At 37.5% G+C, this 72,089-nt stretch overlaps 2 protein-coding genes across 4 annotated transcripts in view; one reads left to right on the top strand and one right to left on the bottom strand.

The window, feature by feature from the left end:
• Positions 1-15,527: 15,527 nt before the first annotated feature.
• On the top strand, positions 15,528-44,920 carry LOC147391216 (uncharacterized). Of its 3 annotated transcripts, none has more exons than XM_086417408.1 (6): positions 15,528-16,010; positions 16,115-16,341; positions 18,392-18,502; positions 32,188-32,343; positions 33,110-33,351; positions 44,481-44,716. In XM_086417408.1, exons 1-6 carry the CDS (start codon positions 15,718-15,720, stop codon positions 44,574-44,576), a joined length of 1,125 nt encoding a protein of 374 aa, XP_086273534.1. In that variant the 5' UTR covers positions 15,528-15,717; the 3' UTR covers positions 44,577-44,716. The 3 variants fall into 3 exon arrangements, with proteins under 3 accessions (XP_086273534.1, XP_086273533.1, XP_086273532.1); XM_086417406.1 differs by having other exon boundaries at positions 15,588-16,010; positions 44,468-44,920; XM_086417407.1 differs by lacking the exon at positions 18,392-18,502 and having other exon boundaries at positions 15,585-16,010; positions 44,468-44,920.
• Positions 44,921-71,931: 27,011 nt separating this feature from the next.
• The window catches only part of LOC147391215 (uncharacterized), a 936-nt gene continuing 778 nt past the window's right edge, over positions 71,932-72,089 (bottom strand). The window contains exon 1 of the mRNA XM_086459030.1: positions 71,932-72,089. This exon is cut by the window's right edge and continues 778 nt beyond it. Within this exon, the coding sequence (XP_086315156.1) occupies positions 71,932-72,089 (158 nt within the window).

Here is a 72,089-nt window from a genome sequence, read left to right as displayed (position 1 = left end):
AAGTCGAATTATCATAAAAACGAAAATAATTTTGATTTTCGGGTTCAATTGGACTGAAAAGATGAATTTTTGTTTGAGTGAGAATTTGTAGAATTTGATCATGCCATTAAATCCATAACGAAAAATTATAGAAAAATGAGTATTTACTCGTTAGTTTTGGAGTCCGAAAAGTCGAGTTATTGTCAAATGAAACAATATCAAAAATACTGATTTCGTCTCGCAAACTTTATATAAAGAATTTTTAAATGACTGTAACTATTCATTGTCTTCCCAACGCATTAAAAATCAGTCAACCCAAACGTTGAAAAAAAAATTGATTTTGGAACCAACTTGATTATCGATTTCATTATAAACGAGTCACCGTCGACGTCCGAAAAAGAAGGAAAAAAACGTTCACAACATCAAACTCTTTAAACTCTTACCATTTTCTTTTATTTTTCTCTTCTCTTTCTTCACATTTCATCGAAAAATAATGAAAACATAACAGAGGTTTCAACCCTTCAACTTCAAATTTCATCTACTTCAAGTCCAAACTGTTATCCGCCACAGAAGAAAAAAATGACGGATTCGTCGAGATCTTAGAAACCACTGGTTCCGATTCAAAAATCAGTCATCTCCACATTAGATTTACCCTGATTTCTGCACCAATCACCTCGATTTTCGCATAGGTTCTTCAATTTTATTATACAGAGATTGGTAAAGACTTATAATTTTTACTAATAATCGTAGATTGTGAAAATTACATTTACGATTTTTACGAAAATGTGTAATGTATTTCAAAAACATAGAGTTCTTTTCGTTATTCAAATTCACTCCAGGACCCTTATGTTTAATGTGTTTAATTTTATTTTATAACAAATTATACATGGGTGGGCATTTGACTGGGTTATTTCTATCAGTTTGGTCCAGTGCACTACTCGGACCCCGTTTTGATCTAATTTTTATAATTTGTCAATTTAAATAATATAAATGAATTTTAAAGTTTGAAAAAATGATTTAATATTCAATAAACTCATGTTGAGTTGATGAATTTCGAGAAATGATTTTGTGTTCGAAAAGGCGATAAGTGAAAAATATAAAAAAAAAATAGATGAAACGGTAAAATGTAAAAATCACACCCGAGGAGTGATGTCTACTTTTACATGGTGATGTTATGTGTAGGTTGATGAGTGAATATCCAGGGTTAGTTTACTTTCTGTTATCACGAGATAACTTGCATGTTTATTTATGATTATGTGTTGTGTACTATTATTTATTTTAGACCGATAGACCACTATTGCATGGTAGGAAGTTGTATATATATTTTCTACTCTGTAATGTTAATTTTTATTTGTTTTCAAAGAAAAGAAATGAGATAGTTTAATGAACAGATAGTGAAACATATCAGAAAAAGAGATGAAATGATAAAATATAAGAATCACACTTGATGAGTGATGTCTGCATTTTACATGGTGATGCTATGTGTAGGTTGATGAATAGATATCTAGGGTTAATTTACTTTCTGTTATCACGAGGTGACTTGCATGTTTACTTATGATTATGTGTTGTGTACTATTATTTATTTTAGACGATGGACCACTATTGCATAGTATGAAGTTGGATATCTATTCTCAACTATGTATTATTAATTTTTATGTGTTTTCAAAGAAAAGAAATGATATGTATATATAGCTATTTTGTGAATTGTTAAAGAATTTGTGAATGCTTGAAAAGATAGTTTGTCATATCATCCTGAGTGATATACTATCTTAGGATGTACGGTAGAAACAACCAATCTCATACTTGGTATGGGACACGTATGAGAGTGGAGTTATAACTAAAATCTGAATTTATTCATTTCTATATTTACTAGTGAGCTTATAATGTAAAAGTAGTCGTACACAAATGGGAATATATAATGGGAATCACATGTACGTTTGATAAGTATAGACGAAGATGATTAGTCAATGATCATTAATAATCTATAGTAGTCGAACGAATAAATCGAAAAGAGACCCATTGCTTATGGGCACGTCAAACAGGCAGTCTAAGCTGGATAAATGGTTTCGCAAGTGTGGTAAGTAGTGACCAACCACAAAATTAAGAACTAATACTTTATTATGGACAATAATATCTCAACTGGGAGTGATCCAGTAATAAAATCCCAACTTTCTAATTCCATTACTCAACCATTGTATATTATGCATCTGTTGTCTTATTTTTGGATTATAAAATGAAAATCATGTTTACTATTTCAATTTTATCAATTAGATTTGTGTAAAATAAAAATGTTATAGTGAATACTATTGATTGATGTAATATGAGTTTAAAAATGTTTAGTTGCTCATCCCTGGCTATATGTAGCAGTTAATCATAGTTTATTTTGTAAAATTTTGCATGTATTGAAATAATTTAGAATGCTTACTTGTTCATGCTAGAATGAGGTTATTGGTAGGAATTATTTGTTTCCCTACTAGGTAACCATTGTTATTCATCCATTCCTTCTTCATTTTTTTAATTTCAAATTCAGTGATTGGTGAAGCAAGTATAAAGCACAAGTAAGGATCATCTGATGGGTCAGACAGATGACTAGAGTCTGTTACTTGATGAGTACTGGGGCTATACCGCCTAACAGCGTCAATTAATCTAGGTTATAGATTTTGGTGAAGCGTTAGGACTTCTGTTAAAATGAGAAATTTTTGTATAAAATGTATATTAATTTCTTCTTCCGCACTTTGATCTATCGTGTGTTATTAGATGTATATAGGCTTCCGCTATTATTTTATTTTGTATATATATACAGGATGTTATGTATATTATTTATCAGGTGAAACATGTCTTTGGGTGTCTTGAAATGGTAACATAAATAGAGAAAATCATGCCGAAATTTCAAGGTGCCACATAGTACCTAGAGTGTAAAATCCCGAGTTTTCGATTCATATCTTGAAGAAAAATAGTGAAAATTTGATAAAATTCTAAAGGTGGGAGTTAAGGTAAAATCGTAGGATTTTGTTCTGATCATTTTTAATGAAATCTGACCTCACCATTGGATTCAAAATGGTTAGAAAACATACTTTAGCCTATAAGCACGCTCAAATGTGAGTCTGAACAGAAAAATTACAAAATTCTCGATTTTCGATTTAAGGTAAAATCGTAGGATTTTGTTCTGATCATTTTTAATGAAATCTGACCTCACCATTGGATTCAAAATGGTTAGAAAACATACTTTAGCCTATAAGCACGCTCAAATGTGAGTCTGAACAGAAAAATTACAAAATTCTCGATTTTCGAGTTGAACCAGGCTAAAATAATGACTTTTTACTAGAGTAAGAATTTTTAAAATTTGATCATATCATTGGGTTCGTAACAAAAAATATAGAAAATGAATTATTTACTTGTCATTTTTGGAGCCCAAAAAGTCGAATTATCATAAAAAATGAAAACGATATCAATTTTAAGATTTCATTGGGCCACAAAAATAAATTTTTGTTAAACATAATTTATATAATTGGACCATATCATTAGATCCGGAACAAAAAATTAGACAAAATAGAATATTCATTTGTCACTTTTGGAGTTCGAACGATCAAGTTATCGTTGAACGAAACAATGGGTAAAATATCGATTTCATCCCACATTTATATAAATAATATTTAAACAAAAAAAATCACTATTCATCGTGTTAATTCGTTAAAAACCAGCTGATGGTTTTAACAATTGTTTTCTTGTTTTTCTCCTTATTTTCGTCATCAGATTTGCTACAAATAGGCTATCGTTGAATTCCGCAGCAAAAGATAAAAACGTCCGCAGCCTCGTCCTCTATAAAATCCACCTAACTTCTTTTCATTTCTTCTTCTCTTTCATCCCGTATCGTAAAAAATCAGTCGTAATGTGATACAGGGATTTCGTAACCTCAACCTTGACTTTCATCTGTTTCGGTATCAAACCGTCTTCCGTCGCAGAAGGGAAAAAGGACGACGACATCGAGATATTCAAAACCACCGGGTCAAATTAAAAAATTAGCCTCTCAAAATATGATCCATCTCAATTTTTGCACCGTTCATTTTCACGCACGCGTTTCAATCCTTTCGCATAGAGAATGTAAGGACTCTCAATTTCTATTAGTAATAGTAGATTTATGAAAATTGCATTTAGGATTTTTATTAAAAATTCGTATTGGGTTTAAAAATTATAGAATTTTTTTATTATTTCAAATCCACGCCAAAACTTGCATATTTGATATGTTTAATTATATTTTATAATAAATTATATGTGGGTAGGATATTTCATTGGGTTACTCCGTCAGTTAAGTCCTGTGCACCACTTGGATCCTGTTTTTATCTAAATTTTGCAATTTTTCAATGTTATTGATAAAAATGAATTTCATTGTAAAAAAAATGATTTAATATTCAATGAACTCATATTGAGTTGATGAATATTAGAAAGTTGATATATTGTTCGAAAGATTAAAAATTGTAAAAATCAAAAAAGGGAAAAAATGTATGAAACAGTAAAACGTCAGAGTCACACCCGAGGAGTGATGTCTACATTTTACATTGTGATGCTTTGTGTAGGTTGATAAATGGATATCTAGGCATAATGATATTGGTTGCATGTTTATTTACTTTCTGTTAGCGCGAGGCGTTGATTACTTTTTTGTTCTGTTATTTATTTTAGGTCGCGTGGCCACAGTTGCATGGTAAGAAACTAGATATCCATTCTCAACTTTGTGATGTTAATTTCTTATTTATTTTTAAAGAAAATTTCTTAATTATTTTCAAAGAAAAGTAAAAATATATACATATGTAGCTATTTTGTGAACTGTTAAAGAGTTTGCGAATTCCTGAAGGGATAGTTTGTCATATCATCCGGAGTGATATACTATCCTAGGATGTACGGTAGGGACAATCAAACTCATACGTGGTATGGGATGCGTATGAGAGTGGAGTCACAACTAGAATTCGGGTTTATTCTTCTCTATCTTTATCAGTGAACTTGTAATGTAAAGGTGGTCGTATACGAATGGATTGTATATTTGAGAATCACATACACGCTTGATAGGCATAGACGAAGATGATTAGTCAGTGATCACTAACAATCTATAATAGTCGAACGTTCTGACACATCAAAAAGAGATCAATTACTTATAGTCACGTCAAACGACCAACTTGAGCCGGATAAATGGTCCCGTAAGTGTGGTAAATAGCAACCAACTACAAAATCAGGAGCTAATACTTTATTATGAAACATCATGTCCCGACTAGGAGCGATCCAATCGTGAATTCCAACTCTCTAATTTCACTATTCCACCATTGTATATTATATATATGTTGCCTTATTTTGATATATAAAATAAAATGTATGTTTAATGTTTCCATTTGATCAATTAGATTTGTATAAAAAGAAAATGTTATAGTGAGTATTGTTGATTGATGTAATGTGAGTTTTAAAATGTTTAGTTGCTCATTCCTGGCTATATGTACCAGTTAATCGTAGTTTCTTCTGTAAAACTTTGCATATGTTAAAATGATTTAGTATGTTTATTCGTTCATGTTAGGAAAGGTTATTGGCAGAAATTATTTGTTTTCCTATTGGGTAACCATTGTTACTCACCATTTCCTTCTCCATTTTTTAGTTTCAGATCCGTAGTTTGGCGAGACAAGTGTAGAATACGAGTGAGGACTATCTGGTAGGTCAGATAGACGACTAGAGTCCGTTACCTGGTGAGTACTAGGGCTATACCCTCTAGTGGTGTTAGTTCATTCTGATAGTATTATAGGTCTGTATATCTGCAACTTGGTCTTCACTTCGACAATAAACCGGTTTGATTGTTCCATCATTGCTGAGATTTCTTAAAAAATAATACTTCATATCGATATGCTTACTTCTTTTGTGTAGCACAGGATTCTTGGAGATATTGATTACTGAGTTGTCACAAAAAATTGTAGTAGTTCCAACTTGCTTGAATTGTAGCTCTTTAAGAATTCGCCTAAACCAGATAGCTTGATAAGCACAAGCTGTTGCAACAATAAATTCAGCTTCTGTGATTGACAAGGTGACAATTGGTTGCTTCTTAGAAGACCACAAAATGGCTCATGTGCCCAACATAAAAATATAACCTGAAGTGCTCCTTCTATCATCTTGATCACCTACATAATCACTGTCAATAAACTCGAACAAATCTAATTTTTCACCCTTCTTGTAGAATAGCCCAAAATTTCTAGTTTTTTACAAGTAACAAAGGATTCTCTTGGCATCTAACAAATGCATTTCTGTTGGATTCTCCATATATCTACTTATTAAACTCATAGAATACATTATGTCTGGTCTTGTTGCAGTTAAATACATCAAACTGGCAACACTTTGCTTGTAAAGTGTGTTGTCCACCTTCTTCTTTTCATAATTATTGTTTAGCTTCAAGCCAAACTTAGTTGGGGTGCTTACAAGGTTGCAATCCTTCATTCGAAACCTGTCCAAAATTTCTCACACATACTTCTTTTGAGAAATAAAGATTCCATTAGCTGACTGCACTATTTCTATGCCAAGGAAGTAATGCATCATACCAAGGTCAGACATTTTAAATCCAACCATCATAGATTTCTTGAATTCTTTAAACATGACACCATCATTCTAGTAAATATTAGATCGTCTACATATAAGTAAACAATAAGCAGTTTCCCATTATCTCCAATTTTAGCAAAAAGTGTGTGCTAATATCGACATTTGTGAAAGCCTTCTTTCAAAAAATAAGTCTCAATGCGACTATACCAAACTTGTGGAGTTTGTTTTAATCCATAAAGAGTTTTCTTTAATCTATACACTTTATGCTCATTTTCGACCTTAATATAACCAAGGGTTGTTCTACAAATACCTGTTCCTCCAAGTTTTCATGCAAGAACGTTGATTTGACATCTAGCTGAAAAATAAGCCACGAGTTCTGCGCCGCCAATGCAGTCACCAATCTGATTGTATCATGTCTTGCAATGGGAGCAAAAACTTATGTATAATTGATCCCATATTCCTGTTTATATCCCTTAGCCACCAAACGCGCCTTATACTTATCAACTTCACCATTTTCCTTTAGTTTTGTTTTGAAGACCCACTTTACACCAATGGTTTTGTGCCCTTTCAAAAGATTAGTCAGTTCCAAGTATCATTTCTTTCAATGACGTCAATTTCATTCCACCATTTTGCTTCTTTGACAATACTTTCAAAAGTTGTAGGATCACAATTTGAAAATAAAGCAAAGTGAGTGATTGGATCATCAATTTCAGTTATCTCATAGTCTTCCATCCGTGCGGGTCTTTTTCGAATACGACAAAGAGTTTAAACTGCTCCATCAGTAGCTTCTACTACTGTTGGCAAAATTTCACTGGCTGTTGGAGTTGTTTCTAATGAATTTTCGGGCATAGATGTTGCTGGAGTTGGCTCCCTTTCAGAATTATTGTCAAAAAGAACTTGAGTAGGCTGTTACCTATTCCAATCCCAAATATTTTCCTCATCAAAGACAACGTCTCAGTTGGTCACAATATTTTTGGTTAGTGGATTAAATAATTTATACATTTTGGATGCATTACTAGCACCAAGAAAGACACATTTTTCCCCCTTATCATTAAGTTTCTTCCTTTTCTCATCTGGGACATGTGCTTAAGCGATGTAGTCAAAAATTCTAAAATGATCTACAACTGGTCTCCTTCTACTCCAAGTCTTTGATAGTGTCATATTTTGAATAATAAATATAGGACTTTTGTTTAAGATGTGAATACTCCAATTTACTACTTCGGACCAAAAAGTTTTTGGAATTCTCCCTCTTGCCAACAAGCTTTTTACCATATTGAGGATGGTTCTATTTTTCCTCTTCGATACACCATTTTGTTGTGGTGTATCAGCAGCTGTCAACTCTCTTCGAATGCCATGAATTATACAAAAAATTTCAAATTCGGTTGAGCAATATTCTCCACCATGATCTGGTCGGAGGGTCTTAATGGTATTTCCTGTTTCATTTTCCACATAAGCCTTAAAGCTTTTAAATGTACAAAAAGCTTCTGATTTTTTTGTAAAAAATAAACCCAAATTTTTCGAATATAATCATCAATGAAGGTAATTAAGTATCTTTTACCTCCATTAGAAGATGGTTTTATCGGACCACAAATATCATAATGAATTAGCTCCAAAACACCTTTTGCTCACCATGACTTCCCTTGTGGGAATTGAGAATGATATTACTAGCCAATAACACCTTTTTCACAAACTTGGGAAGGAAGGCTAATATGAGGAAGACCTGTCACAATATTTTTTTGTTGGAGGGTCTTCAATCCACCAAAACTCAATTGGCCATAACGAAAATGCCACAACCAAGAAGGATCTTTTACTTCAGCCACCAAACAAGATTGTACACTTTCAATCTTCAATGGAAACAACTTGTTTGAACTCATTTGCACAACATCAATAGCTCTTCTAGTAGGATTATAAATATCACAAGCATCCTTCTAAATAGTGATTACATAACCATTTTCTTGCAATTGACCAGTACTTAACAAATTGCATTTCAAGTCAGGAACATAGAGGACATTAGAAATTGTTTCTACAAAACCATTCTTAGTTCTTATCTCAATATCGCTTTTTTCCATCACATTCATAGTAGAACAATCACCAAAACTTACTGTAGAATGAAAGCCTTTATTTAAATAAGAAAAAGAAGACTTACTTCTACACATGTGGTTACTACAACCCGTATCCACATACCAAACATTAGACTCTGGTTCCTAATTAGCTTGAAAAGCCATCAACAAAGTTTCCACTTCCTTCTTTTCCACAAAATTTGATTGCTCTCTCTTTCCTTTGTTATTAGGTAGCCTAGTATATTGCTCTCCCATTTTCTTTGTCATTAGGCAGCCTAATATAACATTCATAATGATAATGTCCAAATTTACGACATCTAAAACACTCTACCTTGGATTTGTCAAAATATTGATCCCGTCTTCTGCCTTTGCCCTGAAATTGATCATCGTTGGCTTTGAAATGCCTGCTACCATCTCTACTGCCTCTATTTCCCCTTCTTCTACCCTTTCCTCCAGAGTTTGAGAAATGAGTAAAGATAGAAGCCTTCAAAGCTTGCTCCTCTGAAGTTGAACTTCAGTTCATCTTCTGTTCATGGACCAGCAAGGAGGTTTGCAGTTCATCAAGAGATAGTACATCTATGTTTTTCAATTCTTCAATTGAACACACGACATAATCAAACTTTGGTGTCAGGGATCACAATATCTTCTCCACAATGGTGACATCTTCCATCTTCTCACCATGAAATCACATTTTGTTGCTTATCTCCATAATTCTGGCATAGTAGCTCGTGACAGATTCCCCATCCCTAATTTGTAAGGTCTCAAAATCGCTTCTTAAGGCTTGAAGCTGTGCACAATTTACTTTAGCAGAGCCTTGATATTTTTTCTTCATGGAATCCCAAATATCCTTGGAAGTTTCTTTGCTAAGAATTGTTTCCAAGATGGGACGATCAATTGCCAGAAAAAGGTAATTTTTTGCCTTCAAATCTTTTAGCTTTTTTCCTTTCCAACTTTGTTTTTTGGGCATCTATCAAGACTGCATTTGTTGCTGGTTCCTGAATTCCAGATTTAACGTTCGACCAATATTCTTTTGATTGTAGAAAATTATCCATTAGCATACTCCAATGGTCACAGTGACCATCAAAACATGGGATCGCCACTTGCACAAAATTGGAATCTAAAGCCATCGTTTCTTGCAAAAATAAATCTAAGGAGAAAATAGCTGCTGTTATTTTGGATTGTTTTGGGGTCTCTTGCTGTTTGGGAACTCTTTCTCTCTTACTTTCTCTCACATGTTTTTGCTCTGATACCACAAATACACAAATTAAGAAAAACAAAAGAGACTTTTTTGGAATGGTAAAGCTCTATCAATTATTGATAAAGAAAAAAAGGCCTATAAATAAGCTTTACATTAGAACACTTCATCCTAGCACCAACCACAACTCCTATAAAATAGGATCACACATAAGACACTTTCTCAGTCACGAAATCAAATAACTAAATTCTTAAAGACTTGGAAAAACCTACCAATGACTAGGGTTTCCAATAAATATTAATAAATATAAAATAAAACATTTAAATCTTAACAGTCTCTTGTCATTTCTTGCTATGTGGAGGGATGACGACCTTGACAACCCCTCTCTAGGAATGGGAGTGCTTGAATTTGAAAATGAAAGAAGAGAGACTATGAGTAGTTGAGGAAACTTGTCCTCTTAGTTTCATTTAGATTTCAAATATGTGTCTTTTGCCAATGTTTGAGTTTTGAAAAAAAAAACTTAAGTAGATAATGTTGATGAAATATTAATGGTGCAATAAGAAAAGAAATAAAAACACATAGCTATGCGAGATTTATAGAAGTTCATTATATTAGTAGGAAAGAGAGGGAGAGAAAACCCTTGAATTTTGCATAAAATTATTTATTTTTTACAATGTTATTTAGGTACTTGGAATTTGGAAACACTTGAATATAATAGAATGGACGAACAAGATTGTTAAAGGTTACATAAGACTTTGATGATATTGATAATGAATTTGGGAAATGTTGGAAAACATATTCAAAGAAGATATTTGTTGAAGCTTTTCCATCTTTGTAATTGAATCTGAAAATGATTGGCTTAGAGAGGTGAAAGTTTTCATTTTTTATTCCACATATATCGAATTGTGTTGCTGAACTGGTGTATAAAAATTCGGTTTTTAACAAATCTTTTAATGCATTTTGTTTTGGTTGGAAATTCATAGTAATATATTTTTTCTGGCTAGTGTTGTTTATAATGAAATTTTCTGTTCTTTAGGTTCTCATTTTGAGTCTTCTTTTGAAATTATAAAGAAATTTGAAAACAGAGATCAATACAATTGATTTAAGATTAGAAAAAACAAAGAAATATTATGATATGGTTATTTGCAATCTTAGCCGTCTGAGGATGATATGATTTAGTAATCAACTAATGCTCAATTCTTTTTTGTCCACCCAAGTACTTGGAAACCTTTTTCTTATTTATCTCCTTTTACAGCAGCTTTTTTCAACTTTTGTGATATCTGTTTAATCAAACGCAGGCCAAAGCTCAAAGCAGGTATTGTTCCTCTCTCTCTCTCTCAATGGGTTAGTGTAGCTATTTGTCTTTCTCTCCCTCCCCAAATGGGTTAGATCAACTCTCTCTCTCTCTCTCTCTCTCAATATGGTTCTGATTATCCCTTCTGTGAACGATAAAGGGATAATCAAGTAGCACAACCCAAGCTATGAACTTGAATGATACATCAAAGGTATATCCATTTCAATCTTACAAATACAAACCTTTAAAACCCTCTATTTGCTGAGATCTATATCTTTGTCCCATTCTCTTCTTTAATTATATTTACCTTCGTGAACTATTACTAACGACAAAGTATATCATACGCACAAGTTGTCGACAATGTGTACCATATGCACAAGTCAATGTCATACATCGAGCTTTCTCTCTCTCTCATTTTGTAACTCTATTCATTGATTTAGTTTTGTTGAAATTATGGCCCTTGTATTTTCTCGTTGAGCGTGGCTTATGATTCAGGTATAGTTAGATGATTCTCTCCATTATTTGGATTTTGGTGCTCTTATTTTGGGGTCCAATCTGTTGAATGCTTCAACTTTTTACCTTCAAGTAATAGATTGTTGGATAATGGGCTTGTAGAATGATTTGGTGCATGGATGGGTATTGGACTTTGCAATAAGAAAAGATGCGTTGAGGTCAGTGAATTTTATTTTTCTGAAGCACCTTTAGAAAGAAATCTCCCTCCTTATTTGTCTTAATTATCTGGACAGCCTACACATGAAAAGATTGGTGTGGTTGACTCACAATGGGTTGTTCATCAAGTCAACACCAAGTGCATTATAACATAAATGTAGGGAAACCCACTTGTTGCAACGTAAAGCCACCCAAATCACTATCTTTTTGTATGATCCACACAAATGATTTTATAAGAATGTTGGCAAATGGAAGGGAATTAGGTGGCAAAGCAAATGAGACAACTTGGATGATTGGTAACTTCTAAGACATGAGTAACCACACGAATGATACCACCATCAAACTAGGCTTTCATTGAGCTTGGGAAACCTTTAAAATGTTCAGACCCATTGACTTGTTTTAGACAATCAATGCTCATCTCCCCCTTCTATTCCAAGTATAAGGTATTTCAGAAATTCTAAAGAGCATTGTACAAGCAACATAATTCAACTATTCAATCTTAGGACCCTCTGTCCTCATAGCTTACCTCATGCACATGGATCACATTCTTCATACTTTAGCATCTCCCATGAACTAATTTTCAACTAATAGTTGTCATCAAAATCGTTAGTTGGTGATTGCTACAATACACTACTGTGGAACAGTGGTGCAAGTTCTACAAGTTCAGATAATTGATAACTTCAATCAAGTTCTACAAATTAAACAAAGAAAATTGCACATGCTTTGATCCTAATTACCAAAAATCTAACCAAATTATCATGCTTTAAATCAGGCAAGTAGATACTTCACTTTTCTTTTCTTTGGGAAGCGGTTGTGATAAGTTCCCTAACCCATCAGAACCATGAACAAAGTCAGTAATATGTGGCTCTCCTCCCTGTGCCAAAAGTGCAGCGTAGTCAATTCACTGAAGAGGTTTGGCAGAATCTCGCAAATAAAACTAGCAGAAACATATGAGTTGAACTATAAAAGATGTTTCATGTAAAGAAATTAATAGAGTTTACTACAATACAATATGTTTCATCTAAAGAAAAGAGAAGGTTCTAAACATTTCACATCTACCTACTTACCCTATAAAAATAATCCTAATGATGTAAATCTGCATAGGCGGCAAATTTGACGACAACTATTTAGGTGTAATTGAGACCTAATGTAAGTAAACCCAATTATCAATAACCAATTCAATAGATATCAGTAAAAGAAGGTAGAAACAGGAGAACTCACATCATATTGGTGAAAAACTTTATTTGGTATAATTTAAATTTCCATCCAAGTTAAATTCAGACATTTCATTCCCAGATTTTTGTTGGGTATCTGATTTCAAGGACCAAATCAAGATTAGATTCCTCTTTTTATAAAAATAGAATTGTACTTCTAGATGAACAAATTCATAGACTACTTATATAGAGATTTTTTCATTTTGGAACAAAAGATGCATCTAGAGTATTTAATATTTAACAATGATTGAAAAAAAGAAGATAGAAAGCATAAAGGAAGAACTGAACATAAAAAGAACATATAAAAACAAGTATTCACTAAAACCCATTATTCCTTGAGCATTAATGAGATAAACATGGAAATTTTAACTACCTACCTGTTTGAATCTAACTATATTGGGATGCTTCAAGGATCTATGTTTCATAATTTCCCTCTGCACATTTTCATCAATCTGTGACACAAATTACCTCTCAACCAACCTAACATCTAATTAACCAATCACATCAACAATTGCAACAAAGAATCTCAGTTTCATGAACCAAGTGCGCAGTCAAGTAAGCAAACACAATATGATCGGAGTTCTATACAACGTCCAATGCCAAGAAAAGAAACGCTAAATGGATGGAATTCCAGTATTTTAGACAAATAACCTTTCAATCAACCTAACATCCTGGAATACATTTTTGAAACAGATAATACTCCCTTAGACAGCCATGGATAGGTTCAAATCTTCCCTTTTTTTCCCTAAAAGATTCAGTTGACTGGTTTGGATCAATTCAACATTTTTTTGGGTGTAAATATAATAACTTCTAAGAATTTAAGGGCTTATGATCATTATCATATCTTTGGGATAAGGCTTGAATGATGATGAATGATTTATGATAGTAGAAAAATGAGATTTTGGACCTTAGACACATATCTGAGTTAGTTTGACACATTGCAAAAGCAAGTTGTGGGAGGGATTGACATTATACCAGACTCAATAGGCCAAGACAAATTCGACTCCTAAGGATCCTAACCCCAAATTGGGTTTCTTAAAATTCTGTAGTTAGTAAGGTGGATAAGGGTTGGTGGTGGATAAGATAGAGTTGTTGGTAGACATTTTATTTATTTATCTTGTGTTGTTTTGACAGGTGGATCTGCTTAAGGGGGAACCCTTTGTGAAACTACACTCTCATATAGAAAGCTTTGAGAAGAGGCTGAACTCAACCAGGGCTCACATAAAAAAAGGAATATGGGAACATTGGAGGGTAATGCAGTGATCCAATAATGAACCCTTTAGCTATGTTTGATTTGGATTATGAAAACTGATTTTCATAATAAATAAATAAAAAACAAATCAGAAATATTATAGGACCAAAATCATATCTCTTTGTTATGAGTAACCATATTACCTTCTTTAAACAAGAAGAGAATCCATGGTTGTTAAGAAAACAAAATCAACTTGGATTTTCTATTGATAATATTAACATAAGAAGATTAGTTTCAACATATTTTTTACAAACAAGACATGTTAACTGCATGTAAAAAATCTGAAGCGCAATGTTATGAAGGTGGTCAAAGTGTTCTGGCGAAAGTCTTTCATTGATTCAAAGCATAATTCCATTTTTACAACTCTGGTTCCAAAGATAAAATATTCAACTCTCTGATAGATTATTGCTCAATTAGATTGATTGGTAGAATACACAAGATTATGTAAAAAAAAATTTTTTTTTTTGGATCGAGGATGTAAGGGTTGGCTTCAATCCTCTTCCCTTATTAAAAAGCCTATCTGAAGCTCTTATCACTTGTTGGGTTGAACGATTGTGGAACAATTCCACGTTAATAATATATATTATTGAATTGAAGTATATAACACAAAATATGATATGTAAACAAGTGATAAAGATTTTCAAATGATCAAAGAAGATATTTTGCTTCATGGAGAACGTATATTAATTGTCTAGTATCTTAAAAATCATAGAAAGAAGATCTCTTGAACACATTTATCATTCTTTTTCATATATTTGATTAATTTATTTAAAATTTATATTATTTATAGATTTTTTTTGATATTTTTTTGTTTCTAGAAAAATTGAAGGCTTTAATACATTGGAACGCTTAATAGGAATTTTGTCACGCATGTAATTACGAAAATTAAGAGAGAGAGAGAATTGTGGTGGTTCGTTAATGGCGACGAAGAAGACATAAGGTTTGTGGGCCGAGTGTTCGTAAAAGAGAAACAGAGTAAATTGAGTAATAAAATCGATTTGTGAGGAGAGAGGTGCCTATGAATAAACCAGAAGTTCCACCAAAGCACGTGCTTTGTGGTTTCCAGTTGTACCCACGAGATGGATGGACCGTTGGATCTGCTCTCATCGTACAGTTGAGTTTCTCTGACTTCACGTCTATTTTAAATTCTGAACGACGAACCATTCCCATAACTATTTTATGGTAATAGTATATTTTAAAATATATAAAATAAATAATATAAATTATTGTGAATAATGTATATAATGTTTTATTAAAATTAGTTTAAATCAGGTATATAGTGATTTATTAAAAAAAATTCGTTTTAACATAACTGAATCCGGAATTTTCGGTTCGATTTGATTTTGAGTCTTACCTTTGGAACAAAATCCGAACCGAACCCGAAAGTACATCCCTACAGATTCTCGTATTTATCGTTACGCACAAGAGTTGGTTTGGTACAAACAAAGTATAATCTCTTTCTCTGGAGTGTGGACTGCATTGTATCCAGAGTAATGATTTCGCCAGTAATGTCTATGCCATTGTCCTGTCTGTACACATCTCTCTCTCTCTCGCCATTACCGACCTTCAGAACCTCAACATTCAACCTCCCAACGGTCTTAACTACTTCAACTAACTTTTCACTCACTCACACACCATTTCTCCACAACAAAATCCTCTTCCCTAAAAACTGTAACTCAAATCGATCTTCAAACCCTAGAGCTCAATTGAATTATCCTCTCATTTCTCCTCACGATCAATGGGGCACATGGACAGCTCTCTTCGCCACCGCCGCCTTCGGTATCTGGTAATTTCCCTCTAAATTGATATAAATTATGCCTTCTGTCCTTCTAACCGTTCAAAATTTTTGATACATTGTCTAATTTTTATTATTTTTTCTTGGGATTGAAGGTCAGAGACGACCAAGATCGGGAGCACAGTGACTGGAGCAGTGGTGAGCACTCTGTCAGGTCTTGTTGCCAGTAATCTTGGGATTATCTCTAACGAAGCTCCCGCCTATTCAGTAGTTATGGAGTATCTGCTTCCCATATCTGTTCCATTGCTCTTATTTAAAGCAGATTTGCGTCGTGTTATACATTCGACTGGGACATTACTCTTGGCTTTCTTGCTTGGATCAGGTCAAACTTATGCACATTGCAACTCTTAATTTGTTGTTGAAGCTTTGTATTTGAGTTTGATTGATATGATATTTTATGAAAATTATAATGTCATTATGGTAATGAAAATTTGCTACACATTTCTCCATGAAACATGATTCCTGTATTTTGAATTGTAATTAATTGATAATTTAGATAATCTGATGCAATTGTGAGAAGAAAATAAACTTAAAGAAGGAAATGCAAAGAAAAAGAAGAATGGCAATATTTGAGGGTGGACCACCACGCACCCCTGCTTCACCACCAATATATAATCTTCTCCTCATTCTTAGGATCGAATCTATTTTGAGAACTTTTGAATTCAAATTTGAATGGGTTCTTATCTTATCTACTGACTTATTTAAAATTAGAAAGTAATTGCTTGACGGAGTGGGATAGGACTGGGTGCATAACATTCTCCTTACTTTAATAGTGTGTTGATCGATATTAGCATGAGGTTGGGCCTGTAAAATGATCACCTGATTTTTTTTTTATTTTAAGGACACATGGAAGGTAGGGTGGATCTTGGATTTGACGAGTAATTCTAGTTGGTAAGCAATTGGTTTGATTTTGTTGATTATGTAAGGCCCATAGAATCAATGAATAACTTTAGTGAGCATTGCAAAGCGATTAAAGGTTGAGGTAAGGAGGTAGATGAAGATAAACCCAATCCCCAATTTGAAATTCAAGGTTGGTTCAAATTTTATTGGCTTGGATTTTCATTCGCTCAAGCGCCCATTTTTTGATTTTCTTTTTGAGTTTAGAGAGTACTATCGCGGTCCTTGAGTTCCAAATAAACTTGATGCACTGAAGATCCATCTGTATACATTCTTATTTGAGAGTGTTGCTTAATCATACACCAATTCATATGGTGAAGCCTTGGTAGTTCTGTCGTAGTTGGTATTGTACCACCATTGGGTTCATTGTTTTGGTCCATCACCGGTAAAACAACACAAATAGGCCTCAAGACAGCAGTGCACAACCTTTGTTTGGCCATCTATCTAAGGATGAAAGTCTGTGCTCATCTCCATTTGTGTTCCTTGCAGCTTACATATTTCCTCCCCAAATGTGCTGGTGAAGACAAGATCTCTGTCACTAAAAGTGAAAATCTAACTAGCTTGTGAAATTTAAACATATTATCAATGAAGGCCTAGGAGATTGATGTGGCCATGTAGGGGTGCGCCATAGGAATGAAATGAACATATTTTGCAAGCCTGCCAATGATGAACAATATGACGCTTCTGCCATGTGAATTGGGGGGACCATCAATAAAATCGATATAAATCTTGGTCCACACTCGTTCAGATATAAGAAGGGGCCGCAGTAGACCTGGTGGGCTTTAAGTTTCATACTTATTTTGTTGGCAAAAGTCATGCTTTGTAATAAAATTTTTGCTGTCTTGCTTCATCTCTTTCCAATAAAAGGATTGGGCAAACCTTTTATATGTTTTCTTATACCTAGAGCCTTAAATATAGAACCTTTGAATATTGGTTTATGCTTGTTCACTACCTCTTTTCTAAGCCAGTCGTATACATATTTGGAGATATATAGAAGATTGCCACGAAAATGACATTCTTACGTGGATAAGATTTCAGAACCTGTGGAGCTTAAAAGCAATTAACTTTCAATATCTAATTGTAATTAAAACATTGGTATTTGCATAGGCCTGGGATTTAGCTCTTTTAATTTGAGTTCAGTCTGCATCCTCAACTAGGACTCACTTGTATCTTTCTTTCTCATGGTAATTGTCAAAATGTCAATATTCACTTTGCATGTTTTATCAAATAATGCATGTAGAAAAAGCTAATAGATGTTAAAATGAAAATCACTTTTTATTCACAATGGATTTTTTGATCAACGTGTCGGGCGACATGTGAAAAACTGTCTGCAAGAAAGAACTGGTGCATTCAGTTTACTTTTCTTTCTACCTGAATTTGTTACATATATATTAAGTTATTAGTCATCTTTCTACTTATTTAACTTATCAATAGCAGAAGTCTTTGTACTTATTTATTCCTCTATTCTGGTGCAGTTGCGACAATAATTGGAACAGTAGTGGCATATTTAATGGTGCCTATGCGATCACTAGGTCAAGATAGTTGGAAGATAGCTGCTGCCCTTATGAGTAGTTATATTGGGGGAAGTAATTTCAAGGATACGCCATTGGTTGTTACTTTTTGCTTAATTTTCTTCCAACATCCATAATTAGATGAATGCACTTCTTGCCTTGATATTGCAATGTTATTTATTTATTTATTTATTGTTATAATGATAGTGACAATGCAGTTATTAATATTATAGTATTCATATGAGCACAATTTGCACAGTTGCATCTGATTGATATGGACGTTGTCAAAGGGCACAGGTTTCAATAAGGAATTGGTGAGACGAGGGAAATGGGGGTTTCTTGGAATAGGTTGGTAAAGCATTACCTGAATTATTTTCTAGGACCTGAACTATCAATCATTACCATATCTTTGGTTAGAGCGTATGTCTTACTAAGTCAATCCATGTCTGTTTTGGTCTTCCTCTCATTCCGAAGAGCCTTCAAGCTTCACTAAATCACTCTATTGGTTCAATCAGGGGTCTTCGATGTATAATACCCAAATCATCTCAATCAATTTTGTTTTATCTTCTATCCTGGTTATTCGTCTATTGCTTTGACGTGTTCCTTGTTTGATATTACCCTTCTGTACAATCAGCTTCCTGATATTACCCTTTTGCCTATCAAAAAAAAAAAAAAAAAAATGTTGTGGGGAACTTTCATTTTGCAGGGAATGTTTCCTTAGGTATACCAGAGCATAGTCCAAAGCGTCGCCTACTTGTCGATCGGGTTTTTAGTCTTTATTTCTTCCTGAGAAGCTTTAAGACACTCATTTCTCCTTCACCTTGCCTCTAGGTTCCTCACTTTACTGTTCTTATTGCTCTTCCAGTCTACAAGTCAACTAGAGCTACATTAGTATAGAATTCAAGAAACGATCAAACTTCTTGTGCCGAGGACAGTATGTCGAATGGCTTGCTTGTTTTACCTATCATTGGACTTTCTTCTCGTCCTCCACTTAAGAGGAAGAACAATCCTTCTAAATAGAGGAAGGATAAATGACCAAAGTAAGATCCCAAGGCTACTTCTGATCCTCTGGTGAATCTTTCTCCCTTAATACTTTTGGACTCTCCGCTCTCCACTTCAAAAGAGCCTGCTCCTCAGGCAGATGATGTTGGTGATACTTCTTCTAGTCCTCGCTCCTCTCGATCTCGACCACTTTGGAAATGTAATGGTCCTTTTGTAGATGGTTTGATTAAGGAAGATCAATCGGCTTTTGAGGATCCTTATGTTACCAAATTTATCCTTGAGTCTTCTTACTTGATCAAGGATGACGAGACTATTAGCCAGCTTGATTCGACTTCTCTAATGAATGCCTCTTTCTCTCACCTTCTTGTAGTAAACCTTTTCCTTTGAACCTTTTTCTATCCTTTTGATATTCTCGTAACTTATCTTTTATCTTTGGTAACTTCTTACCACATGATCACACTTATTGATTGTTTGATAGCTGCTGAAGGAGAAGTAACCATACTTCATTTTTAAAAGATTCGTTCTGAGCAGTCATGGACGTCTTTGAACAATATCTACCAAGTTGCTATCCGTGATCTGAAGAACGAGAAGATTTACAATGCTTCTCTTAAGAAACAATTGTCTTGCCTTAAGGCAGAGAAAGATGAGGCAAAGATGAGTTATGAGAGTATGTGCAAGCAACTTGAGGAGCAAGTGCACAAAACTTGTGATGAAGAAAGAGCTCAAGTTCTGTTTGAGCTAGGATTGGACGAGGATGGGAACACCATAGTTTCCCAAGGAGCTGAGGAGGAAGGAGAAGAGGTAAAGAAGACTTTAGCAGCTTATTCTGTTTCTGTCGTTTGTGTCATTGATCCAAAGTGCATGGTTATTGTTGTTGCTGCCCCCAGGACTTAAGACACTGAGGATTCTTCTTGAACATCATCTTTTAGGCTTGCATGTCTTTTTAGACTTTTATATTTGAGTACTTTGACAGTTTGATTCTTTGAGCTATTAACTCTTTGTGTTTGTACTTTTTTTTGTGTGGAATGTTTGTGAAGCGAGGGCTCCTTTATTGATGAAGCAAGGGCTTCTTAGAGAGCGTAGACTCTTTAGTTGATAGCAAGGGTTTCCTTATTATTGTTCAAGTTGGGGCTTCTTGGAGAGCGAGTGTTCTTTAGTTGAGAAGCAAGGGCTTCTTTCTTGTTGGTGAAGTGATGGCTTCTTTTGAGAGCTAGGGCTCTTTGAGGTGAAGCTCGAGCTTCTTTTGGGAGTGAGGGCTCTTTAAGGTGAAGCGCAAGCTTTTTTTGAGAGTGAAGGCTTTTTGAGGTGAAGTGAGCTTCTTGAGTGAGCGAGAGCTCGTAATTAGGAAGCATGGGCTCTTTGATAGGGAAGCACGGGCCTTTTGAGTGAGCGAGAACTCATAATAAGGAAACACGAGCTCCTTTGGTGAGTATGGGCTCATAGTCATAGGCTTGTCACCGTGCCGACTCTTCGACTTGGGATTTAATACCAATCAACTTGGTAAAAATAAACTCTTTATAACTTGATAAGTGGTTACATGTTATTGATAATACTTTCGCAAATTTGATGTGTTCTATGGATGCTGAATTACATCACACTTGGGGTTTTTAAGTAATAGACCCCTGTTGTTCCCTCTTTATCTACGATATATGGTCTTTCCCATTTTGCCCCTAGCTTTCCGCTGTTGAGTTCTTTTGTGTTCTCAAACACCTTCCTTAAGACCAAGTCTCTAGGCTTGAAGGTTCTTCGTTGGACCTTTTAATCATAAGCTCTCTTGAGTTGTCGTTGGTACGCTGTAAGTTTGACCATTGCTTCTTCTCTTTTTTCTTCAGTGAGATCAAGCTTCTTGATTTAAAGGTCGTCATTCTCCCCTGGGATCATGATTAGGCTCCTTGTAGTTGGAAGATCCAACTCAGTTGGCATGACTGCTTCGAATCCAAATGCTAGGGCATAAGGAGATTCTAATGGCTTTCCTAGGAGCAGTCCTATAAGCCCATAAAACTCCAGGGAGCTCTTAAACCCATATTCCTTTTGCATTTCTCTATCTCTTCTTGAGGTTGTTGATCAGAGACTTGTTAGTAGCTTCTACTTGCCCATTTCCTTGAGGGTTGTGTGGGGTAGAGAAGAATTGATGTATGTCTAGGCTTTTTGTAAAAGTCATGGATTTGTCTGTCCTTCGAATTGTTTCCCATTATCAGTGATAATGACCTTTGGAACCCCAAATCGAATGATGATATTGTTCCACATGAAGTTTTTCACTTTTAATTCTTGAATGTCTTCTAAGGTTTTGCTTCCACCCATTTTGTAAAGTAGTTTGTCGCCACTAGAAGAAACCATTTTTGTCTAGGAGCGGTAGGTAGATGACCTATTATATTGGGACCCCATTGAGCGAAGGGCCATGGAATTTTCAGTGCTCGCATCTCCTCGGCTGGTTGATGGATTGCTGGGGCATGTAGTTGGCACTGGTTGCACCATCTGATGTATTGTAAGGCATCCCTTTGCATGAAGGGCCAAAAGTACCCTTGAGTGATGGCTTTGAGAGTGAGCGATCGTTCACCCGAATGGTTGCCACATTCTTTTTCCTGAATTTCTTTCAAGAGTTTTTTTGCTTCTTCTTCTTGTTGGCACCGCAAGTATGGTCATCCGAATGATCTTTTGTACAAGTCACTATTGACGAGGGTGTAATGACTTATTTTGTACTTGGTTATTCTTTTTCCTATGGTAAAGTTCCATCTTTGAGGAAGGCTTTAAGAGGATCGATCCAGCTTGGGTTGGTAATTGGAAGTGAATCTATGGCTGCTACCTCCTTCTGCATGATGCTTGGATTTTCTTGGTAGTAAACATGGATGTCCCTTGACAAGTTGTCTCAAGTATGATGATTTTCCAGCCTAGACATCTGGAAAACTTCCACTTTTCTAATCTTCTTTATACATTTCTTGAGAAGATTAAGATAAGCCACCGTTTGTTTGTCTTTGGCTTCATAGACTTTGTCGATGTGTTTCACAACTAGCTTTGAGTTGCTATAGATCGTCAGTTCTATGATGTTGAGATGAGAAGTCATTTCGAGCCCTAAGATGACTTCATATTCTGCTTCATTGTTTGAAGCTTTGAACCCGAATCAAATAACTTTCTCCAATTTGAATCCCTTTGGTGTGATTATAACAATTTCTTCCCCTGAGCCTTTGTCGTTAGAAGCTCCATCTACTAGTAGTTTCCATTTTTCCTTGGTGGTCCAAGGTTCTGGAATTATTACTTTTTCAGCTAGAGGCAATTTTGCTATTGCTTCTTCTTCAACAATGACTAGACATTTGCGGGGAAGTCCACAAGAAATTCGGCTGTAGCCTCCCTTCATTGAGGTCCTTTGAGAAAAGGTCACCTTGAATTTGCTAAGCTTGATGGACCATTTCACTATTCGTCCTGAGAGGTAGGAGTTGCTGAGAACGGCTTGAAGTGGGTATTCTGTTATGACCTCAATTGGGTGTGCTTGAAAGTACGGTCTTAATTTTCTTGCTGTATAGATCAATGATAATGCTACCTTCTCCATTTTGGAGTGTTTGATTTCTACATTGAGAAGGGTTTTGTTGGTGAAGTATACTGGCTTTTGAGTACCTTCTTCAGTCTTGACTAGAATTGAATTAATGGCCTCTATTGAAGCTGCCAAGTATAAGTGTAGTTTATCTCCAAACTATGGTTTAGATAGAATTGGAGGTTGCCCGAGGTACTATTTTAGCTTCTGAAAAGTTTATTCACATTCTTGCTCCCAATCCATATGTTTATCCTTTTGAAGTAATTGAAAGAGGGGTCAACACTTATCTAAGGTTCTTGTGAGGAAATGGTTGAGGATATATGGAATATTGACTAGTGACCTTGATTTGATCCGAATTTGCTTCGATTCCTTTCGTTGTGACCAGATAATTGAGGAATTTGCTTGAAGAAACCTCCAAGGCACATTTGGTTGGATTCAACTTCATCCTATACTTCTTTAGTATGTCGAAGGTTTCTTCAAGGTCTCGGATATGGTCTTGTCTCTTCGTACTTTTAATGAGAGCGTCGTCAATATACACCTCCATTGTCTTCCTTATTTGCTTTTTGAAGATTTTGGTGATTAGAAGTTGATAAGTTGCCCTTACATTTTAAGTCTGAAAGGCATGACTCTGTAGCAGAATGTTCACCGATCTATGATAAAGGAGATTTTCTCCTGATCATCTGGATGCATCATGATCTAATTGTACCTCGAGTAACCATCGATAAAGGATAATAGGTCATATTATGATGTCGCATTTACCAGTTGATAGATTCGTGGTAGAGGAAAGCAGTCTTTTGGACATGCCTTATTTATACTTGTGAAGTCTATGCACACCCAAATTTTGCCGTTCTTCTTCGGCACAACAACGATGTTAGCCATCCCACTTGGGTATTGGACTTTTCTGATATATTTTGCGCGCAATAGTTTTTCTATTTCTCCATTGATTGCATCTCTGTGTTCTGGTGCTAGTGTGTCATGGCCGTATTTCTTTCGAAGCGAGGTTGTGTGGCGCAAGGGGTCATCCACTTGCAAGCCTGTAAAAATGATCGTACACCACAAACGGAACTAGCAAACAAGTAAACGAGGCAAAGCCCGGAGGCAACTTTGTTGATATAATATTGATTACACGAGGTAACGCATTACAAAAACATAAAGGTGCGTTACAAAACAATAGATGATTTTATGACATGCGGGACTTCCACGGAGCTGGGCTTGAGGGCTTCAGTCAACGTGGGTGTAGGTCGGGGATTGGGAAGCACTAGACACCCTTCCTACAAGGTGTATAACTTTCCTTTCCTAGGTTTCCAGAAGGAAACATCAAAAGTGGATGCCGGTCATACTCCCTTGTTACAGAAATGCTACTAAGCTAACAGATATGCCCTGGCATGGGGGTTGAAATGGCTTCATATTGAGCCTTACATACTGTTACATGGGTGTTCCCGAGTAGCTCCGGGGCGAACTTACACCTAACTCTAGGTGACAGATGTTATGGCCGTCACAGACTCCCCCACCTATTCTGTAGATGTCCTCGTCGCATTGACCTGGCAAACTCTTCAATCTTCTGCTTGAACGGTTGTAGGTTCTCTGCACTCTCTTGTGTAGCTTCAAATTCTGGCATGTTCTCCTGTGTGACGAAGTACTCCACGTGCTGCTGCTATTATTGCTGGATTGAATTGCTGCTGAATCGACGTCTTCGAGAACTTTGTCGACAACACGCTCTGGCTAAATAGTTGAATGAGAAGATGTATGTGTTGGAATGCTGCGCGCAGGATCTCCTGGATCTGCATGGTACGGTTTGAGACTTCTTGCATGGATGACAGAGTAGATGTTGCGTAACCTGTACGGTAACCAGAGTTTAGCAAACCTGTACGTCCTTGGATTGTGTCTCCTGTAGCCTGAAACAATAGTGTTAGAAGTTAAACACTGTCGGCCTGTGATAAGTTCAAAAGTACTCTTGTTGGAAGAAGAGTTCTTCTGAAAGTTGGAATTGAACAAATTCGCCCGATTCTCATGGTTGGCATTGGCAAGATACCTGAAATACTCCAATGCAGAACTGAATCTCTCCGTTGGCCAATTTGATTGACGATATCCACTGGTTGGAAAGTCAAGCTAGAATCCAAGTAATCTGCACGGTCCATCCCATAACTTCCCTGTGACTCTTGAATCTCTGACGCTGACAATACTCTGGGGTACATCCCAATTCTTGTTGACACTTTGACGAAGTAACTGAGGGGCTTCATCTGCAACTTGAATTTGACAGTAACCTGATCTCAAACCCACTCTTGAAGAGCACTTGGTTGTCCCAAGTTTATCAAACAAGTCAGCAACCGGTTGGATAGGATACCTGTTCTTGATGGTGATCTTCTTCGATGCTCGATGATCGACACAACGTCGCAAAGACCCATACTGTTGTTTGCTCAACTCAGCTAGTCTTGGAGGATTCATCCCGAAAGGCCTCTCTGTAAGAGGTGTGGCAACAGGTAGCAATTCATTCTGATGATCTATTGACCTACGTGGCTGTAGTGTCTTCGGAAGCTCATTTGCTATCACATCATCAACTTCTACTAAAACCCGTGTAACTTGTGTGGGAGTTGAACTATGGTCCTGTTCTTCGGATTCAACTCTCAAGGAAGCAATGTACGGTTGCTTACCTTTCTTCAACCCTTTCTTCAACTGAATGACTGAAATCAACTTTCCCTCTTCCTTGCCTGTGAAGACGGGAACGAAGCTTGGACATTCACCTAGCATGCCCAAGGTGTTGGCGAATGGCATCGGTACAACCCTGTTCTGTCGCATGAAATCCATCCCGATGACAACTCTGAACTCATCGAACGGAACTGCGAGTAAATCAAGTTTACCCTTCCATGTACCTATCTTGACGGACACTGACTTGGCCGAACCTTAGGTAAGAGTGGCTTGGGAGTTTACAGCTTTCATACGGCTTGAACCCTTATAGAACCGGATATTGAGACACTTCGCCTCTGCAGGGGTAATGAAGCTGTATGTAGCTCCTGTATCAACCATTGCCTGGGTGGTCTTGCTACCAACTTCAATATCGACATACATAAGACCCTTCTGTTGACGGCTATTCTGAGTCTCAGATGTCTGCTTCATTGCATTCAAAAGATACAAGGCTCCCATGTGAGGAGAATTTTCATCATCTCATCCACTTGTACTCTCGTGACTAGGGTCACTCTGGGAGGCTAATAGTGCAGTTAGTTTGGCTCGTTGTGGGTACTTAAATGTCTTGTGAGGCCCACCACACAAAACGCATGCATGCTTGTGACGACGCTTGACTGGCGAGGTACTTCTGCTCTGTGAAGAAGAGGAGTTCTGTGAGGATCCTTGACTAGAACTTTGTCTGTGCCCTCCATTCTTACCATTCGAGAACTTCTTTGTGTGCTCATGTTGCTACGAGTAACCCTTCGATTGAGGGTATACATCCTGTTGGCTCTCTCCCACGGGAGTATAATCAGTCAACCGCTCGGCTGCTGCAATTGTAGACACGAGATCTTGCACACGTTGCCGTTGGAGTTTTGTTTGAACCCAAGGCTTGAGTCCTTCTTGGAATGAGAACAACTTGTCTTTTTCTGACATGTCACGGATATCAAGCATCAAGGCGGAAAACTGCTTGACATACTTGTGCACTGTGCCTGTTTGTTGGAGTTGCCTCAACTTTCTACAGGCAATGAACTCTATGTTCTCTGGGAGAAACTAGTGACTTCAACTCTTTTTTGAGGTCTTCCCATTTATCGATGGAACATTGGCTACATTCCATCTCGGTGTACTTAGTTCGTCACCATAGTTTAGCGTCACCTGCAAGATACATAGAAGCAGTTGTTACTTTTACCTCTTCTGAATTCGGACAAGCTGCGCGGAAGTACTGCTCCATGTCGAATAGGAAATTCTTGAGCTCTTTCGCATCGCGAACACCATCGAAGGTGCGTGGCTCGGGGACTCGCAACCACGAGGGAGAAGCATCATTACTGGTAGGCCGATCATTAGCGACGGCTCAAACCAGGAGACCTACCTTCGTAGTGAGCTTCGTAATCTGTTCTTGTAAGTTGGTTAGGTTTCCTCGGGCATCTTCCTCGAGGTCATCTACTCTAGCTCTGAAGGTCACGGATTCTTTTTCAAACGTGTTCTGGCAGCCATCTAATTGCGCAATACCATCAACGAGACCAGATAGCATGGCTACCTTCTCTTCTAATACCTCAATGCGTTCCTTGTTTGTACGTGGTGGTGGTGTGTTTGGAGCGGGTTGGTCCGTGGTACTTGCAGCTCCTCTTGCCATTGTTTGCGTGAACTAATGGAAACTAGGGGAAGAACTTGAGGATAAAACCAACGTGAACCTGAACCAACGTGGTTGAAAGACCAACTGTGCTCAAACAACTTTAACTCTGATGCCAACTGTCACGGTCGTATTTCTTTCGAAGCAAGGTGGTGCGGCGCAAGGTGGTCAAATCCACTTGTAAGCTTGTAAAAATGATCGTACACCACAAGCGTAGCTAGCAAACAAGTAAACGAGGTAACACGAGGCAAAATTCAGAGGCAACTTTGTTGATATAATATTGATTACACGGGGTAATGCATTACAAAAGCATAAAGGTGTGTTACAAAGCAATAGATGATCCTATGACACACGGGATTTCCACGGAGCTGGGCTTGAGGGCTTCAGTCAACGTGGGTGTAGGCCGGGGATTGGAAAACACTAGACACCCTTCCTACAAGGTGTATAACTTTCCTTTCCTAGGTTTCCGGAAGGAAACATAAAAAGTGGAGGCTAGTCATACTCCCTTATTACAGAAATGCCACTAAGCTAATAGATATGCCCTGACACGGGGCTGACATGTGCCTCTAAGCTAACAGTTATGCCCTGGCACGGGGGTTGACATGGCCTCATATTGAGCCTTACATACTGTTACATGGGTGCTCCTGGGTAGTTCCGGGGCGAGCTTACACTTAACTCTAGGTGACAGATGTTATGACCGTCACACAGTGGCCGTCTCTTCTGTCGGACTGGTGGATAACTTGGATCCACATTCAGTTGCTGGTAAATGATCTATGGATTTATGCTTGGCATATCTTTGAATGACCATGTGAACACTTCTTTATTTCTTCTCAAGAAACTGGTCAGCTCCTTCTTCAATGAGGCAACGTAGCATCGCCTTGCAATTGTTTGATCTCTTCTGATTTCCCAAATGCTGTTTGGCGTTGGAAATCGTACAAGTTGATGATAAGTTGAGGGGACCGCCCTCATCTTGTACATCCTTGGTCGCCTTAAAATTACGTTATAGGGTGAAGGAACATTTACTACAATGAATCTTGTCATCACTATTACTGGTTTGGCCAAAACCGATACGGTGATCTCCTCCAACGTTCGAATTGTATCTCCATTGAAACCCACTAGAAGAGAATTTTGTGGTCCCATTGCATTTTCATCGACGTTCATATTCTTGAATCCTTTGATGAAAAGGACGTCCGTTGAGCTTCCTTAATCCACCAGGATTCGATAGACATCATAATTGCCAATTGGCAGTGTTAGGACCAAGGCTTCTTCATGCGGTCCGTGTATTCCTTCTAGATCTTGATCAAAGAAAAAGATGGCTGACCGTCTGTATTCTGTTAAAGGTCGAGTCCATCGAGGTCGAGGCCGAGGTCGGAGCTGATAGACTTCTTGTATCTGAACAACCTTTCTGATCAGTTTCCTCTTTCTTAGCTTTCTTGTTCAATTTTTCTGAGTTACCGCTCCTCCATGAATTACGTTGATAATTTTTGCTCTCTGATTCTGTTGCCCCAGACCTCTTAGGGGTGGAGGAGGAAGGTGTTGTCGTTGCTTGTTGGCATGTGTCTACCTTGGATGAGCGATGAACTTTTGTAGATATCCTTGATCTATAAGATCTTGGTCATAGTCTTCAGAGATTTGCAATCTTTTGTCCGGTGCCCATGGTCTTTGTGGAAAGTGTACTTCTTCATTGTATCCCTCATTGAAGGGTTTGAGAACATTGGCCTTGGCCATCTAATGAAGGGCTTGTTCTGAATTCGCTGTAGGATGCGATCCAACGAGTCAGTGAGAGGGTGTAATTTCAAGCACCTTCTGGTATTGATTTCTTGAAATGTTTTTAGACGCTGTGGCGTGAGGTGAAACGTTTAATTGGCCAATGCCTTGAAGCATAAGCCTCGAGGCGTAAAGCATAACCGTCACACACATTATATTTTTGAATAAATAATATAAGATATTAAATAATTATTATTAAACAATTGAACAATTAGGATATTAACCACATATTCCCAATTATCAAATACACAAATGAATTCTAAGTATTAGTCCATTATAATAAATATTAATATAAAAATTATTATTTTATATTTAATAATTAAACGTTTCTACAATAAATAACTATTTTATGTTCCTTGTAAAAATATAACTAAATATTTTTTAAATAAGTTATTTTATATAATATTAAATACTACCAAAACTTATTTATAAATCAAATCAACTCAACAATTTTCTTTGCATGTGACAAAAAAAATGATAGCAAAAATGAAATTTATATGATCTTGCTTAATTAATAAAACAAGAAGTAAAGAAATAAAAAAAGAGATGAAAAAATTCTATTTAAAAAGAAAGAAAAAATAGAAAAATAAATGTGATGCGTAAGAATTGGCCAAAATGCGCATGCCTCACAATAAGGCGTAAGCATTTTGAAAGCCTCTGGTTTGAGGTGCAAGCCTTAATTGCTTTTTGGTTTCATCCTTACGCCTCGGGGTGCTTTTAATGAACCTCATTGCGAGGTGTGCCTCAAGAAGTATCGTATGCCTCTACAAACATTGATATTTTCTTCTACTCCTTCTGTTCTTCTCTTATTTCTAGCTTGACTAACCGCTTTTGCCTTGCTGGGATGTTTTCTCCGCTGTCTGAAGAATGGATGTAGCCGCAGGAGTAGTACTTAGCTTGTCTTCTTCCAGTTTTGTGTACTTTTCTACCTTTAGTAAGAGATCCTCCATCTTCTCTAGATTGCTCTTCACCAGAGAATCATATAATTTCAAATTATTCGGGAGCCCTTTTCGATAAGCGATGATTGCTCTATGATCATAACAATTATCAATTTGAAGAAGCCCCGTCTTGAATTGGTGAATATATTCCATAGATTATGCCAAAAAGTGAGGGATTTTTTGGATATTCAATTCCTCGAGGTACGTGTTACAATAAATACAATGATCGACTCCGGTCTTCTTCTTCGGTGAATCTCCTCAACTCTGATCGTCTTCTCCAACGATGGCTCTTAATCTCTGATCATAATCCTCAATTTCCTTAAGTTGAAAAGACACCGGTGTGGTGCTAGCTAAGGAACCTTCGACGATCAAGTTAGATCTTAGTAAAATTGCAGAGCAAAAAAGAAGAGAGTGAGAGTCAAGTATTCTTGTGTGGCTTATGCCTTGGGGTTTTTGTGTTGGAGAAGTCTCCCTATTTATAGATTGACTCATTGAAGGAGGTAGTAAACTCAGCTGTAACCCATCACCCATGATGTACCGCATTTAAGAAAGTTAATGCCCATAATGCATTGATGCCAATGAAGCTCACTCCTCATGGTTCTTGTAACTCACATGAGAAGTGACCTTAAATGTGTAACTATCTTGACTCGATGGTTACTCAGTTCTCGACTTGACTCAGACAAGTTATGTATTGTGGTTCCTTCAGACACCATGTGTAATTTGTGCTACTTGGGTAGTTTGGCATAAGGTTGCCTCCCTAGTTTTGTGTGGGTTTCTCCTTGGCCCGGTGGTTGAACTACCTAGTGTGAAGGGATTCGTTTGGCCTAACCATGTAGTATAAGGGGGCGCGTGGCTGAACCATATAGGATGAAGGGGCACGTTGGCCAAACCATATAGGTGAAGAGGCACATTGGCCAAACCATATTATAGGCGAAGGGGCACATTAGTTGAACCATATGACGTGAAAGGGCACGTTGGCCGAAGCATATATGGTGAAGGGTGTATTGGCCGAACCAGAACCATATAAGGTAAGGAAGCGCATTGGCTGAACCATATAGGTGAAGGGGCACATTAGCCGAACCTTATGAGGTGAAAGGGCATGTTGGTTGAACCATATAAGGTGAAGGGCATATTGGTCGAACCGTACAAGGGAAGGGTGTCAAGAGGAGTGGTCGACCGAGTTGGCCGAACCACCTTGCATAGAGCACATTAAGTTGAGGGGTCGGCCTAGTTGGCCGTATCACCTAGTGTGGAGCACGTTGAATTGAGGGGTCAGCCTTGGGGCCTACCCATTAAATATTTGATCCGATTCGTATTGTTTCGGGTTGAATCGGGTTGAACTGGGCCCTTTACTACTCCCAAGGAGTGTAATTTTTGTGGTTCCTACATGTTGCACTCATCTTATGAATTTTGTTTCTTCATTGCTGGTGATTTTACTGTGTAAACCACATTAGGTCTTATTCAGATCTTCAAAATTTATCATTTGGATACATTCTCCATTTGCCTCAGACATTTGGGCTCATTTCCTAGGCTTATTCTATTTCAGTTGGGCTTGTCTAGTCTCATTGTTGTCTTGTTTCAAAGGGTGGTGTTTCAATGTGTTCTCTAGTAGAAAAAGAATTCTTTGATCAATTACCCCCTTCATGATTTTTTGGGGATTATTGAAGGAAAGGAATAAAAGAGTTTTCCAAGGGAAGGAGCAATCAACCCATGAGGTAGTCTTAGATATTTGGGGCATACTATTTTGTTGCTGGAGGCCGAGGAAGGATTTTGAGGAAGTATTTTTTGAAGATTTTGTATTTAGATGGGACTCAGTTTGTTAACTATAGTTCATTGTTATTTTTTTTGAATTGCTGTAATCAATAGTTTCTTATGTATTCCTCTTCTCAAGGTTGGTCATTTTGACCTCTGTTTTTTTTTTTTTTTTGAATAAATTTATACTTAACAAAAAAAAAAAAAAATTAAAAAATACATAGGATCCACTTGTTCCAGTTTCCTAATGGCTTTTTATTTTCTTTGATTATTTCATCTCTTTGATTATGTGATGTGGATAGTTTGTGCAAGTTGAATTCCTCTTCTCAAGTTCCATGTCAAATGAAGTATTGATTTTGAATTTATTTAGTTGTCAATCTTGGCACTGTTTCAGATATGTTATGTGGATAGTTTGTGCGAGTTGCATTCCTTTTCTCAAGTTCCATGTCATTAGTGATGAAGTTTTGGTTCTGAATTTATGTAGCGATCAATCTTGTTGCTGTTTCGGAGGCTCTTGCAGTTTCTCCATCAGTTTTGGCTGCAGGGATAGCTGCAGATAATGCTATTTGTGCGATATATTTCACTTTACTTCTTGCCTTAGCATCAAAAATACCTCCCGAGGCTTCAACATCAGACAATGGTGCGTTTTTGCCTTGTCATCTTGCTATGCATCATCATCAAAGCCTTATCCCACAACTTTGGTATTTATTTATTTTTTTCTTTTAAATTATTTTTTACCAGTTGGGGTTCTCTCCATTACAGACTATCATTTGTCAAGATGCAGAATGCTTGTTGGTTTTCTTTGTTCCATTCTTTTGACACTTCTCTAGAACTCTCTGTCTATAATGTACTGCATGACATTAGTAGGTAACGAGCTTTTGTTGCTTGCAGGAAGAATTGTTCCCTTCCATCCCAGGAAACCTGCTTTTAATTGTGTCCAATTTTGATGTTCAAATAACATAGGACTTCATTTACTTTGTTATGTTTTAACATTTGCCCACTTACTCTAATTGAGACATGCTATTGGCACGACAAACTTTTACTTATTACACCCCAATTTCATAAATTATTTATTACCCTGTTAAAGATTAGAACACACCACTCAAGCATTAAAAAGGCTTGGCTCAAACTATTATCTCAACATTACAACACTCATTCAAACAATTTCAGTAGTTGTTTATGATTAATCGATTACGATTAGACTCATATAAAATCTTAACAAAAAAAATAAAAATCTAGAAAAAAAATGAGAAAATTGATATGTTTATTTGCCCTGCCCTACATAGATACTTGAAAATATTAGGATGATTCGCATCTTCATGGTCTAAAAGGCACTAAACCTGAAGAAAGCAAACTAACTATATTAATATAACGTATTCTCTGTTTAAAATTTGAATTTTTGGCAGATTGTCAAAGGAATACAGAGTCTAAGCCTGGAAAAAACCCAGTTGTGTTACAGACTGCTACTGCTCTTGCTGTATCTTTCGGAATCTGCAAGATTGCAGCTTATATGACAGAATTTTCTGGAATTCAAGGAGGCAACATTCCATACATAACAGCAATTGTAGTTGTTCTGGCAACTATCTTTCCTACACAATTTGGATACCTTGCACCTGCTGGTGAGGCTACAGCTCTCATTCTGATGCAGGTAAATTAACTAATAACAATTGATTTGCATTTTACTATTGTTCTATGTTTCAATAGGGCTACTCCGTAACATTTCGTTCCTTATCTTTTTATTTTTTGTTTTGTGAACACCTAACATTCCTTACAATGAAACTCTAGTTCTCTTAATTTGTTTAGCTTCGTGTGCTTCCTTGACCTGATTGCATGAAAGACCAAACCCATTAGGTTTTCCTTCCGTGTCTACCTACTTAAAGATATGGCCATGTGGTGGTCTTGACTGTTGGCACTGTGACCCCCGACAAAGTCGATTTGTCCTAATGTTTGTATAGTTTATTCCACATGTTGTGATGCATATTTTTCTCCAAGATAGTTGGTTCATGTTAAGAGTACAAGAAAAATTATTACGACACGCTTATAGACATTAAATAATTTGGTGCAAGCAATCTCTCTTTTCTCATGGGTAAAACTGTAATTTTATTAAAATGAGAGAAGCAACAAATAGAAGAAAATGAAGAAACAGTGACTGAGGAAGTCACTAGAAGTAGGAATAAAATATATCAAGAAGAGGGTTCTTTAATTAGCTCAGCCCAACATCATTATGATCATCATCGAAGGGTTTTTCCAAAAATTTGTGGTCGGCTCAATGAATCCTGTTCCTCCATTCTCATTTGCTTGGAGCCATGTTTTCTGTTGTTCATGTCCTCTTTCACTGCATCACTCCATCTAACAACAAAATCGTCAAAGTAAATCTCTAAACTCCAGTGTTGAAATTCTATAGAAGAAGAAATTTTATCTTCAGCACCAAGACCTCCGTGCTTCCTTCTTTAGTAAAAATCCTTTCATTTCTTTCCTTCTATATCTTCCTACAAAGAGCGAAGGGGAGGAGCTCCCAAAGATGTTTGCTCAAAAGAAAGCCTTTGCATGTCAGCCCTTCAATAAAGTCCTGATCTATCCCTTGGGTTACCTTATTGATACCCAAAAATTTCCAGAATATCGACATAATCCTTGAAGTGGGAGTGAGAAAGAAATTGGTGATCTACTAATTCTCCCGCCATCTTACATGATACCTAGTTGGGACTTGGATATGTAAACTCTTGCTAATGAGATGATCTATCACGAGGATCTAACCCAAGAAGGTGGTCCACACTCCATACGAATAAAGTCTCCTAAGGAGGAAAGGATGGTTTCCAAACTATCTACATGAGAAAAGATCCTCATATGATATGATTAATTTACTGGGATTCCTAGTTAATCTTCAAAAGAGTAAAGTTTGCGGTGGGAGAGGTGCCTAGTGTGGAGTTGCTTGCTGCATCTGTTGGATTCTAGGTTAGGGCTTTCTCTACTACTTATCTTGGACTACCGTTGAGGCCGGCTTACAACAGTAGGAGTTTAGGGTACCCGCTCATCAAAAGGTTGCAAAAGCGTTTCAGTTCTTGGAAGACGAGATTCTTATCTAAAGGGGGCAAGCTGAATTTAATCAAGACCTCATTGTTTCTCATTTCTAATAACTTCCTTTCACATTTCTGTTTTACCGAGATCCGTGGAAAAAGAAGCTAGACAAGATTTTTAGGGATTTCCATTGGAATGACAAGGATGGCTCGAGAAAATTTCATATGGTTAATTGGCATCACACGTGCATTGAGGAGGATGGTTTGTCGAGCAAGGTTATTGTAAACAAGTTTGGAGTTCAGGAATTTGGTTGGGAGAGTGGAGCTGTAAAGGGTCCTTATGGGTGTGGAGTTTGAAGGCATCTTTAAGGGGTTGCCTTCATTTCGGAAGAGAGTGAGATTCAGGGTCAGAAGTGGGAACATGATTCTCTTTTGGGAGGACAATTGGTGTAGGGATGTGCCTCTTTCGAAAAAAATCCCCTTTCCTTTACGATTTTTCTGACAGGGAAATCTATCCCTTCCTTTAGAGTGGGAGAGATGTAGCGTGGGATTTTGGTTTTAGAAGTTTTAATGATTGGGAGGTGGAGGAATTGGGGAACTTATTTTTCTTGATGAGCAACCAATTTTATTAATAAAGTGGTCCAGATGACCAACTGATTCAATTATTGGGTCTTCTACTTTTAAGGCTCTGGTGGAAGAATGCCGCGTTGGAATCTCCAAGTTGGAGCCAGTTAACTCTTGCCTTTTGCCTTGTTGATGCTTCTTCACAATGAGAGAGGAAGGAAAATTCAGATAACAAGGCTTTCTCTTGATCAACCAAAACTGAATTGAGGAGGGCTTCTTGCAATTCAGTCTGGACTTAGCTTAATTCTTTGCGAACATGATGGATTTTCTCCTCAATGATCCCAAATCCGTTGGAGGTCGAGATTTTGAGGGCAGCTTTAACACCTCTGAGTTTCATAATCAATCTGAACATTTGGTTACCATTTATCTCTTCGCTACAAGCATCCTGAACAACATCCAAGAAACCAGGACTGTCAGCCCAAAAGTTATTTAATCTGAAAGGCTTACCTTTGGATATCACTGGTTTGTCGATTTAACCGTCATAGGACTGAGGTCAGAATTTCCTGGAAGCAAGAAGGACGTAGTAGCATGGTTGAATTCATCCATCCATTCTGAGTTGCCCAGCACTCAGTCAAGCTTGGAGACTATTCTGCCCTTGGTTTGCTTATTACTCCATGTAAATCAGCAACCATCAGTTTAGAGGTCAAAGATCCCAGCATTGGAGATGCATGAATTGAACTCATCCATAGCAGCTCTAGAAGTTCTTCTCCCTCCTACTTTTTCATTGCTGTTACAAACTATATTGAAATCACCCATCATAACCTAAGGCGCAGACATTTGAAAAGCGAAACTACTAATGTCCCTCCAAAGCTCTTTTCTAATATTTTGGCTGTTCAAAGCATAAACCATCGTCATAAAGAAGGGTTTCCCTATCTTGGGATCCACAAAAGAGTGGATGAGCTGGTTTGTAATGGCTAAGATTCTGATGTTAACCACTTCCGAGTCCCATAGCATCCAGATTCTTCCACTTTCCTCCACAAAATAAGTATCACAAGACTTCCAACCAGGTCTCATCTTATCAATGATCTTATCCCTCTTGATCTTTTGAACTCTAGTCTCCAGGATAGCCATAACAGAAATGGTGTTTGTCATCACTAATCTCTTGATCTCCTTTTGCTTGGTTGGGTTATTCAGCTGTTGAATATTCTAAGCAGCAAGATTCATCAAGAAGAATTAGGGTCTCCATCCTCCTCTATGGTGGACTTGGCTTCCAATGATTTCATCATTTCTTGAACTCCATCTCTAATCTGTGTAAGAGTTCTTCTGCCCTTCATCAGATCAAGCTCATCCCCCTTAAGGTTCAGGTTGGGCTGAACTTCCAAAGGATCTAGGCTAGCCTCGTGGTTTCCTCTTTGCTGCTCCTTGTTGCTTGGAGATACTGAATTGCCACCCTTCTTTTTATTCTTCTTTTTAGAGTTCTTGGGAGACACATACTTGAAGCCTTTGTCAGCGGTCTTCCCCAAGTAATCTTCCTTGATGTCAACTGCTCGATCCTCCACGAGAGGCATATCATGGTCACTCTCTTCTTCTTTTATTCATTAGCGGAGCAAAAGTGGATTCAACAATCACTAATGTCCCTCCAATGTTGCCATTCCGTACTGGATTCTGTTCCTTAGTACTCTGGTCACCTTCTCAGGCTTGGGTAGTCTCTACCTTCTTGTGTGTACTTGATTCAGACTTAACGCTATTTTTACCTTGATGGTGGCTTCCCTTAGAGGCCATTGTCCCCCCAGATATTTGAGAGGTTACATTATTCTCTAAGGTGCGTCCCTTTTCCTGTTTGTCTTGCTTCTTTCGAAGGCCCTACCTCATGCACAGCCTGCATAGGCTTTTTCCCTTTATCCATTACTTGCATATTTTTCTTTCCTTTAGCCACAAAGGTCCATGCATCTTCCTTCTTATACTGGTACATAGGGTTGCCTCCCCTCCTGCCCTGCCTTCTCAGGTCCGCTTGCACTGACTTATCTCCCTTAGGACAATTGTCTGTTCAATGGCCATAAACCTGGCAGTTAATACATCTAGGTGGGATCCAATCCCATTCAACATACATTTCTGTGAGCCTATCTTCTGGGAGCCTGACATACAACACTTTTGGAATCTTATTGCCTGCATTGATCTCTATGCACCCCCTAGCAAACGACAGTCTCTTAAGGTCTTGAGTGGCACTGTCCATAAAGAGAGGTTTGTCAATTCCACTAGCGATGAAGCTTAGGCCTTCAAGAGTCCAGAATTGTTTTGGTAAGTTATAGAATTTGTACCAGATTGGAACCACCGACTCTTCCTTCTTATCTACCTCTTATGAATCTATCCCACAGTCTTAAGATTAGTAGCTTTCTCGCCACATACCGACTACTTCCCTACCTACCCAGGATGAGAACTTGAAGAAATATGATTTGTTATCATCCAAGGACACCTCAAGGTTGCCTTTGAGTTTCCATTGCTTCTCTACCGAGTTTTTGACTAGGGTAAATTGGGAGTTTCTGACCCAATGTCCTATGAGCATTCTTTCCAATTGGCCTCCCCTTTCTCCTGGACCTCCAAAAGGCAGTTGATGTTGTGTGGCAAATTGGATTTGGAACCATTTTCTCTCCTTGTTCAACTTAGTGGGCTATTTTCCTAAGACAGTTTGCTTGATATTTGAATCTTGGATTTATTGGGGTAGATCCTTTAGTGAGGCAAAGCAGGTTTTGTGGAGTCTTGCTCCTTTTGGTTATTGTTGGGGGGTATGGAAAGAGAGGAATAGACCATTTTTGAAGGGAAAGATGTTCAAGATATTTTAATTTCAATTCTGGCTTTCTTATTCTTTTTGAGAAAAGCTTTTAAGGCTTTCAGGGGGGTTTTCTTTGAGGATTTCCTAGTAAGGTGGGATAAAGTTTGAAGTTTGGTTGTCCCTTAGTTGGTCTTGTGTGGGGTTGGTGTCCCTTTTGTATCTTATTCTTGTTCGTCACCTCAACCACCTTGTATCTTTTATGCTTTTTAGTAAATTTTCTTTTCTATAAAAAAAAAGTCTCGTAAAAAACTTTTATAGAAAACTATCCATTTAGAAGAATTGTAGAATTGTCAAGTCTCTAATTAAGAACTTGGCAGATATATATAATAATAAAAAAGGTGAATGGACAAAAATACCCTTACATAGGTGAATGGACATAAATGTCCTTACACAGAAAAAGAAACATAGAAATAACAAGATTAGACTACTACTATCTACTATTTTCCAATACTCCCCCTCAAGCTGGAACAAATATATCAACTAAACCCAGCTTGATAAGATGAGAGTTAGAGATAGAAGGACCAACAGACTTTGTAAACATGTCGGCGAGTTGATCTAAAGAAGATACAAAGACTGTTTGAAGGGCACCAGATCGAACTTTCTCCCTGAGAAAGTGAACATCAACCTCTATATGTTTAGTTCGTTCATGAAGAACTGAGTCAGATGCAAGCATGATAACAGACTTGTTGTCGTAGAACAACGAGGAAGAACCAGAAAGAGGAAATCCCAATTCTGTTAGTAAAGATCGAAGCCAGAGAAGCTCACATGTCCCAAGAGCCATAGTACAATACTCAGCTTCAGCAGAAGAACGAGAGACCACACTCTGTTTCTTACTTTTCCATGAGATAAGGTTACCTCCATGGAATGCACAGAAACCAGAGGTAGATCTCCTATCTGTAAGAGAGACCGCATAATCAGCATTAGTGAAACATGACAAATGTCGTTGAGCAGTGGATGAGTAGAAAAGCCCAAGGCTAGGACGTGACTTTAAGTAGCGAAGAATACGATGAACGGCCTCAAGGTGAGATATACGCGGAGCATGCATAAACTGACTAACTACACTAACCGCAAAGGTCAAATCCGGTCTAGTATTAGTCAAATAAATCAGACGACCTACAAGTCTCTGATAAGAAGCGGATCAGATAATAGATCACCAAATTCGATATGAAGTCGATGATTCTGATCCATAGGAGAAGAGGCAGGACGACAACCAAGCATACTAGTATCCTGAAGAAGGTCCAATGTGTATTTGCGCTGAGATAGTGAAATACCTCATCGAGAGCAAGCTACGTCTATCCCCAAGAAGTATTTGAGAGGACTCAAGTCCTTAACCTCAAAAACACGACCCAATATCATCTTCACCTTGTCAATCCACTAGGCATCATCTCTTGTCAAGATAATATCATCTACATATACTAGAACAATGGCACATCGACCATCCAATCCTCGATGAACAAAATAAGTATGATCTGAGTGGCATCTGGTAAACTCCATAGACAAAATAACTTCTGAAAAACGCTGAAACCAAACTCGCGGTAACTGTTTCAGACCATACAGAGATTTGAGAAGGCGGCATACCTTCCCACAATATTCCCCCTGAAGACGAAACCCAGGAGGGGGGTCCATATATATAACTTCAGTCAAATCACCGTTCAAGAAAGCGTTCTTCACATCGAGTTGATGAAGAGGCCATGAGTGACAAGCAGCTAAAGAGATAAGAAGACGAACAGTGGAAAGTTTGGCAACAGGAGCAAATGTGGCACCAAAATCCTTTCCTGGAGTCTGCGTAAACCCCTTAGCAACTAGTCGCGCCTTATACCGATCAACAGTGCCATCTGTGAGGTATTTCACCGTAAAGACCCATTTACAACCAACGGTTCGCTCCTCAGATGGAAGGGTAACAAGTTCCCAGGTATTATTTTTCTGCAAAGCATCCATCTCAACAGTCATAGCTCTAGTCCACTGAGGATCTTGCAAAGCTTCTGATACAGACCGAGGAACTCGAATAGAATCAATAAGAGTAAGGTAGGCCTGATAAGAAGGAGAAAGACCCTGATAGGAGACAAACTGGGCAATGGGATGATCAGTAACACACCCTCGTTTACCTTTGCGAAGAGCAATAGGTAAGTGAGAGTCAGAAACAAAAGGAATAGGAGCAGGTATAGGTGTAAGAGTAGGAGATGATATACCTGAGTCCAAGGAGGAGGTTTGCAAAGGTGGAGATGGACGAGGGCGACGAGTGTAAACCTAAAACTCTGACGGAGGTGAAGGAAAGATCGGAGAGGGTAGCACTATAGGTGATGAGTCTTGCGAAGAAAAAGGGTCCTGCAAAGTAGAAGTAGTAGAAAAATATGGAATATTTTCAAAGAATGTAATATCAAGAGAATGTATGACACGGTGAGAAACCGGATCATAACATCGATACCCCTTGGACATAGTAGAATAACCCAAGAAGACGCACCGAATGGCTTTATCATCTAATTTAGTACGAGTGGGAGTCCTATCTTGAACAAAGCATGTGCACCCAAAGACTCTAGGAGTAATGGGAAGAGAGTGCGGTCGGGTTGAAGAACATGAAGAGGTACCTGTCCTCCTAAGGTGCGACTCGGAACGCGGTTAATAAGAAAAGCCGCAGTTAGAACTGCTATATTCCAATATGCCTTGGGAACATGCATGCCTCGAAGAAGATACCTGACTGTATTCATGAGATGACGATTCTTACGTTCTGCCACCCCATTCTGCTCAGGAGTGTATGGACATGTCAACTGATAGAGCATACCATTCTCATGAAGATGGGAACGAATCCCATCCGAAATATATTCCCCCCTATTATCTGACCTGAGAGATTTAACAGTGATGTTGTACTGAGTTTGAATCATCTTAAGAAAATTAATAAAAATAGGAAGCACCTCAAAACGAGAACGCATCAAAATAAACCCAAGTGCAACGAGAATAATCATCTATAAATGTAACATAGTATCTATGACCATTAAATGCAGTAACAGGGGAAGGCCCCCAAACATCAGAATGAACTAAATCAAATATTGCATTAAACTGATGCATAGGAGGAATATACGAGGTACGAGTGTGTTTAGAGAGTTCACACACAGAACATTGAAATTTGTGGCCACTACAAGAAGTTTTTAAAGTAGGAAATGAAGAACACAAGTGCTGAAAATTAGCATGTCCTTAGCGAGCATGCCATAAATCTAAAGATGGAGATGAAAAAGTGTGGCTCCCAGACGATGGAAGCACAGAAACTAGAACCGTAATCGATTGAGATCCAAATATGTACAACCCATCCTTCTCATACCCCTTGCCAAAAATCCTCCTCGAAGTCAGGTCTTGAAAAATACAGTGAGTAGGAAAAAATGTTACAGAACAATTTAAAGATTTAGTAATGCTACTCACAGATAAAAGGTCAAGAGATAGGTGAGGAACATGAAGCATGGAGTCAAGAGAAAAATTAGGCGATAATAAGATAGTACCCTTGCTGTGGATAGGTGTGAGGGACCCATCAGCAAGACGAACCTCTCTATGAGTACTGGGGAAAATAGAGGATGTAAAATGACTAGACTCACCAGTCATGTCATCAGAGGTGTCAAAATCAATTACCCATGTCAGTGGAGCAAAGCCAGACTGAGTAGCATGAAGTGCAGATGATGTACCTTGAGGTGTAATAGCCGACGCAACAGTCGAGGATGAGGGAGTGTGAGCCTGGATCTGATCCCGTACAATGGCTGCAATCTGAGTCTGGAGATGTTGCAAATCGATGGTGCCAAGAGTCGCTTGAGAAACTGATGCAGACTTTACAGTAGCAGCACGAGGAGAAGGATGTCCTACAGAAGGCTGTCCCACAGAAGATCTCAAAAGGTGGGGATAAAGCTGAAAGCAATGGATCTTCTCATGTCCAACCTTCCCACAATGACTGCAAGTAAGGCCACTCCCTTTACCACGTCCACGGCCTCCACGGGCTCGACTGCCATGTCCTTGAGTACGAGAATCAGAGAACCCTGAATTGGCTGCTAGAGCCATCTGATCTGTAGCTGGGGCAGAGATAATCCCAGGGACTTGAGTCTGAGAAGAAGCTACACGGCGACGACGCTCATCACTATCAATGGTCGCAAATGTCTCAAATAAAAATGGTAAAGGAGTGGTGTTAAGAATCTGTGTCCGAATTACTTCAAACTCAGGATGTAGACCCATGAGGAATTGGTATGTCTGATGTCGACCAATCCGCTTAACCACATACCCAGCTGTTTCTGCAGATAACTCAACCATAGACTCATAGTGCGAGAGCTCCTCCCAACGAGACTGAAGGAAACCAAAGTAATCTGCCACTCTGAGTGCCTTGGGTAGCTTGAGCGATATCCCGATACAGCTCATAAATCCTCGAGTCATTCATAGCATGCGCATATGTCTGAGTGAGGGCCGACCACAAAGAAGAGACAGTCTCATGGTACATGAACATGGTATAGATGCGCTGTTCCATAGAGTTAAATAACCATCCAAGAATGGTACAGTTATCGATTTCCCATTGTTCAAATTTGGGATCAGTGGGGGGTGGCTTAGGGATAGTGCCAAATAACCAACCGGATTTGCCTCTACTACCCAAATAAAGTCGCACAGACCGAGACCAGGACTGAAAGTTATGACTACCTAACAGAGCAGTAGTAATCTGTTGTGCAGAAGAATTTCCCCCAAGAGCAGTGTGGGAGTCCTTTATCTCGTGAGTAGATGTCATGGTTTATACTAAACAAGAAGTGACGTAACTTGTGGATTGAAGGGAGATCTCGTACAGTCGAAAATAAGGAGGGTCACCTAGGGTTGTCAACGGATAGTTATCCGATCGGATAGTGCTATATCTGAATTCGAATCCGAAAAAAATATCGGATATCCGATAATATCCGAACCGATAAAAAATCTTGAACGATCGCCGACCGAAGAAGACGGTGGTTATGGCTGGTTCGTCTGCGTTCTAACTGTCGAGAATCAAAGCCAGGAAGTCATAGTTGCTGTCGTTGATCACACACAACACTAGTGCTATATCTGAATTCGAATCCGAAAAAAAAATATCGGATATCCGATAATATCCGAACCGATAAAAAATCCTGAACGATCACCGACCAGAGAAAACGGTGGTTATGGCTGGTTCGTCTGCATTCTAATTGTCGAGAATCAAAGCCAGGAAGTCGTAGTTGCTGTCGTTGATCACACACAGCACTAGTGCTATATCCGAATTCGAATCTGGAAAAAATGTCGGATATCCGATAATATCCGAACCGATATCGTAGGTCTCTAAAGGCACCCTAAGTACTGTCGCACGCCTCCACAGGTTGCAGTGCTGCTATCGCAGATAAAAAAAGGGACCCAACAGTCCAGCCAATAGGCTAACGATGAACAAAATAGGGCATGAAACACAGCGCAGAGAGTTATCGCAGCATGTGATCAAAAAAGATGAAGGAGATCGAAGGTGAACCAAGAAAGGAATTCTAATGGCTCTGATACCAAGAAGAATTGTAGAATTGTCAAGTCTCTAATTAAGAGCTTGGCAGATATATATAATAATAAAAAAGGTGAATGGACAAAAATGCCCTTACATAGGTGAATGGACATAAATGTCCTTACACAGAAAAAGAAACATAGAAATAACAAAATTAGACTACTACTATCTACTACTATCTACTATTTTCCAATGCATTTGAGGTCTTTCATGCTCATGTATCTACTTCTAATGGATGTACCTCCACACTATCGATTTTATCTTGAAGAGCTGCTATAGTTCCAAGAGATGTCTCCATGAACATCTGAAGAATTTGAGGCCTCACATACTACATTGTGTGATTTGGCATATGCCTGGTCTGACTGAGATCATTGGGGATGACTCCTTAGGAGCCGGTGTACAAGCTCATAATGAGGGAGGGATGTGATCTTACTTGTGAAGGTAATGAAATTATCTGAGACTAGAAAATTGAGTCCTGGACTAGTCACTGGGAATAGAAAGAATTGCATTTAGTGGGCTTATATTGTCAACCAACTTTTTATAACATGCAAAATAATGAAAATAAGTATTCTGTTTTTGGTGTGAAATAATCATTCTATTTTTCATTGTCCGTTTGTTCTTCTTCTTCTCCAAAGAAGATCTTTGATTTGGGTTTCTAATCGTGAGGAAACTCTTCAAAGCTCTAATGGGACTGGTTATGAGTGAGAAAACTAAAGCTTTGCTTTTTAATTTGAAAATCCATTTCTTTGGTGTCTAGATTCTTATTTGGTGTTGTTTAATTGGCGTGTTACAATGAAATCCATGTGGCAATAATATAAGCTCTCTTGTTTTATTAACTGATATGGAACAACAGGTATTTTTTGCAGTGGTGGGTGCAAATGGGAGCATATGGCATGTCATCAATACAGCACCCAGCATTTTCATGTTTGCTCTGCTTCAGGTATCAGTTCATCTTGCTGTGATCCTTGGAGTGGGAAAGTTGCTGCATTTAGATGAGAAGCTATTGTTGTTAGCATCAAATGCCAATATTGGAGGCCCCACGACCGCATGTGGGATGGCCACAGCTAAAGGATGGGGGTCTTTGGTTGTTCCTAGTATTCTGGTAGGTATATTTGGAATCGCAATTGCAACTTTTCTTGGTATTGGATTTGGTGTGATGGTTCTTAAATATTTGTAATTGTTACAAATGTTTAATATTCTGTATTTGACCGTTGAGATGGCTATGTTTACCTGTCAAACCATAGTCATCTCGGTATTGTTCGTGAAGTAAATGAGAAATGAAAGCTGGGATTTAATTTCTTCTTCAGTTCTGCATCTCAATCTTTTTCTCTTTTCTGGTTCACATATTTGAAATAGGCTTAAAAATTGTCCAGAGACCAAGATGACTTCCTAGAATCATATAGGTATCATTTGTGAGGGGAGCGAAATGGGAGTTAAAAAATGATAGAAAAGGAGTTTTGAGGGGGCCTGACTCTTAACAAGCGCATTACCCAGTGTATCATCAAAGAAAATTCCCTTCAACTCTTTGAATACTTACTCTTCAAAGAAATAGCGAACCGAACATATAGTAAATGTTAAAATCTTGGAAAGAGGAGTTTTAATCCAATCCAACAATCACCTCCGTTTCTTTCTCAGGAACCTTCTCCATCGCTGTCAAAGGCTCCTCCTGCCTTGCTTACAAGTTCTTCGTAATCCAATCCTAAATGATTAATCTTTTGATTATTCGAAGCTGACTTAGCACAATTTGATGCAGAGTGGTCAAATGTTTGGCATTTTTGACAGAAAGTAGGCTTCCATTCATAATGAATTTTTTGCTTAAAAGCTACGCCATCATCTCTCTCCGAAAGCACTGAATCAGGAGAAGTGCAATTTAAATCATCTCCACACATAATCGATCGAAGGCCAATCTACTCCTTTTGCCGTAGGTCCACTGAACTTAATTGATCACCCACAATGTTATCAATCATACTCAAGGCAATCTTATGCCCAAAATTGTACAGGTAATCAAGGAAGCATCCAATTGGTATTCAGTTTTAACCATCAAATGTATAGGCTTCAACACTGGCGACCACTTTTAAAGAAGTAATGGTCTACCCACTATGGACCATACACCATAGTTAATGTAGATACAATTTCTTGCTCTACCTTGAAATCCTCACCATTGCTTTAGACATGCAACTTCTGAACTCTTAGATGTGTTTGCAACACAATCTCTCTAATGCTCAAGTCCCCTTATCTAGAATGATTCTTGATTTGCTAGACCACTACCAGATCATATCTTATCCCAAATCCCTAATTTTTCAGGATCTAGATTATGCATTGCTCACACAATTCTCCAGAATTCTTATTTGAATTCCTAGTCCGAGTAACCATCTAGATTCTAAGTTGGGGACCTCCAACAAGGTTTTGAGTTGGGACCGACTCCTTTGTTGGACTTTGGGGAACTTGTATCCTCGGACCAGGTGCTAAGGTTGTGTGGTGAGTTGGGTTGGAATCTAAGGTGTCACAAAATATCATCCACAATATCCTCTTTCAGGGATTTGGATTTTGTCCTCGAGATCCGAGTTAAGGACTAATGATATGTGGCCCCTTCTCATTTGCTTGCACTTTTGCCATTTATTGCGCCCCTTAATTCTTCTGTAGTTTGAACGAAACCTAAGAACGATGCATTGAGGCTGTGCCGTTCACGAAACCTAAGAACGATGCATTCATTACATTTGCTACTCGTTCATTTTTTATCGACTCTTAATGCACGCGTGTTCATATTGATTGTCTTGATCTGTGCATTCCATTAATGCTATGACTACCCATCATTATCTCATTTTCCTATGTTATCTTAATCATCGATTTTAAATCACGAATCTCGAGGACCTTTAGTCTATATATACCTCTTAACTTTCCCCATTAATCTTCTACGAATTCTTCTTCTTGGAATTTCTTTTCTCCTCTGGTTTTCGCATCCTTTGCGTTCATTATTCATCGTCTCAGTGGGGTTTAAGGGATTTGTGCTGCATTTCCATCCTTTGGTGAAGGTGAGCAATTCTTCAGGTTCCTTTTGGGAGTTTTATTTTTTCCTCTTTTGTTTTATTTTCTTTTTTCCATTACTTTCATCCCTAACAAGGTTGGGACCTCTTATATAAAGGAACCTCTGTTTTCGCACCATCTTCCCTCGAACATGATCGTGGTGTATTGCGGGCAGTTTAAGATAGGACTCCGAGTTCTGTTTAGTCGGTTGCGCCAGGAAGTCATAAATTACTATAGGAGGCCCCCTTGCCAAATGAGCTCAAATTTTTACCATCTCATGTACACAGTAGAGCAAATCAACCCTCAAGTTGATGAGGGGGAAAAGATCGGATTTTTCAATATCCAAGCTCACTTTACTTTGAGGAGGTGCCATGGGAGGCCAAATTACTTCCACTTAACAAAGAGGATGGGGAAAACTCCCTTGTTTGTTCTCCCCAACTTGGATAAAGATTAGTTCCTTTTTCTAATCAAGCTAACTGGAAGATGGGAGCATGTGTGCCGGGAAAAAGACCACTCTCGCCCATTCAATGTTTCTAATAGGATTGGTAAGTGTTCCAACTTGTCTGAGTTTAGATAGTTTCTTGATTATCTTTCCCCTTCTCGATGAGATTAACCCTTATTCTCTTTTGATTTTTCAAATTCGAGTGAGGACAAGAGCGTTCCTGACTTGACCAAGCCCTTTACGACTGAGTGACAAATCCCCCCCCCCCCCGAGGGTGGTGGCGAGGAAGAGGCAATGAAAGATCTGGTCCCCAATCCCTCAAACTCTTATGAGACAAGGAAAAAAGATGACCTAGAGGACATGGCATTTTTTGCTCAAAGTGCCACCCCTCTGATAACTCAGACTTGGAGGCGAAGGTTCAAAAGACGATTCCTCCTACTCTTGCTTACTCGGCTTCCACCACAATCACAGTAGAAAACTCCTCTAGACCTTCGTTAAAGAGGTTGATGAAAGATGCTTCTGCAAGCGCAGAACCTTTGGAGGTGGCTCTTCCCAAATACAAGGGGAGGGCCATTGTCCATCCTTTAACTTCACCAATGCCAACCCCTGTTGATGGGTTGGGGTCAAGGTGTTTTGAATCCCCAAGGGTATCCTGGTCAATTGTCCCCAAGATCGGTCACATTTGTGTCACCGACCTTCATTTTGCACTAAACAACTCTCAGGTAACGTGGGCTATGATGGATGCAGCTTGCTTCTCGAGAGACCTAGCTATGAAAAGTCAGAGTTTTATTGACAACCCTTAGAGATTTTTCGATGTTGCCTTCTAAGCTCTAGTAGTTGTAAATTTTCTTTAGGAAATATCTTTTCGCTTGATTCAATTATTACGATTTTTTAGAGACTAACTTCTTTTATTCCTTGGTAGGTCCAACATGGAATGACCAGACTTGGTCATTCCCGAGACAATGCCAAAATAAAGAGAAGGCTAGCCTGAAGCTGTTTAACGAGAGAGACAACCTCCATGCCTAGGTCAAGAAGGCTAAGGATGGGCTGGAATCCAATAAGTTCAAGATCTTGATCCTGAAGCATTAGGCCGAGGATACCGTCATGAAGCCTCCACTATAAAGGAGGAGTAGGACTCGGCCCAGGCTAAGGAGGAGGAAAATGAGAAGGCTTTGGTCGAGCAACTGGCCTTGGTTTAGTCAGAGGTTGACATCTTGGAAAGGAAGTGGGAAAAAGCCTACAACAAGGTCAAGGCTAAGCTCGCAACAATCAAGAAGGCTTTGGTTGCTAAAAAGATTCTTCACCCTTCCATCCAGGCAGATGCCTTCGCCTTGGCACCTCCTATTTTGGTGGAGTTGGATGTGGCCGACATTGATGGTTGCCTTCCTTCCAACATTGCCAACATCGAGGCCCTTCTATTCAAGGTTCCAATGTTGAGTCTCTTCAATCCGAACGTTTAAGGTCTGAAAATACAGTTGTGGAGACGATTTCCCAAGACTGTCCAACCTCTTGGGATTCTTAAAAAAATGACCCTTAAATGGTTTTGCTTTCGATTAATAGTAGGGTTCAGCTTTCGAACGATTGATCTGGATTCTTAAAGCGAGTCGTATTCGTACCAGATCCAATTCAAGTATCTAGGCTAGGCTCCTGATCGAGCCAAGGCTTTAAATTATAAATTGACTCTCGTGGAGTCAGGGGGAGTTAAGCCCATTTGTAGAAAAGACTAGTGCGTACCCTAATGCGTATAAAAAGAATTTAAAATTTATAACCAAAGTTGGGAAGCAAATGAGGGTCAAACATTAGGAAAGGGGTAGAATCATGCCAAAAATATGAAATTGAATCAAACCAAAACTATTAACTATTTTATGATTTTAGGGCCAAAAAAAAAAAAATCCAATGTTGGAAATTAAAGTAATAGAAATGAATTTAAGCTAAGCAATATAGAAAAATACCTTTAGAGAGGGATCCACCTAAAGCAAGTTAATCCAAGCTAATCTAGATGCTATTATCTTTTTAACTCAATCCTAAGTGCTAGTTAGCTCCTTGGATTGGAAGGTGTAACAATGGAAACTTGAATTTAAAAAATCTAAGGTAGAGTTTTTTTATTCACTCATGTGTGAAGCTCCTACCACCAAGTATATAAATATGCATGAAGCATCTTGAACTTATCTAAGCATGTGATCAGTGTCTCAAAATACTGATTTATCCGTACTTTTCCCAGGTATTTATCTGGATTTTCGTCTTTATTTCATTAGATTAACTAAATAAGTGTATTAAGCTTCAATTTATCACATTTCATATTATACCATGCTAATTAGGCTTAATTGCACAAAATAAATGTTATTATTGAAAAACTGACTATGTGTGTTCATTGTATAAGTCAATGATCAACCCATCCAGATCAATACCAAATCAATCAATCAAGAGTGCATTGCAATCAGGAAGACCAATCAAGCAGCCAAGAAAAATAGAGATTTGGATGCTTCCAGATCAATGTGGCGGAGTCTACGTCGAATGGATCACTCTAAAAAAACTCAAATTTGCTTTGCATGTGAGATTATATGCAAAAGTCATGGTGACTATTTTTGGATCCTCTGAGAGCTCCTCAAGTCTATAAATAAATTATTTTCCCAATTAAAAAAGAGTCCTTGGGCCCTTGTCCCTTATCTCTTTTTCCTCAATGCCCTTGGAATTTTCTCTATAATTTTCATTTTAAGTTAGATTTTATTTCAACAACTTCTGTAATTTCTTAAGGAGATAGTGTATATTGGTTACCAAATGAATACAAGTGTTATTTCTCTTACTTCTTCATGTATCCTTATAATGACCATAGGCTAGATTCCCTCTATTAGTAAGAGGAGGAAGCCTAGGAACAAACTTTAATTCTGTGTTTATTTTTTTATCCTTCCATGTTCTTTATGTTGTTTTTAGGGTTCTCTTCAAGATTTTATTCAATTCTAATGGATCAAAGCTTTAAATGAATTTTTACACCTCATATGCTTAACCTAGATGTTTTATGCTTAGATAAGATTAAGATAGAATATGCTTAATTTAGATATTTGGTGGTAGGGACTTCACACATTAGCGAGTGAAAGAGTCCTAATTATCGTATTATTTTAAGTTTCATGCCATATCTTCCAACCCAATGAGCTCACACCAAGCCCTTGAGGTTGAGTATAAAGAAGAGTAGACTTAAATATAGTTTTATTTACTAATCTTAGGTTCCTAGGTTACTCTAATCACTAATGGCTTTATTTCTCTTATTTTCTTAGTATAAATTTCCTTTCTAATACTTTATTTTCTAGCAACATTTACTCTCTACTTTGTTTCACAAAAATACAAAAAATAGATTTTAAATTGGTAACTTAGATTAACTTCAGTTTTGCTAAATTTGTAACATTCCCGCTTTCTCTTGTGTTTGATCCCTTACCTGCCCACAAGCTAAGGAGAGTATAAAAGTATTAATTTATGATGAGATGACAATGACGACATCAAAATTTTGACGCCATTGCCGGGAAAATGTGTAGTTGTTTTAAGTTGGTTTGAAGTTATTTTTATTATTTTATTTTATTTTATTTTTGTTTCTTTTTTCTATAAATACAAATTTTTTTAAAGAATAAAAAAAAATATGTTTTCATTGCAACTAGGGAGACAATTTAAGATCTATGAAAAAATTTCAGACACAGATCTCGAGGTTTTAATGTGACACAATCAAAGTTCACTACGCCACATGTATTCTAGAGAGTTGATTCCTTTGATTTTTACACATATCTTGATTTTTCTTCTAGATTGCAGAAATAGGTATAGCTTTTTTTTTTTTTTCTTTTTTTTTTCTGTTTTGTTCATTTTTTAACACTATGTTTCTTTTGTAAGTTGGAGAAGTCTTTGGACAAGAAAACCAAGTGTAATCTAATAGATTCAAGATTCATTCCATCTTGCTATGTTTTCTTATTTTTTTACATTTTAGTTAGGTTTCTTTTCTATTTTAGATCCATTTGTATTAGGAATGTTGTAAAACTTTCATTAGTTAATTAATTATCCAAGAAGACTTGGATTGTTATATGCTAGGGAAGAATGACGGTTGGACAATACCATCATGGCTCATTAGATTCGCACATCAAAATTGGAGTTGGTGGTCTAAGTCGACTCAAACTGTCTTCACCCCATCTAGAATAGGAGGTAATTTCGATCCACCCATGCCTTTAATAGCTAGTGGATTACTCTTTACATTTGTTTATTATTTTTTAATTTGCACATACTTGGATTAGTTGATCAAGATTAGTAAATAACACCATTTTTCTAGGGATGACACTAAAAGATAAGGATTAGAAGTGATTACCAATTCCTTAATCTAATTAGGATAATCAATTCACTAGTCATCCAATCAAACTAATTAAAATCAATTATACTTGACTATAAGGCACACGAGTTTAATAGGAGAAATTTACTTCAAGTTGTGTCGATTGCGTTTCTTGATCATATTTGGCTTCTAGTAAGATCTTGCCCTTTTAAGGGGACATACCCAATCTAATCGAGAAAGGAAGGTGATTTAAGAATGCCATTGCTTATGTATTATGAACCACCTCATCTAGAGAACTGAATGATTCGAATTTGATTTCATAGAATCGAGTAGGAAGGCTAGTTGCATAATTTCTAATCAGTTAGGAACTGTCTAGAGTTAGGCAACCTATCTAGGACTAGTCTTTTATTTCATGATTGTTTGAAATACTTTATGATTTGCATGCATGGTAAACGATCTAGGAGTAACACATTAGAATCATTTGATCCTGAGATCGAACGTATCATCAATAGAATTTGTAAGAAATCTTCATTAAATATAATGGATGATCGAGAGCGAACTCTAAATGAGCTCTTCATTCCTACTTTCGCTATCCCACCTACGTGCATTGTCGTAGCAAAAAACACTACATCTCAATTTGAAATTAGGGCAGCTACTATAAACATGCTCAAATTTCACGGTTTAGAACGTGGATAGCCTTACACTCACCTCAATCGATTTTTGACTATATGTCAAACCTTTAGAAATTAGAATTTAGATGAGGAGAGTGTTAAGCTCATTCTGGTTCCATTATCCTTGGAGGATCACACAATAGCGTGGTTGAATTCCATAGCTTCTAATTTCATAATTTCATGGGATATTCTATCCAAAAAAATCATGGCCAACTTTTATCCTGTGGCCAAAACTGAAAGAATGAATGACGCAATTAGGAATTTTAGAAGACATTTGGATGAAGAATTTTCCTAAACTCGGGATAAATTCAATGATTTGTCAGTCAAATACCCACACCATGGCATTGACAAAGCATAGTGGTACAATACCTCTATCGATGATTAACAATAAATCAACACACCATAGTTGAGTCTATGCATAAGGGTCAATTCATGAATCAGACTCTCAACCAAGTGTACGATTTTCTAGTCGAGCTAACCGAGAGTGCTCAAAATTAGAGCACTAATAATAGAGAGTTTGATAGAGAAGATCCCATTAAGAAGTCAATAATGTATGAGATGAAGGTAGATCCTGATCTCAAGAACGTAATGTCCAATCTAGTGAGTGGTATGCACAGTCTTAGAAAGAAGTTAAATATTTTTATCATCTCAGCATCTAACCCTCACTATGATTTTCGCTCAGTTTTGCAAGTTTCGATCGAGCAAAATTTTATGTATCATGTGTGACAGCAACGACCATTTGGTTGAATACTGTCCTAACTTGGCATACATAAAGGCCGAATAGGCCAATGCTGTTAACGGCTACAGTGCTTTTAGGAAGCTTACTTAAAATTCTTATAGCCAAACATATCATCTAGATAATAGGTTCCATCCAAATTTTTCGTACAAATAAAATGAACCTATTCAATCTAGTGGTCTGCCAGGTTACAATAAAAGTTATCTTAAACAAGCTGGTCTTTCCATTAACCAAGTCATTGTTCTACAAGTACCGTATCAATCTCGATAATTTACTGAATGTAGAGCACTAATTCTATATTCTATGCCCAATTATAATCCATTTGGCCAACAACAATCATCTTTACAATCTATGATGATAGAATTGATGAAGCAGCAATAACAACTCATCCAAACTCAATAGCAGACTAATCAAAATCAAACTCAAATTAATTAGGTTATTACTTAGTCCATAGCTAAGATGGAAGTTCAATTAGGTAAGTTAGTTCTTTTTCTTGGAGGGAGAAAGAAATGTCAATTTTTCAATCAAACTGTTCCTATTCGTAGAGGTCAACCTACGATTTCCAACAAATCGAAGGGTCAATACCAGGTAGGAGCCATTTTGGAGATCCACAAGACTCCATCCAAGCTATCTACATCTTGAGGTCAAGAAATAAAGTGGACAACAAGGTCTAACTTATTGACGAGGAAGATGATGTCCTGGAGAAGGATAAAGTTCAAGTAAAAGAAATTGTAGAATCTCCTAAGAAGAAAGAGAAAGATTTGGTGAAACTTCCTATCGTTCCATCAATTCCAAAAGCTCCATTTCTCTATTGTCTTAGAGACAATAAGAAGAGTAAGCAATTTGAGGGTATTTTCGAAGTTTTCCAAAATGTACATATCAATATTCCATTCTTAGATGTCATTAAGCAAATACCTTCTTATGTAAAATTCCTTAAAGATTTGACCACAGCTAAGAAGAAAATATTATTTCCTCGAAAAGTCATCATGGCAACCCAAGCTTCGTTTCTCATCCAGTAAAATGTTGTACCGAAATTTAAAGATCCTGGATGTTTGACAATTTCCATTCATATTAAAGATCAAATGGTTGAAAAATATTTCTTAGACTTAGGGGCAAGTGTGAATCTTTTACCTTGATGTATAAACAACTATGTTTGGGGGTTTTGAAGTCCATCGATATCACGTTGAGCTTAGTCAGTAGGTCCATTAAGATTTTCAAGGGTGTAGTTGAATATGTGATAGTAAAAGTCAAAGATTTCTATTTTCCAGTTGACTTTGTTGTCTTAGACACATAACCAGTTATGAATCTATATAGTCATGTTCTTATAATCTTAGGATGTCTATTTTTAGCAACTTCTAATGCAATCATTCATTATAGAAACAGGATTATGACTTTAACATTCGAGGATATGAAAGTCAAATTGAACGTCTTCTACAATTTTTAAGAAATTGATGTAAACGATGATGTGGAGGAAGTGAACATGATAGATACGCTAGTCAATCGAACGTGTCAAGATTTAGGGTATTCTGATCCCCTAGAAAAATGTTTGACTCACTTTGGTCAAGATTTTGACATATAAGAGTCCATAAACGAAGTTAATGCTTTGCTTGAATCTGTTCCTTACTTAGACTCTACTCATTAGCACACAAAAGTCGAAAGTCTTCCTATTCATATTTTCATTGTCGTTCTTTCTCAAATCGAACCTCCCAAATTATAACTTAAAGTGTTTTTAAAGATTTTGAGATATGCATTTCTTGACAAAAATCAAACTTTTTTTTTTTTATAATTTTCTTTCACCATAGTATAGTCTAGGAGGAAAAGTTGTTAAAATTTTTAAGAGAATATTAATGAGTTATTGGTTGGATCATAACTGACATTAAGAAAATTAGTCCATCTGTGGTGATGCACCACATTCGTCTAGAGGATTTTGCTGAGGCTTTCTTTCTTAGAACCTCAGAGACGGTTAAATCATGTTCAAAGTAAAGTGATGAAATTATTAAACGTGGGTATCATCTACCCCATTTTCGACAGTCGCTGGGTGAGTCCCATTCAGGTTGTTCCTAAGAAATCTGGTATCATTGTGGTAGTGAAGTAAGACAACGAGTTAATTCCCATTCGAGTCCAAACTAGATGGAGAGTATTTATCGATTATAGGAAACTCCATTCAATGACTTTCAAATATCACTTTCTACTACCTTCATTGACCAAATGTTAGAGCGTCTAACAGGACATTCCTACTATTACTTTTTGGATGGTTACTCCAAGTACAATTAAATACTCATTGCTCCCACCAATCAGGAGAAAATAACTTTTACTTGTCCTTTCAGAGTTTTCCTATATCGTTGCATGCCCTTTGGGTTATGCAACGCATCGACTACTTTCCAGTGGTGTATAATGAATATATTTTCAGATATGATAAAAAGATATCTCAAAGTGTTCATGGACAATTTTTCAGTATTAAGATCAAGTTTCGATGAATGTTTCCAATATTTGGTTTTGGTCATCGTGCGTTGTAAAGAAGTCAACTTAGTCCTCAATTGGGGAAAATACTATTTTATGATAACATTATGAATTGTGCTAGAACATATTGTTTCTACTAAAAGGATTGAAGTAGATAAAGTGAATGTAGGTTCAATTGAAAAATTATCACTTCCTAGAACAGTTAAATAAATTAGGTTATTCATAGGCCACGCAAGTTTCTACCGTAGATTTATTAAAGATTCTGGAAAGATCTCAAGGCCTTTATGTGAACTTTTAGGCAAGGATTTTCATTTCAACTTTTTAGAGTCATGTTTTGCTGTGTTTAATCAGCTTAAGTTTGAGTTAATCTCGGCATCCATCATTCAACCTTCAAATTAGAACATTCCATTTGAGGTTATGTGCAATGCTTCAGATTATGTGATAGATGCTGTTTTGGGTCAGCGAATCGATAAACATCCTCACGTTATCCAGTTTGTCAGTAAAACACTAAGTGATGCTCAGCTTAAATATTCTACAATAAAGAGGGAAATGCTAGCAGTGGTCTATATCGTTGATAAATTCTACCTCTATCTAATAGGATCGAAAGTTATGGTTTACATAGACCATGTTGCATTGAAGTACCTTCCATCTAAGAATGATGCTAAAACAAGGTTAATCCGTTAGATTATGTTCTTCCAAGAGTTTGATATCGAGATTCGAGATAAAAGGGATGTAGAGAATGTCATAGCTGATCACTTATCTATGATTGTTACTAAGTTGTCTGAGAAATCTTTACCCATTTCTGAATCCTTTCCTGATGAGAAAATTATGCAAATTTTCAATTTTAACAGTCTGTGGTATGCTGACATTGTCAATTACCTAGTTACAGGTCAATTGTCAGTCTCAATGACTAGGCAAGAAAAACTCTGTCTCCTTTCAAAAATCAAGTGGTATTTCTGGGACGAACCATATTTATTTAATTACTGTCTTGACCAGATCATTAGACATTGTGTTCCAACCTATGAGTAAGCCAATATCTTAGAGTTTTGTCATAATCATGCCTGCGGAGGGCATTTCAATGGTAAGAAAACCACTACGAAAATCTTGCAGTGTGGTTTATTTTATTTGTCTATTTTTCGAGATGCCCACGAGTTTAACAAATTTTGTAGTCGATGTTAGAAATTAGGAAAAATATCCAAAATAAATGAAATGCCTTAGAATCCTATCCTGATCATCGAGATTTTTGATGTTTGGGACATAGATTTTATGGGATCTTTTATTATCTCCCAGGGTTACCAATATATCCTTGTCGCCGTTAATTACATATACAAATGGATAGAAGCCGTGACGTGTAAAATTAAAGATCACAAGGTGGTGATCAACTTTGTCAATGAGACCATCTTATCAAGATTCAATACTCCACGAGCTATCATAAGTGATGGTGGCTTGCATTTTTACAATAAAATATTTGCATTATTGATGAGAAAATACCTCATAACTCACAAAATTGCAACACCTTACCATCCACAAATATGTAGATAGGTAGATATTTCTAACAGGGAAATCAATACCATTTTGGAAAAAATAGTCAATACTTCATAGGAAGATTGGTCTTTGAGATTAAATAAATCATTATGGTCTTATCGAATTGCTTTCAAAATATCAACAAAGATGTCCCCCTTACTAATTAGTTTTTGACAAAGCCTGTCATCTCCCTGTAGAAACTTGAGCATCGAACATATTGGATGATCAAACGCCTCAACTTTGATTTTGATATAGTCGGTGAGACTCACATTACAACTTGATGAATTAGAAGAGATCAGAAATGACTCTTATGATTGTGCTAAACATTAGAAAGAGCGTACCAAATTTTATCATGACAAACACATTCTTCGATAAAATTTTGAGCCTAATCAAAAAGTTTTGTTGTACAACAACAGACTCTACCTTTTTTCAGGAAAACTCAAGTTTTGTTGAACTGGCCTTTTTATTATTCAAATAGTTTACCACTATGGTGCAGTTGAAGTCCTTAATCCTAAGAATGGATCCATGTAATGACTTGAAAATCCTAAAATGTATCTCAAGGAAAGAATTTTAGATCTGTGCATTAATTTAAAAGTATGGAATCTTAATTTTTAATATTTGAGAAAAATTAACTTCACCAATAGATTTAGAAGGATCGAGAAACATACTTTAGCCTATAAGCACACCTAAATCTAAAGTCGATTGAAAAAGTTATCAAATCCTCGAGTTTCGCATTAGATATTTTTTCAATAGGTAAACGACACCTTAGAGATGTAATTTGAGGAGACTGATCATACCATTAGATTCATGTCGAAAAATCATCCGAAATAGAGTATAAGTTTGTCCAATTCGACATTCGAAAAAAATAATTCCCAAAATGACAAGTATGTCCCAACTTAAGTTATATAAATATCTGAATTCTATTAGAGAAATCAGATTTTTCTTATTCTCCTCTCCAAACAAATCTCAACCATTTTCCTTCAATATTTAAAACTTAGATTTACTCCAAACGAGAACGATCTGAGCTTAGGCGCAAGAAGGAAAGTTGTTCCTCTCGCCGAGGGTTACACATGGACACAAAGAAATTCGATTTTCGCCGGAAGAAAATTTTGGAGATTAGCCGGAGGTGATTTTAAACTCCATTCAACCGTTGAAAATAGCTTGAAGTAGGTTGCCTTCCCTTCTACCTTCTAGTTGTGCGATAATTTCATAGAAAATCCATGTGATTGTTGATAAATCGATCGTTTCATTAAGTTTATACATATTTGAACGATTTGAATCATGTTTGCATGCTTATTTATGATTGGTTTTAGTTCATTTGATGTAATATAAGAATTTTATAGTTGGTATAATATTTGGATCGATTTTGGTCGAGTTTTGACGAAAAATCAGCAATTTGAAAAAGTATCCAAATGTTGAGTTTGGTTCTAATTTTTTTTGTGTTGCTTCCATATAGTATGTATACCAATTTCCTACCTTTATTTCATTAAAAACAATTAAGTATTACTTTAAGTTCTTTAATAAATAAATAAATAATTCGTTTTTAATTTCGACTTTAAAAAAATCATTTTTTCAACACTTAGTTAAATTTTCACAGATTTCCAGCTTTTATATCTTATGATTTTATCTTTGTTTCCGAGTCTTTTGACTCAATCAAAACCATCGAATGGAATTGGTTGATGCTCTATGGATTTCGAATTACTTTAAAGGTAAAATTACTTTAATAGATATGTAGAAAATTATATGATAGATTGATCGATTTAATTGATGGATGGATAAAGAGAACGTATGTTCTCGTCTGATTGATGGGACAGTGCCTCTAGTTCTACGTAGTGGCCATGTCACATAAAACGTGATAGATAGATAGAGGGATGAGATAGTTGATGGATGAAAATGACAGATAACTGTCACTAAAGGGTACTACCAGACTTTGTTTGTATTTTCGATTAAAAGAAATGATATATTATATACAAAATAAACTATTTTGTTTACTAGTAAAGGTTTGTAGAAAATCCATAAAGAGTGACGCGTTGCTGTGTGTCCGAAAGCGGTACGTTACTCTAGGATAGCGCTAGATGTCATATGCTCTTCGGTAGTATGAGATATCTTAGAGCATATTACAGTTTATGAAATCCGGGAATTTCTCCTACTTATTTCCTGGGGAACATTGTATGTAAAGGCGGTCTTTGTATAGTGTAGAGCTAGGCAGGGTTCACATGCATTGTCTCTTGATAGACTTCAACGCGAGGGGTTTCCTGGGCTAGTTAGTGATCACTTTTAGTCTGTAGTTGTCAAACGGTCGACCTCATCGTTAGTTGAACTCAGTATTAGATTCTTGGTCAACGGCTAGTCTGAGTTGGATAAATGGTCATCCAACCGTGGTATGCTAGACCGGCCACAAAATCAGATTATAACGATGGGATTTCACATCGAAGGTTAAGTTTGAAATATCGTATTACCATAACCGAGGCGGTTATATCGACGTGTTCCTCTACTCTCTTATCGATTACACCGCCATGTTCTTATTATGTATCTTTTCCTTATTTTGTAATGATTGATAGATATTTTCATTTAAAAGATGCATATGTTACTTTAAATGATTGAAAATGATAGATTAAAGTTATTATAATTGTTTACTGAGTATGCTTAGACATTTATCGTATGTTACATTATGAAAACTTGCATCATTTAATTGTTCTGATGATTACTCGTGCATGTATGACACGCTGTTAGAATGGCGTTCATCCTGCTGAGTAACATTCCCCTGTTACTCACCCTATCCTTCCCCTTTCAGATTATTCAGCTATTGAAAAATCGTTCTTTGAGGAGTCTTTTGAGGAGGTCCTCGAGGAAGAACAAATTGATGTCTTGCCATCGCCGTGTCTTTGAGGATTAGTAGGGAATCCTAATGATTTTTGCTTGTAGATAAGAAATATGTTAGTTTATAAATTTTTGTAACCTGATAAATTATGAGATTGAGGATCTTGACTTATATCAGTGTTTGTTGATTTCTTCCGTTTAGTCTAGACTCTCGTATAGATGTTAGTCAAATGTTTATTCCGCTGTGTATATTTTCTTTTCATAAGTATTATTATTTGTGAATGTTCTATCAGGTTGTGTGATTGATTACCTCACACCTCAAGATTCTGACTGATGAATCATAGGAATTCGTGTTGGGATTTTGGGGTATGACAATCCACTTTCAAAGTGAAAGGCCAGCGTCTCTAACCATATCTCGAGTGTGTACCTCAAGAGGAAGTTCTTCTCCTAAATGAATCGATTTATTAGGATTAATAGAATTTTTGTCTGGCTGAAGATGTTAAACTTTGCACTTCTAAAAGGCAACCCATTCTTTTTATTTTTATTTTTAGTAGTTTTAGTAATTTTGGATGAGTACTGTAGTTTTTCACTTCAGTTAGACCTAAAACTTGGTCATTTCTCTCATCAAGAATAGTTATTGATTCGAAACCAAAATGGTAGGTTCTAAAAGAAAAACCATAATTGGTTTCATATGTTTAGGGTTGCATAACACTTAGCAGAAAGGAAAGGTCTACCAGTCGATAAGTTTCCCCCTTGTTGGCCTTCTTCAAATAGTCGTTGAGGAATTGGGACGGCATACCCGATGCACCCAAGCTCTACGTGCTAAAAAGTGATGAGCTAATCCCTTATTACGTTAAGCGATACTCATAGCTACCTTCCCATATAAAACCTTATGATTTCTTTTCATTTTACATATGTTGGTGTGATTATTACATATGATTTTATGTATGATGATACAGGTTTTATTATATGATAGTTGTTATGTTTTTATACAGATTTTAGTTTTCATATGTCCAATATTTAGGGGAGGTTTTGTCGAATTTAAAAAAAAATAAGAATAAGTATATTTTGAGTATAAAATGATGTTATAATGTTTTTATTTAATAAAAACAGTAACTGTTATTTTTTTTGAGCATATGTTGTTGAGTTATAATGTTAAAAACAGTAATTATTACATATAAAGGTATTTTGGTCATTTTAACAGAATACAAAATAGTTTCCTAACACAAAACTTTGTGAGAAGTACTTCTGGCAGTACTTTTCAAATCCTGCATCCAAACGTAAAACACGTATTCTGCTACTTGAGACAGTGCTTCAGAAAATACTTCTGGAAGTACTTATGTTTTAAGTACTTCTGACTCCTGTATCCACACAGACCCCAAATGTCTAGGAACTTCTACCATCTGGTAGAGGTTACGAAGAAGATGGACATCTCTCCTAATAACTTTCTTTCCTAGTACAATCTAAAGGCCATCCCCCAACGCTTGGGGTACTGCTTGTTGTCCTCCAAGAGTGCAGTAGTGGCACTGATTCCTACTCTCCCTAGTTCTGATAAAAGATGGCATAGAGACCCCCTCTACATTTTTGAGGACTGGGAATTTACCCCTGACACTCATCACGAGAGATTCAGGGTCTCTTGAACTTTCTAGGGTAATGTTAGTTCAAGGCTATTGGTTGTGTCTTATCCTTTACTCTATTTTTGGTTTATCCTACTTTTGTCCCGAAATCAGTCCCATTTTCAATGCCAATACGGGACTCATCGATCCTATTCACAAATTATGACTCGTCCACGCCTCTTCTTACTTACCCAACCCAAAATAATAGGCCCACCAACCCCATCCAAACTCCCAAAAGATTACTTAGCCCAAAACGACAAGTTCATCAACCCCGTCATTCAAGTTCAAGCATCATCAACCACACCAAACCATGCCCTCCACATCATTTACCACAATCATATTCATCAACAAAAAAAAACAACAAACAAGAAAAGTTAAACCAAGAAGAAGGCAATGCAAAGGTTCTCAATAATATGATAAAAGGAAAAAGAGTAGGGCAATCCAAGTTATTCTCATAGCATCATAATAACAAATAATAATGAAAGAATAAGAGACGACAAAAAAAGGCGAAGAGGAACTGTAGACACCCCATTTTTGTACTCGCCTGATTAATCAACTCGTCAACCCGGTTGCGACGGTTCCCAATGATGGATGAATATTCTAATATTTTTGTTTGTTACTAGATATGTTTCAGAAATTCAGATGAGGCATCTCAAACTAACAAAATTATAGAAATCACACTACGCTAGGAAAATATAATCCCAAAATATAGAAATCATCATTTTATAGACAAAAAGAAGTTTTATGATAAAAATCACTAAAAAATAACATAATTATCAAAATATCCCTAACATCAAAACATCCTTAGAGCCCCCCTTATGTTTAGGAAAACCCTTTCAAATACATAAAATAACAAAGTGAAACCAAATAAATCATTTCGCTAATTTTCACCAAATTCGACAAAATTACGAAAATGCCCTTATAGGGTTCACCATCATTTCATACAAAAAATTCATAAATGACACAAACCGATAATCCCATCGAATTTCCTAAGAAAAAACCATTCCAAAACATCGAAAAATAACTTTAAATGCAAAAGTTCTCTTCAGGGACAAAATGATAATTTTTCAATTTTAAAAATTTTAAAATTTAAAATTAATAAATAAAACATTAATTAACGTAAAGTGAAACATTAATTTAAAAATCTGAACTAAGAAAATTAATCAATCAAGCCCTCAAGCAAAATTGTTGATGGTTGCCCACTTATTTAAGTGGAGCCCCCTTGATATTTATTAAAAGACCCTTCCATTTGGGGGTCCAAATAATTAAAGATATAATTAGGGGGTTCTCCACAAAACTTAAAAATATATTCTTTCATTGTACGCAAGATTAAAAAATCTAATTTAAAAGATCTAGTCAATCAAATAAGACTTAAGTCAAAACTCTAATTAAAACCATAATCTAAAGAAACCTAGTCAATCAAACAAGACTTAAGTCAAAACCCTAATTCACCTTATCTAAAAGGATACCTAGTCAAACCCTGATTCTTAAAAAAAAATCTATAAATAGGAGCCTCCACAACCTAATCTCGTAGGTCAAGAAAATCCTAGGAAAAGTAGGTCAAAAGGTTTTCCTATTTTTTCCCAAACCCTGATTTTAAAGCCCTAACCCCCTACCTATCATCCAAACCCTATTTTTTTTACTTAAAAACACCCAGAAACCCTTCAAAAACACTTAGAAATCCTTCAAAAATTAGGAAACACTCAGATCTAGGAAGAAGATACTTCATCTTGGAGATTAGAAGCGGATCCAGTAACGGAAAAAAAATAAGGAATCTCATACGAGGAGTCTCTCCGCTAGTTCTGAGGGAACAAATCGTTGCGATCATCTAGGTATAATTTTTTATTTATTTTTATTTATTTAAGGTCTTTTAGCAATGTAATCCTTTTTTGAGAATTAGTAGAGACCGGCGTATGCTGGACGGGGTTGGTGCCTAACACCTTCCAACCTTGTAACGTGATCCCCGGACCATAGTCTCTTTTTATTCGTAGATTAGTTGCTTTCATCTATTTAGAGTCCATATTTGGTTCTTAGATCGTAATAACTAGGTGGCAACTCCCAAACCTCAAAAATCAAAAGCGGATCCGCACTCCCCGCGGATCGAGGGTGCTTTCAGGAACCTACCTCGATCAATCACAAATATCAAAATGTCCAAATACCCTTAAAATAGCTCAAATTCTAAGCCTAAAAAAGAAGAAATCGATGAGAAATTTTTAAAACAAGAAGAAAAGAAATTCAAAAGAGAAAAGTTCAAAAAGAAAATAAATAACTCACCTCAATGGTTCGGATGTGCTCTAGTCGCCTCGACAGTAAAATGGATCTCCACAAATGCAAAAAAGCAAATAGAAAATCAAAAGAAAGAGAGAAATATCAAGAAAAAGGAGAGAAACCACAAGAAATCAAAAGGAAAATCAGAGAAGAAGAGAGAAAAATGAGAAAAGGAAGAGTCGTGTGGCTTAAAACGTTTAAATTTGTACTAGTCCTTGCTTCCAGTACGAATAAGGCGAATATTGTCCATCCGTGTTCTATGCATGGACAGAACAATTAAAACGCCGTCCGTATTCCAAGTGCGGATTAGTGCATGCAAACCCCATATGTTCTTCATACACGGATCCGTCAATAAAAAATATCAAATATCAAATATCAAAAAAAAAATATCAAAACAAAAAAAATCATAAAATCAAATAAAAATCATAAAATAAGAAATCAAGAAAATAACAAAAAATCACAAATCAAGAAAATAACAAAAAATTAAAAGTCCAGAAAATACAAAAAAATATCAAAAATTCAAAAATACAAAAAAGTCAAAAATCAAGTAAGTATAAAAAAAAAATTGAAATGATCAAAAATCAAAAGAATTTCAAAAACCCTTTCGAGTCGCACTCAACTCCGATTTGTTAAAATACCACAAAAAATATTCGAATTTCAAAATTCATCAAATTTTCATCAAATCCGTGATCTCAAACGAGTTTCGTGCCATTGAGATCAAGGAATCAACAAGGTAAAACTCTATAAGACCCCGTGCTTGAGCAGTCATTTTCTACAAAAGTCATCAATTCAATCGGTAATTCGAAATTGTGTTTTTGCAAAGTTTTTCTGGCCTATACAAATAAGGGTTTAGTCTATTCTTTGAAGTTCTTTTCACACAATTCCTGCAAACAAAGGCACCTGTAGACACTCCAATTTGAATGGGCCCCCACTCAAAAGGGCCCAAAAATATCAATTTCCTTAATAACTTGCCAACATGCCTAAAAAACCCAATTCATCCAAATGCGACATTTCGATGGAATCAGGTCCCTAAGACCCCCTAAGGGTTTACCAAATAGACTTGGCACGCCCCTATTTTCCCCACCTTTTACAGCTCCATCCTCGAAATCGAATTACCTCAAGTCCACTAAAAGCCCACAAACCCTCAACTCACAAAAATACATTTATCACCCTATCTAACCTAACCTAAACTTAATCCCACATCACCTAAACCCTAAAACATACCCACCCTCCAAAAACTCATTCCAAAATAACCCTACCCAATCCCAAATGACCTATAACCTTCCAAAAACCCAAGCCCAATGCATCAAGGCCTACAAATCATTATCCATATCGAATCCATATCCACACCCATAGCTGTAACCTACAAATCACTATCTACATCAACCAATCACCCTTTGATCATTAAAGGGGACACATGTCATCATCCCCACTCACGTCCCCTATCCAACTACCTAACCCTATTACCTTTGTTTAACAAACCATCTACCCACATCATCTTTCTCTAAAAGTCATCTCAATCCATACCTTTTCCTAACCTACCCACATCACTTCTCTCAAAAAAATCATTTACCCCATGCCCTTTTCTAACCTACCCTCATCACTACTTACAAATCCATCTCTATAAACCAAACCCACACCTCTCATCTCCAATCAAACACTCATTCTCTCCAATCAACTTATCTAATCACCTTACCTCCCTATCCCTTTTGACACATATCATCATCCTTTTTACCCTCTCAAAATCCAATCAACCAATCCCTTACACAACCTATTCTCCTAACCTAAACACCTCACCCCTTCAATCCACCTAACACTCAATCAACAAATCACTCACTTACACCCTCATTTTCTTAAATCAAATACTTATCATCTCACCTCACCATACACTCCACCCAAATGGATTGGTTAAGATCCAAACCATCTGGATAAAAAATCATCCATTTACCCTTATTATATAACTGCCCTCATCCTAACTCTTAATTTCATACCTCCCACCTTCAAAATTCATGTCATTCTCTATTCTTACATTACTTCACCCCATTATATCCCTAAAATAACCTCCAAACACTTATAAATAGCCCATTTCCCCTTTCAAAATGGGTACCAAGTTTTAGACTAAAAAATCTTTCCTCAACTCTTTTATATTTCATTCTTTCACTCTCACATTAATCTAAAAGAAAAATACTCTCATATTCTACCAAGGACTCAAAGAAGAAGATATAGAAGAAGAAAAGAAAGAAAGAAAGAAAGAAAAGCTAAGGCTTCAAGGTGGGTCAAAAGATTCGGAGGGAGGAAATCTCAACCTCAATGGGCAGGACTGCTTCCATTTCGTAGACCAATGAATAAGGCGTTGCCCCAGTCGAAGTTCGGATTGACGTTCGATAAGCATGTAGAGTGAAGGGTAACATCTCATGCCAATCCTTGTAAGTAACGGCCATTTTCTCGATGATCTTCTTGATGTTTTTATTAGCGGCTTCAACTGCTCCATTCATCTTTGGTCTGTAAATGACTGAGTTGTGATGGGTGATCTGAAAATCCTTGCACATCTTAGACATGTCTTTGTTCATGAGATTTTTGGCGTTATCGGTTACTATCCCCCTTGGGAGGCCGTACTGACATATGATGTTGTTCTTCACAAACTTCAAGACATTGCCCCTCGTAACATTGGCGTAAGATGCTGCTTCTACCCATTTTGTAAAGTAGTCGATGGCAACCAAGATGAAGCGGTGCCCATTGGAAGCTTGAGGATTGATCTGCCCCATGACATCCATACCCCAGAGTGAGAAGGGCCAGGGAGAAGTCATGTTGTGCAACTCTGAAGGTGGTGCATTGATTTTGTTGGCATAGATTTGACACAAATGACACTTCCGAACATGTTGATACCCGTCGCTCTCCATAGTCATCCAGTAGTAACCCATTCTCATAATCTTCTTTGAGAGCATGTGTCCATTCATGTGGGGTCCACAGACTCTCCCATGTACGGTCTCGATTAAGCGTTGAGCTTCTATTTGTGTTACACACCTAAGGAGAACCTCGTGATACGATTTTTTGTATAAGACTCCACTACTCAAGAATAATTGTCCCGCCAATCTCTGAATAGTCTTTCGGTCCGTCGTTGTGGCATCGGGTGGAAAAGTTCGATCCTCTAAGAATGCCTTGATGTCTGCATACCATGGTTTTTTCTCATGTTCTTCGACCTCCACAGGTAAGCAATACGCAGGCTCGTCTTGAATACTAATTTCAAGAGGGTCGACTATGGTATCTTTGGAGATGCTGATCATTGAGGCCAGAGTAGCCAGTGCGTCTGCAAACTGATTCTTAGCTCTCGACATATAAGTAAAGGAGATCCGGGTGAAGTTTGAACTTAGATCTTCGAGATACTCGTGATACGGAATCAGTCTCTACTCTCGGGTCTTCCATTCTCCCGTTGTCTGGTAGACTACCAGACTTGAGTCTCCAAATACATCTATTTCATCCACTTCGAGGTTGATCGCTGCTTTCAATCCCACAATGCATGCTTCGTACTCAGCTTCATTGTTGGAACACTGAAATCTTAATCTGACTGCAATGGGGATATGAGTTCCGTCTGGCTTGACTAGGACTGCCCCAATTTCGTTTCCCTTTTGATTTACTGCTCCATTGAAGTACATTTTCCAAGTAGATTCTTCATCGTCGCTCTCGGCTTCAGTAAATAAGATGGCTTCATCAGGAAAATTTGTCTTTAGTGGCTCATAGTCGGGCAAAGGGTGTTCCGCTAAGTGATCAACAATGGCTTGTCCTTTGATGGCTTTTTGAGTGACATAGGAGATGTCGAACTCAGATAATAGTAGCTGTCATTTTTCGGTGCATCCCGTTAGTGCCGGCTTCTCGAAGAGGTATTTCAAGGGGTCCATCCGAGCAATCAGCATAGTCGAGTAACTGAGCAAGTAGTGGCGTAATCGTTGTGATGCCCAGACGAGGGCACAACATGTCTTTTCAAGGGTTGAATAGTTTGCCTCGTAACTTGTGAACTTCTTGCTAAGGTAATAGATGGCTCGCTCTTTTCGAGCTGTTCCGTCATGTTGCCCCAGTACACAACCCATGGAGTTTTCTTGCACGAAAAGATACATCAGTAGAAGTCGACCTGGTATAGGTGGAACTAAGACTGGTGGATTAAGCAAGTATCTCTTAATCTTGTCGAAAGCTTCCTAACAGTCCTCATTCCATTCTTTCAGCTCATTCTTCTTCAGTAGTTTGAATACTGGCTCACAGATCGGAGTTAGTTGTGCGATGAACCGACTAATGTACTGAATTCTCCCTAGGAATCTCCTGATCTCTTTCTCTGATTTGGGTGACTCCATATTTATGATGTACTTCGTTTTAGCTGGATCGATCTCGATGCCTCTTCTACTAACAATGAACCCCAATAATTTTCCTGACGTGGCCCCAAATACATACTTTGCCGGATTAAGTCTTAAACTGTACTTCCTCAACCGATCAAACAGTTTCTTCAAGTTTACCAGATGATCCTCATCGAGATTGGATTTAGCTATCATGTCGTCCACGTATACTTCTATCTCTTTATGGATCATGTCATGAAATAAGGCTGTCATGGCTCGTTGGTAAATTGCCCTAGCGTTCTTGAGACCGAATGGCATAACCTTATACTGAAAGGTACCCCAAGGTGTAATGAATGTAGTCTTCTTTTGATCTTCTTCCGCCATTTTTATCTGGTTGTAGCCCGAGAAGCCATCCATGAAGGAGAACATACCGTGCCCCGCTGTGTTATCGACCAAGGTGTCGATGTGTGGTAATGGAAAGTCATCTTTAGGACTGGCTCTATTTAGGTCCCGGTAGTCTACACACATGCGTACTTTTCCATCCTTCTTTGGTACTGGAACGACATTTGTGAGCCACTCAGGGTAGGTGGATACTGCGAGAAACCCTACTTGGAACTGTTTCATTACTTCATCCTTGACCTTAAGTGTCCATTCTGGTTTCAATCTTCGTAATTTCTGCTTGACTGGTTTACTTCTCGCTTTGATAGGTAACTTGTGAACGACTAGATCTGTGTCTAATCCTGGCATATCTTGATAAGACCATGCGAAGACATCTTGGTACTGTTGTAAAAACTTTGTCATCTCTTCTTTTTGTTCAATTGTCAATAGGGTTTCGATTTTGACGATCCGTGGGTCCTCTTCGGTGCCTACGTTCACTGAGTTGTATCCTCTATATTTGGTTGAACACCCTTCTCATGACGTTCCATGAGTTTTTTGATTTCTTTTGGAGGATACTCAATCTCTTCCTTTGACTCTTTTTTGATCCCCATGAGGTCAAAGTCGTATTCATCTCTTTCATACCCTGTTTTGTCACAAGATTCATTCAACTGAGGAAATTCTTTGAAAACCTTTGGTATTTTAAAAATTTCTGATTTTTTTAAAAATTTGAAGATATTTGATTTTTTTGAATTTTGTAGAGTTTTTTATTTTTTTGAATTTTGAAAGATTTTTGATTTTTTTGAATTTTGAAAGATTTTTGATTTTTTTGGATTTTGAAAGATTTTTAATTTTTTTGGATTTTGTGGACTATCTATATTCCTGAAACAAGATAAAGAAAAATCATGCAAATTCATTAGCGACTGAAGTGAGCCCCCAAAATAGTCTTGCTCCGAGGACGAGGGCTCATTACGGTCCCTGGGCACATGAGATTCTGCTAGTGGCATTTTTTTTGGAGGCCGTAGGGATCCTGGATCCCATGGCGGCCTCATAAGTGATTGGGTACTCCTTCCAATTCTTGAAAACTTGCCCTTCCTCTGCAGGGTGGATAAGTTGGGAGAGTAGCTCCCTTGATGGTTCAGATATGACCATCACTTCCGAGTGACTGTCGTCAAATCCGGGTGCAGACATTTACAGGGTGGGTGGAATTACGATCGATCCCCAGTCGATTTGAAAAGGGAACAATGGCTTTTCTTCTCCGCATATTGCGACTTCTGCCTTAGTGGGCTCTCTTTCTTTTTCCTTTTGACCCCATTCGAAATCCCCCGGAAAAAATGTTCATGCCATCTGTAAAGGAATACGGGGACTCAACGAATGAGTCTTCTTGCGTTTAAATAGGCTCGATACTTACAATACTTGGTCCTGCGGTGTGACTTGTCGGTGGTAGTTCTGATAAGTCATCTTGCCTCTTCAAGGATTGTGGGAAGCTGATGCTGATGTGTGGTACTTTATCCAAGTTCCATATATTAGGCTCTTGATTTTGTCTTCGTGCAAGTCGAAGCTCCCCTTTTTTATCATTCATATCAGAGATGTCCTTCCTCGTAGGCTTGAATCCAAGACCAAAGTAGGGAGTGTGTTTTTGCATGCTGATCAAAGTGGCCCTGCCTTTTCCTTTAGGCCCTAACCCTTGTTTCGGACGATATCCCACCTTCTTCATCACTCGTCCGATCATCAGGTTTATTTTTGACAACTTTGCCCTTGCCTTTTCTTTCTCCATTTGGATATGATTGATAGATGTGAACTGAAAGGAGTGATACCCCTCATTTTCCCCAGTCATTTCTACATCGATATAAGGCACGTCCGGTGATCGATCGACTGGTATAAGATTTTCTGCGAGGACCGATATCACCCTCTGTCCCATAATGAATTTGACCCGTTGATGTAAGGAAGAAGGGACTGCTCCAGTGATGTGAATCCAAGATCTTCCTAGGAGGAGATTGAATGCAGAGGGTATGCCCAAGATCTCGAATGTCACTTCGAATGTACATGATCCGATGGTGACAGGGAGATCTAGTTCTCCTAACGACTCAGTTTTCCTACTATCAAAAGCCTTTACGGTCCTTCCAGTTGGCCTGAGGTAAGATAAATCTGCGTTTAACTTGTGCAAAGTTTGTAGAGGACAGACATTAAGAACCGAACCATTGTCGATCAGCACCCTTGCTACTATCATACCTTTGCACATTATCATAATGTGCAATGGTTCAATGTGTCCACACCCCTCACTAATAAGTTCATCCTCGGTGAATGTGATCGGATTGAGAGCCATGATCTGACCCACTGTCTTTTCTAACTCTTCTGGCGAGGTGGTCTCAGGTACATGTGCACTACTAAGGACTTTGAGTAATGCTTCTCGATGATGCTCTGAGTTTAAAAGTAGGTCAAAGATACTGATTTGAGCTGGCATTCTGTTCAATTGCTCTACTATGTTGTACTCATTCTTTTGAATGAGTCTGAAGAGGTCAGTTGCCTCCTTGTCAGTTACTCTGCTCTTCTTCTTCTCTGATTTCTTTTGTGATACTTGTTCCTCTTCTACAAACTTTCCTTTTCCCTTTTCTCTCATTCTTTCTTCCTCTTCATTCTGCTTCTTCTGTTCCTTTTTCGGTATTTTATAACATCTTCCCGATCTGGTCATATGACCGATGTCCATTATCATAGCCTCTTTCGATTTCTCAACCCCTGCAGACGTCACAATCATCATCTCATAACTCCATGAGACGGTTTGGCTTGAACGGTATGGGAAGGGTTTAAGGGATATGATGGTCATGGGTTGAGGCTCTGGTTTTAAATGGAGGATAAGAGGTGGTGGGTTGGGTTTGACAGTTGGTGTAGTGGTATTTGGGGTTTGTGGATTGGTATAAGATAAGATGAGGGGTGGTCGAGAGGAGAAGTTTGAGGTTTGAGGTGTCGGTGTAGTGTCGGATATGATAAGAGGTGGTCGGGAAAAAGGGCTGAAGTTGATATGGTGTAAGGTATAATGAGAGGTGGCCGAGGGGAAGAGCTTGAAGTTGGTATTGTTTAAGGTATGATGAGAGGTGGTCGTGAAGGATTTGAGGTTTGTGAGTTTGAGTGAATGGTGAGATTGGCTATTCTGACTGGGAGTTGGGATGATGACTGGTTTGTTGTGTCTTGGGGTATGGCATTGATGTTTGAGGTCGCTGATTCCTTCTTCAAGTTGACTCTGATCTTGGAGTCAATAGGTGCTATTAGGATTGAATGGTCGAAGCTTGGTTCATCCCTCTCTATGGCATTGATTGTCGGCCCATTGCCTCCTCTGTTGTGAGTTGGTAATGGGTTTTGGTTGATGTTTTGCTGAGGTGCTTGGGCCATCGGACCATCCAAAATGATCGTTTTTCTGTCGATCAGATTTTGAACTTGGTGCTTGAGTTGCCAATATTGGTCGGTGGCATGTCCCGGTTCACCCATATGGAATTCGCAGAATTGATTGGGATTGTACCTTAGTCCCTTTACTGCCTCTGGATTTGGCTGTCTCTTAGTGAGATATTCTCCTCTGAGTAGTGCTGGGAGTAGTTCGGATAGAGTCATAGGCAGACGAGTGAAGACTCGAGGGATTCTGTTGGGTCTACGCTGCTCGGTTTGACGATTCTGGGCAAATTGTGGGTTCTGACCAAATACTGAATTTTGACCAAACTGAAAGGCTTGCGGAATAGGTATTGCTTGAGGCACGTTAAACTGGGGTGTCTACGACCTCTGGTTTGGTGCTGAGATGAAGAAAGGACGAACGAATTGTACATTATTCACTTGGGCTTCATCCTTTTTCTTGTTCAAGACTACCAGTTTCCGTTGAGTAGACCCCCCCTGTTGGTGCCCTAGATTAGACAAGTTGTAGATCAGTCCTG

Source organism: Akebia trifoliata, chromosome 11 (genome assembly GCF_017979445.1).
Source record: "Akebia trifoliata isolate Shusen 1 chromosome 11, ASM1797944v1, whole genome shotgun sequence".
In the NCBI taxonomy this organism is placed as follows: domain Eukaryota; kingdom Viridiplantae; phylum Streptophyta; class Magnoliopsida; order Ranunculales; family Lardizabalaceae; genus Akebia; species Akebia trifoliata.
The sequence above is the reverse complement of the archived record's forward strand: the minus strand, read 5'-3'. Positions and strand labels throughout refer to the sequence as shown.

Excerpts from the sequence above, each read along its gene's own strand:
- LOC147391216 (XM_086417406.1), top strand. The coding sequence starts at position 15,718 with ATGATTTCGCCAGTAATGTCTATGCCATTGTCCTGTCTGTACACATCT. Across the intron at positions 16,342-18,391 it reads GGCTTTCTTGCTTGGATCAG|TTGCGACAATAATTGGAACA; the intron begins GTCAAACTTATG and ends ATTCTGGTGCAG. Across the intron at positions 18,503-32,187 it reads GAGTAGTTATATTGGGGGAA|CGATCAATCTTGTTGCTGTT; the intron begins GTAATTTCAAGG and ends GAATTTATGTAG.